Source organism: Manis pentadactyla, chromosome 3, assembly GCF_030020395.1.
Source record: "Manis pentadactyla isolate mManPen7 chromosome 3, mManPen7.hap1, whole genome shotgun sequence".
NCBI classification, from domain to species: Eukaryota; Metazoa; Chordata; class Mammalia; order Pholidota; family Manidae; genus Manis; species Manis pentadactyla.
The window spans coordinates 193,896,192-193,968,280 of NC_080021.1; the positions used below are offsets into that span (position 1 = coordinate 193,896,192).

Below are 72,089 nucleotides of genomic sequence, written 5' to 3' on the forward strand. Positions count from 1 at the left end.
GTTGCTTCCATTTCTTGGCTATTGTAAATAGTGCTGTGATAAACAACAAATGCTGTATTTTAAAGGAGTAAAAGCCCTCAAACTCTTTGGAATATATTGATGTTACACTATCCTGGTCTGAAGTTCCTTGGGAACCAAAGGACAAGATCTACACTTAAGGGTTGGGAGTGGGATTTGGGGAGCATAGATTATAGGGAAAGTGGAGACTGAAAGGAAGTAAATGGAGGGCCATGAATTCCCTGTCTATCACCCACTCAAAGGCAGGTAGAGGTGGAGTGTAAGTCAGTGTTACATGGGTAACAGATATAAGGCCAGAATAGCAAAGGGAGGAAAGTTAGTGATCAAGGTCATTCCTTTATAGTAACTTGTGATAGAGTAGGCAGGTAATTACCTAGACATTTTTAAAAGGTTAAAAATAACAGCAAAACATCCAATATCCTTTTGAAAAATCTAAAAACAGAGAATGAGTGTTCTTTGGCTTAGAAAGAATGGCCACGTTTATAATCTTTATACGTTCATGCAGTTATTCATCCATTCAGTCAACATTTATTGAGCACAACTGTGTCAGGAATTGGGCTGGAAGCTAGTTTTACAGACATTAATAAGGCAAGAACATTGATACCAATGTGCTTCCAGTGGGGAGAGACAGACATACAAATTAATAAAGATAGTAACAGGTAACAGGAGTCTGTGTGTGTAATAAAGGAGTACAAAGGAGGGATGGTAATAGGAAGTGGTGATACTTGGAATTGTATTTTCAACCTGGAACTGCATAGTAGAAGCTGTTCACTTTACCAACCAAAAAGCAGGTTAGGGGAAAGTACATATTACTGAGAGCCCTCTGAAGCAAAAAGCTGGGATGTGTATGCCACAGCAGATTCCTCAGCCTTAAGAATGTCACAGTGGTCACTGATGGTATTATGCAAATATGACACTGCTAGCCAGTATAAACATTTTTTCAGTGTTACACCAATGAGAAATAATCACTACCATTAACTTTCTGAACCTTAGTTTGTGGAAGATATTGTACATGTGAATATTCAGAATTTTCAAGTCATTTTTCTTTCTAATCTATTCTTTATCTTACTCAGAAAGCAGCAAATAAGCACCTTTAACTTATTGATATTCAACCAATATGAATTGTCCACTATGTGTAGGTCCTGAGATATGTCACAGAGGTATGTCACAATAGGAATTGAGGTCAGAAGAAAGTCTGGATAAAGGGTTAATGGATTACAAAAGAAGTTGCAAGTAATTCATCCAGAAATGGATCAGATTTTGAGTTTGAAATAGAAATACACATTGGGGGAGATTTGGAGAAGGGATAAGCATTTCAAATTCAACATGTGCAAAGACACAGAGATGGGGAAGAGAACATCAATATTTCAGGAACGACCCAAAGTTCTTTAAGATGGCACATAAAATTCTCATAATCTGGCTTCTGTGCATCTCCTACATTAAATTTCCCTGCTTCTTGCCTCTTACCTTTATGTTTATCGTCTATGCCCTTGCCCTTCCATACTTCATTTATAATGCCTTCCGCTATTCTCTCGTCTTCATACTTGTCATCTCTACTCAGTTAGTCTTCTTGGGGACTGGCCCACATCTTATTCATCTTTGTACCCCAGCACCTAACACAATTCTTAGTATAATATAGGAATTATTTACATGTCTATTGAATTCACTATTCATTCATTAACAAGCTTATCTAATATTACTTTTTGTCATTGGTTGGTGCTTAGTTCATAGTAGTGAACAAAAGAAGACATGGTAAACTAAGGGAGAAATAGTAGGAGGTAAGCCTGGCAAAGCAGGTTGAGAATAAATTATGAAAGGCCAGGAGTATCACATTAAAGAAATTAGAATTAATTCTGTAGGCAATTTTCATCAAGGGTTTATACAAAATGAAGAAGTGACATATTTCTGATAACATATATATTTTGTAGAACTTTAAAGAGGGCAGAGACTGGCAGCTAATGAGTAATGTTGAAGTAGGAAATTTAAGTCAGATTTTGAAAAGGAAATACTTGTGACTGTAGAAGACTGCAGAATAATGTAACAGGTAAAGGAAACATTAATTACAGAAAAGGCAGATCTTTTGTAAAAAAAAAATCTAATAAGAGCCAAAAGTCTATTTGGATCAATTAAGAGCTGAGTTGGTAATAAAAGGGAACCAACTGGCAGGTCACACAGATGTGTATGGATTTGAAATAAAAAGTAGTAAGAGACCATCCTGACAGGGAGAACAGTGAATGAGAATAATGTTTGAGGAAGTGGAGCCCGCAATCATCCCTGTAAAGGAAGGGCAGTGGCAAAGCACAGGAGAAGAGCAGCTGTGGCCATGAACCAGCATGCAAGTGAGGAAAGCGAAGAAGAGATGGAAAAACTGGAAGAACAAATATAAGTGAGAGACTGGATTTTATGGGCAGTATGTGAAAATATTTTCTTAAGAGCTGGTACAAGTCTTTCTCTGTTTTTTTTTTAGGAAAAGCTACTTTGTATATGAAAATCTGAGAGCAAGGCTTGGGCAACAGCAAAACAAAGATCACTGATATTATTCCTGAAAAGTCCATGGGAAGACCTCCTTTAGCATGCTGGCTGAACTTCCCTTTATGAACTCCTGAATACTGGATAAAATATAACTATTATATAAACTACATACCAAGCTCATAACAGAAAATAAGAACACAAACGGGAAGTTCTCAGTGCCAAAACAAATTGAAAATTAGAAGCACCGGAGTGGATGCCCTGGCAGCCCTCCAACATTATAAACTTGGCTGTAGGGATCACTAGCTGGTTCAATGCATAAGCACAGGGCCTTGAATTTCAGTGAGGCAGAGCAGCTGGAACAAGGCCCTTAGGTAAAACCTTGCACCTTAAAGAACTGGGACTGGAAAAATTTCATCTACTAGTCTGGAGAAGAGGCAAAGAAGTTTGTTCTTTTCCTGGAGCTTTGGATAAGAGTTAAAACCAAAGGTACCTGTGAGAAATAAAAAACCCAGGCCTGCAATAGATAAAAATTTACAATACTTGCATAATTCAGGAACCAAAAACTGAGAAATAATCATTTACAAATGCTTCAGGATCTTTAGGAGCCAAAGAACCCTGGCAGAAGCAAATACATAACTGCTCTGAAGGGACTCTCAATTCAAGGCATAAGAGACTCCCGTAAAAAAAACAACCCCATCCCAGAACAGCACCAGAGGAGCAAATAAATCACTTTGAGTACATCAGCAAATGTTGTAAACAATAGTTAAGAGCGTAAAAGCTAGGAATAATAGAAGGACCTGAAAGAAAAGATAAAGATTTAATTTGATTAAAAAGGCAAAATAGAAACTGTAATGAAAGAATAGGCAGATATCACAAAGAACCAAACAAAACATGTAGTATTGAAAGCAATATTGTCATTGAAATGACAATGAATGGGTCTAATCAGATCCCACAGATGAATGAATGTAATCACTTTCTTTTCTATTCATTTTAAATTATGCTCAGCTCTATTTCTTTCCAAGTTTGTCAGATGTCATACTTGTATCCAAGTACTTGCTACTCAATATTAAGTTTACAATGAACTTCGTGTCATTTTCAATTCCTTCCCTTGAACCCAAAATTAGTTTCTCAGCAAAATGAATTAACCTTCCCTTATTTCTCCTGTGAAGGTGCAGTCCTTTCACTCTTCTAAGTTCCAGGGAGAGAGAATTCATCCACGTTTCAAGAAGGCCTACTTTAGGACTCCAAAGTTAGAAAAGAGCACCGAGGAGAAGAAGGTCTTTCCCAGTGCCCTGGAAGAGTAGGCGGCCAGCATTTTCACAGGTTTCACGTCAGGGCTTTATCGTGCCCTTGTTGGTGCTGCCGGGCCTCCACTAGTCTGCCATTTTTGAAGCTTTCAAAAGCTTCTGATGAGATTAATGATACCAAAATAAAATTTAAAAAAGCTTCTGATGCGTATTTCTGATGAAATCACAACAGTGCTCTGTTTGCACCCAATCTACCCTCCAGTTCCCCGTGGTGATCCAGGAGGCAAAGTTCTACGTCAGCCTTTAGTGATTCCCACAAGCCTATCTATACTGACAGAAATTCCAGTGTTCCTAGCATGCTCCATGACTAAAGCTGATAATGGCTTTATCGTGTAAGCAATGTGCATTTTAATACACCGAGTAGTTTGATGTGTATACTTACAACTACCCAGAAGTCCTTATTCAGCAAAAGTGCTTTTGCACCTTTTCATCCATTTGAAACATACAAGCCACCAATTAGACAAGTGCAAAGCTAATGTTGTTTTAACACATTGTTTTCACCCCAGAGATGTTAATTTCACTGGATGAAAACCACAGTAGAGTATGTTGGCAACTTAAAAATTATTCATTCACAAAGTGATGAAAAGAAGGGACACAGTTGAAAATAAATGGATTAAGACTGAATAAAATCATCAGTACAAGTGAAGAGCTGTGGAGTGTAGGGGATGCAGGAATTAAAATAGACAAGGATAACTGTTTAGATGATGCTGGGCCAGTCACGATTGACATTACAGAAAGAAGTGGGATGTGACAGCAAGTAAACTCTTTCTTAAACAAAAAAACCCGCAAAACTTATTCTCTTCAGTAGCAAAGAATTTCAAAACATAGGCCCATTCTTGGTAGTTAAGACAGGTGTGGAATACTGTAAAGTCAATCCGAGGGTAAAAAAGCAACTTTATATACATGGTCAAAAAATATACGGCCATACCGTCTTCTCGTCCATTACCTGGGGACTGCACCCCCAGTGCACTCCGAGGCCAAGTCCATCCTAACTCATTAGCGACAATATACTCAACTGTGAATAAACTAGCCAGTTTTTTCTTCCTTTTTTAAATTTAAATAATACACACAAATACAGGACCTATTGTTAGTAGTACTGGATTGCATACCCGAGGAGCGGTATGTAACGCTTCAGTATGCGCTCTGGAGCCAGACTGCTGGGGAAAAATTCTCAGCTTTCCCATTTACTACTCAGAGTAAATTGCTTAATCTGTGACTCAGTTTGCTTGTCTGTAAAATGAGAATGTCACGGATTTCACGGGATTAAAATCTTAAAAAGCCCTTTGGGCCCGCCTGTCACACAGCTCAATAAATATTGGCTGCTGTAAGGTGTTGCCAAAAAATGACCTGAACTGGCAGTTCTGCCACACTGCGTAACGCTTCACGCTGATAGGCGTTTAAGGGGAAACCCGCACGTCCCGCCGCGACCACCGGCCCCACACGGTCTCCGCTCTGTGCTCCGCACAGCACAGCCTCCCCTTCCGGACCCGGGAAGGCCCGTCAGAGGCCCAGGCACGCCAGGGGCGGAGCCAGGACGCGGGCCGGGTCTCGAAGTTCAGCACCTCCCAGCCCCGGTCCACGAATCTGAGCCAACGCGGGGGAGTCTGAGGCTCCGGAGCAGAGCAAGGGGGAGGGCGGGACGCCTCTGGCGGCCGTAAACAACTGCAGCGGCGCCCCGCAGCCCGCAGGAGGGCGGGGGCTCCAGGCGGCCCTCGGAGAGTGGGGCGGTGAGGCGCGAGGCCCTGGGCCGGGGACGTGGCTGCCCAATGGGTGCCGGACGCCGATCGCGACCTACTCCGCCTGCTCCTTTCGTCGTCAAGCTCGAGTCGTGGCACCCTCGGAGCTGCCATTGCCGGGACCCTCTCTCCTATGCACCTGTCGCTTTGACTGTTCGATGGAAAGGGAAAATGGAACCCTAAATCAGGCATCTGCTAGGCAGCAGCCAATGAAATAGGCCGCGGCGGTGGGGTCCTTTGCTCGCGCCTAAATTCAAAGGCATAAATAGTTCTGGTCCGGTGCCGAGCGCGGGCGAGGGTTGCGGCAACTCTGGTAGTTCTCCTTCCATAGCGCCCAGGCCCGGTGAGGGGGCCCGTTCACCGTCCCGGGGGCCTGGAGGAGCTTCGGGGCGTCTCCAGTCGAGGCCTGACGAGAGGTGAGGCGGGGTGTGCTTGCAGCCGGCTCGGCCTGGCCTGGCCTTTCAGCCGGGAGGCGTGGCTCCGGCTAAGTCAGGCCTCAGGGATTCCTGGCGGGATGGCTGGTTCCTGCCCAGCCTTGAAGTCTGGCGAGGAAGTGTTCCACAGGAAGGCCTGGAGAGGCGAGGGAACAGCCTACGCGAAAGCAAGAGACTGGAGAGCATAGGGGATTCTTCTTTCATAGATACGTACTGACAACCCCCCTCCTAAGCCCAGCTCTCCAGTCAGGCAGTCGTGCGTACGGCGGTGGCAGCAGGCAAAGATCCTACAGCAACGTACAGTATGATAGGTTGGATAGATGAACAAACGAGTATTGTTTGGTGTCAGCCTTAAGTACAATGAAGGTAATCAAAGCGGAGTTAGGGAATAGGTAGAGGTGCTCTTTTATATAGAGAAGTCACGAGGAAGAGTACATTTGAGCGAAGACAGGAGTGCAGCAAAGGAGAGGGAGCCCTGCAAGTATGGGGAGAAGGACTTTACAGGCAAGAGGAAGAGGCTACGAAAGAATTAGTAGTCTGTGTCAGCTAGAATATAATAACGGTGGAAGATAAACCTGGAGAGGTAAGTAGTTGACTTCCAGGTTGAATTAATGGTTTAGTTAACTTCCAGGTAGTGACTGACTATCGTTATGTTTTTAAGTTGGAGAAGGATACGTTTACTTTAGAGGAAGTAGCTTGTCAAGTGGCTATTTTATTTCTGTTGAGCTGTCGTTTTTGCTTTTTAGTTTTTACAGTCACTATGATTCCAGATTTGCTTTACATTTACGTGTTTCTTGTTTATACAGAACTACTTCGTGACCTGTTTGATTGGTAGCAGAGGTTTACCGGTGCAAGTCGGTGGTGAAAATGCATATTAAGTCAATCATTCTTGAGGGATTCAAGTCCTATGCTCAGAGGACTGAGGTCAATGGTTTTGATCCCCTCTTCAATGCTATTACTGGTTTAAATGGTAGTGGAAAATCCAATATATTGGACTCCATCTGCTTTTTGCTGGGCATCTCCAACCTGTCTCAGGTAAAGTGTAAACTTTCTGACTTAATGTGAATTTAAGGAACCTCAAGAGAATTGGAAACTGGCCAGTTTTATCTTATTTGCATTTTTTACTTTATATGAATTATTTTACACGTCAGTGCAGACCTTTAAAGGTAGGTATTACTCCATTTTTTAGGTTAGAAAATAGAAAAGTAGAGGGGTTGCCTAAGGTTTGTCCTCAAGATATTTGGAGCAATACGTAAAGACAGATACTGTTACTTCAAGGCAGTCTCATTCCATAGTCTATATTCCCGCTCCTCACCCCTGTGTTAAAATGTTTTTTCAGGAACTCCTAATAGGATTGGATAAATAGTGAAATGCTTAGACATTATCTTCCCTTCAGTCTTTCAACTTTTGTTAAGAAATGAGTAGAAAACAATTCATTTCAGCGTTGAAAAACTGTGGAGAAAGGTGTTCATTTCAGGTTGTTGCCCATTTCCTTTCCTTTTCTGTGAATATGACTGCCTGTCCTCGGCTACTTGGGAACACTATATGGTGGGAAACCCATTTTAGTGCCATTTTGTTCAGTACAGGTTTTTATAATTGATAACACTTTTCTTACTTTAGGTTCGGGCTTCTAATTTACAAGATTTAGTTTACAAAAATGGACAGGCTGGTATTACCAAAGCTTCAGTGTCAATCACCTTTGATAATTCTGACAAAAAGCAAAGTCCTTTAGGATTTGAGGTTCATGATGAAATTACAGTAACAAGGCAGGTAAGTGACTGCGAAATATTTGGATACCTAAGAATTTGCATGTCTGTTGTGTTTTTTAGCAATATGACTTTGCTGGAGAGGAAAAGTTTATGAGCACAATGTATGCATCAAATACTAGATTCCCTAAGAATGTCTGCCTTATGTTAAAATTTTGATTATACAAATTCCATCATTTACCAAAAGGATAGAAAGATATCTGAAAAGTCATCAGTACAAGCACTCAGCCATGCTTAAATCTTGACCCATGCCTGCATCTTCTCTGTGCTGGAATACCCTAGTACTTGGGAACTTGCTATCTTCTAAGGGAACCCGTTCGGTTTTTGGATAGGTCTAATCAGAAAATTATTCCTATAAATTGAGACAAAGTGCTATCTTCAGGATTTACACATTAATGCTGTTTCTCTTGAGAGCATGGAGGGCAAATTTAATATATTCCATATTTCAATATTTAAGTGTTTTGAATGTCTAGGTGTTTTCTAAGCTGAATCTAAGTCTTTCAATTGATATTTAGTTGTTTTCTAGTTCCTTTACTGCTTGTAAAGAATCTAGTTTCTAGTTCCTTCAGTTGTTTCTGGCTCCAATTTTTTATATCCTTTTTTTAATGCACAACACTGCTAATTGCATGTATCAGAATTGGTATAGTTAGGACAAAATTAAGAATTGTCCCATCTTTCATTTTATGTACTTTACTATTTTTCCCAATATGACATTGGAGAATTCATAATGCATTATGAATTCATATCCTATTTTCTTAAAGTCACTAATTTTTTTATGTGTGCTATTACTTAGCCATGTTACCTCCATTTCCTGTATGTAAGCAAGCTTTTGAAACCAGTGCAGGACCTTAAACTTATCCCTTAAAACTTTTTTTCTTTATTAAAGTCAGACATTAGTTTGTTTACCAAAGTTTCATTTTTAAAAGTTCTGTTAACTCTCACTTATTTAACATCTCAGCATTATGTAACTTTATTTCCCTTTCTATTTTAATGAAAACCTCTGTTTAAAAAACAAACAAAAATAAGCATTGTAGTTTGGGACAGAATCCTGTTCTGTGCCATTAAGTATCCATTAAATAATCACTCTACAGGAGTTTTCAGTAAGTCTGCCACTAATCTGTGTAAAATTCCTGTCCTCATACAAGTCCATATGCCTGTATCGTCCCCAGAATTTTGTTACAAACACTTTGTCAAATTACTTATGGGTTTACTGTTGAAATATATTAATGTATGATCTACTAACCAAATAATCCTGTCAGGAAAAGAAATGAATTAACATTTATTCAATATTGAGTGCTTGATTTATACTGGGCATCCTTGAAAGCACTGGGAAATATAAATAGAAGAATGAGAAGCAGATCTTGTCTGTTAAGGACCTCAAAATATGGTGGGTGAGACATTCACACCCAGTAAATGACAGTGTGAGAGCTATAGGAGAGAATGAATAAGCTGGTGTCTGGTATAAATTGTTCATAAGGATCCCATGCTGAACTGAAGGATCCAAGTACTCAAGTCATGTCTTTAATAATCTGTTTTAGAATCTTGTCAGGACTGGTATTAAACTCCTTGTCTTTAGTTTTAGGATCTGACTTCTGTTCCATAGGAAATTAAAAGTGGAGGAAGAGGGGTTAATCTTTGTGGAAAAATTGCAGAAAGATGGTGATCAGGGATAGAAAATATGTTTTACACATACTTGGAAACATAAAGCTGGAAGCAGTCTTAGAGAACTAGTCTCACACGGGAGGTTAGGAGATTTATGTGTGGTGACGTCACATGCATAGTTAGCAAAAGTCCTGGGTTAGAAGCCACATGTCCTGAATCAGTCTCATTCCTGATCATGTTGTACTTCTCCACTCTCATAATTGGTTGGCTTACCACTAGTTTGACAGGACAAGCAAATGAAAGATAATATATTTGGAATTTATCATCCTAGCTAAAGATGTATGTATTCATTTATACCTTTTTAAAAATACTTTCCTTTTTAGGTGGTTATTGGTGGCAGAAATAAATATTTAATCAATGGAGTAAATGCAAACAATACTAGAGTACAGGATCTCTTCTGTTCTGTTGGCCTTAATGTCAACAACCCTCACTTTCTCATCATGCAGGTATTTTGTTTGTGGTCTTTATATCTTTGATAGTGGTTTTGACATATTTTATTTTTTAAGTTACTACAATAGGAAAAGTGTTTCTTTTGGCTTTTCCATTTTTTATTAGTATGCTGGTGTTGGGCACCTGTTAAGAAATCTGGGTTAGTTATTTGTACTGATATGTTAACGTTGTATACATTTGAATTTTAAAGAATGTCTAGAAATAATTTTCCTTGACTTTTACTTTGTTCTTACAAGAACAGTACATGGCTACTATTTAACAAAAAATTCTCATAGTATATCCTTTCAAAGTACTGGATTAAAGCATTTTTAAGTTCAAATATACATTAAAATTTAAATAATTTTCTTCTTTAGAGACTTACTCAAATGAAAAATAAGGGCTAATGTTATCTTTACCTTATGTTATCTCACTAGACCCAGCCAGCTATCCTTTCTATCCTTTGAGAAATTCATCCCAAGATCAATGGCAGTATCTTAATGGAACCAAAAATTATTTTCACTATGTCATAGCCTCAGTGCTGAAAATTTACATGAATCTAAATTCTTAAGTAATATGATTCTCAGGGTTTAAGTAGCAGGGGTTTTTTGTTTGTTTGTTTGTTTGTTTTTGGCTTTGTTGATTTGAGCTTTTTTGGATACTGTATGAATTTGATGAATTTCTGGCGTTGATATAAAACATTTTACTATTCTATGTGAGACCTAGAAATATGCAGTCTGTAGAAATCAAAGGGCTATCAAAAAGAATCAAGACATGTCCAATAATTAAACTAAATTGTATATGTTTAACCTGTTTTAGAACTGGAGTCTTAATGGTGTAGACATCATTAATATTAACTGTCTCAGAATAAGGTCTGAGTTAACTTTATATCATTTAATGACATAATTTGTATCACTGATAAGTGAGAGTGAATAGCAAAATACTAGAATTACAAGGTACCTTTCATCTCAAGTCTAATAAAAGTACCTTTTCATATAGAATGAAAAAAAGAACTTTCAAAGGATTGGTATATTAGGATACAACAGCTTCAGTGCAGATAAACATATATGCTCTTCAGTTACTCTCTGTAATTTGTTACTGTTATAGTAAGTTTGCCATTTTATTTTCAGGGCCGAATTACAAAAGTATTGAATATGAAACCTCCAGAGGTAAGAGTACTCTATATATAGACAGTAAAAACAGTAATTATAGGTATTGTTTTTTTTTTTTTTTTATTTTAATTAAAGTGTCATTGATGTGCAATCTTATGTTGGTTTCAAATATACAACACGGTGGTTCAACAGTTACCCATATTAAATCCTCACCCCCTCTAGTGCAGTCATTATCTATCAATTGTGGTAAGTAAGATGTTACAGAATCATTAACTGTGTTCTCTGTGCTGTACCATCCCCACAAACAACTTTTATTGTGATGGAGAATTATTGTGCCTCTTTGTCTCCTTCCCCCTCCCCAACCCCTCTCCCATGGTAACCATTAATCACTTCTCAGTGCTTTGAGTCTACTGCTGTTTTGTTCTATCTATTTTGCCTTGTTTTTATACTCCACAAATAAGTGGAATTATTCGGTATTTATTTTTCTCTGCCTGGTTTATTTCACTGAACTTAATACCCTCTAGACCCATTCATGTGTATTGTTTTAATCTTCTAAGTAATCAATTTTAACACAGTTTTTTCCATTGTTAACATTCTTGGAAACATTATTAAAGAATGACTAAACAAAGTAGGGTTTTGTGGGGGTTTTTTTGGCATTGTGCCCAACTTTTTTTTTCTTTTGAGTTATGTACATAACCTTTCTGAGCCTTAATTTCCTCACCCATAAATTGGAATCAATAATCCTTACCTCAGCTCTGTTCGGAAGATAAAGTGAGAATGTGTAAGAAAAGGCATGGATTTTTAATCAGATTTTTAGAAATAATTTTTTTAATAGAGTTATAATTGACATATGAAGTTCAGGTACACAACATAATGACTTGATAAACGTGTGTATGTTGTGAAATGATCACAATAAGTTTAGTGAACATCCATCACTGCATAGTTACACATTTTTTTCTTGTGATAAGAACTTTTAAAAGATGTGCTCTCTCTTAAGATCTTGTACGATCTACTTCTCTTAACTTTAAAGTATCCTTGAGTTTGGATTTTTTTTTTTTCAATTGGTTTAAGATTCCACATATAAGTGGTATCATACAGTGTTTGTCTTTCTCTCTGATTTATTTCACTTAGCATAATGCCCTCAAGGTCCATTCACATTGTTGCAATAGCAAGATTTCCTTCTTTTTTATATCTGAGTAATATTCTATTGTATATATAAATAGATACAGAGAGCACATTATCTTAATCCATTCATCCAGCAGTGGGCACTTAGGCTGTTCCCATGTCTTGGCTATTGGAAATAATGCTGCAGTGAACACAGGAGTACAGATAACTTTTTAAGTTAGTGTGCTTGTTTTACATAGTGGCTGCACCAATTTATAATCCCACTAACCATGCACAGAGGTTCCCTTTTGTCCATGTGCCTACCAATACTTATTATTGCCTTTTTTTTTTGGCAGTTGTCATTCTAACAGGTAACATCACATTGTGGCTTTGATTTGTATTTCCCTGATGATTAGTGTTTCTGAGCACCTTGCATATACCTGTTGGCTATGTGTATGTCTTCTATGGAAAAATATTTATTCACATCCTCTGCCCATATTTTGATTGGATTGTTCGATTTTTCCTGTTGAGTTGTATGAGTTCTTTATGTATTTGGATATCCCCTTATCAGATACATGATTTACAAATATATTCTCCCACTCTAGAAGTTCCCTTTCATTTTGTTGATGGTTTCCTTTGTTATGCAGAAACTTTTAAATTTGATATAGTCCCACTTGTGTATTTTTGATGCTGTTGACTTTGGTTTTGGTGTCAAATCCAAAAAATCATCACCCAGAACAATGTCAAGGCACTTCCTGCCAAGGTTTTCTTCAAGGAGTTTTATGTGCCCAATATTAAAATAAATTTTGACTGTGGATTGCAGCCTTTCTGCCCAGTATTCCATGTCAGAGTTAAACCTACAGAAAAAGATTTGAATGAAATTAATTCATTATGTCCAGTGGATTACTCAGGTCATTAAGACTTAATTTTCTCATGGAGCCCCTTGAGGAGAGTTGGTATGAAAGAATGAATGTTTTGTACAAGAACAAAGGTTCTTCCGTTATTCCTTTCTATTGAGAAGTGCTAAATAGACTGATAATCAATAATGAAAGTCTGATTTGAACATAGGTCATGCTTATTTGCTTTAGATAACATCTTAAGGGAAAACTTCTAATTTGAAACCTGCCAAATACGTAGAAATCAAAGTGGTTTCCAGATAATCTTCTTGAGATAGGGAGTAATGGTGAGTAGAAACTTCTGAAAAGGAATATTGGCAAAATTGTCCTTATGAAATGATGAAAGGCATTTGCCTTTTTCAGAGTGTTTTCACATGAATTATTTTAATTCTGAACAATGCTGTAAGATATTAGTACTCTGTGGGTGAAGAACTGAGGCACAGAGAAATTTATTTGCCCAAGTTCTTAAAGCACAAACTACAGTTGTGATGCAAATAGTAAGCCATGTTTCTTCATCCATGTAGGAATTTAGATGGCTTGAGTCTCACCTGGAACAGTTTTAAATAGAAACTTCTAAAGTGAAATTGAATGTTGTTAGACTTTGCTTTTTTTATACTTGTAATTGAAGGAAAAGAGGAGGGTGAAATTGCTGGCTTCATTTTTACTAGAGATGTACTCTGGAATGTCAGTGTAGCATTAAGTTTGGCTTTAGAATAAGAGTGAGGGCCAGAAATGTTTCTTGAATGAGTTATGACTAATGTGCATTTTTTGTTAAAACTTAACATTTATAATCGTTTGGGTAAGATGCTTAGTGAGATTAAGGCTTTAAATTATATACTTAGTATAAATGCCAATGAGACTTATTGTCTGGTTCTCATTGTTAATACAGTGATACTGTCTTCTAGATTTTGTCCATGATAGAAGAAGCAGCTGGAACCAGGATGTATGAATACAAAAAAATAGCTGCCCAGAAAACTATAGAAAAAAAGGAGGCTAAGCTGAAAGAAATTAAGACGGTAATTAAATTTATATGAAATATTTTTAGAGAAGAGAGTACTTTTTCATTTAGAGTTTCTCTGCTGTAAAGTGGGAACCCGCCTCTTCCTCCCCACTCTGCTTTCATTAGTCCTCCATGCTTCTCCTTTTTAATATTTCTTAATGATCCTTCACATAATAAAAAATTTGATTTTCCTTTATTTTCCAGATACTTGAAGAAGAGATTACTCCAACCATTCAAAAATTAAAAGAGGTATTTCCCATAGACATGAAGACAGCCAGCTATAATCAAAATATCTCTCAAACCTGGTGATGTATCCAAGATCATACACACAGGGAGGAAATGTATACTATTTCTCATGAATCTTTATCTAAGATTTGAGATAAGGAGTTAGAGTTGGTACTCTATATTCAGCCTTCTATTTATAGGGGATATATATTTCATATCTTTTAAGTCATAATGATTTTGGAGAAATTCTTCATAATCTCAGAAAATGGTACACCAGATTTTATTACTTTGTTGAAGAGAAATTAATCTACAGATTTTTCTGGATAATTAAACTGAACAAAACATTTCTTAAAGATACAATACTTTTACCCTTGTCGATAGAGTAAATAACTTCTAGGATAATAGTAAAAACAATTACTGCTGTCAAGGCGATTGGTAACTAAAAGGTACTGAAACAGAAGACTAGGTTTTCTCTATATAATCTTTGTATACATATATAGTTTTATTATATATATATATATATGTCATTGAAATATAATTGATATACAGTCTTACTTTGGTTTCAAGTGTACAACACAGTAGCTCATCAGTTACCCATATGTTTTAAAGTTATGCTTTTTGGGAATTTATTAAATGTTCTTTAAAATTTGATGCTTCTCAGCTGTCTTGAATCCAAAAGTATTGTAGGTGTTATTGGAAAAATTGAAAAATTGATCTTGAGGCACCCCCTTTGTATGCATTATTTAATAGGAAACTTTAGATCATGAGTGTAAACTAGGTTTCATACCTGATTTTGCCCAATTCTTTCTAAATCTGACAATGTGGAGCGGTCATTTAACCACTTGGGAATTTGTTTCTTCATCTTAAAATTGGAGACTTTAATTTTTACTTTGGTCCAGAGGGTCCTTATGGGAATCAAGTTTAGTAATGTGTCAGCAAATATTTGTAAATAGTTACTGGAATGAGTGTTGGGTAGGCTCTTGGTAATAACTCTGCTCAATACCTGTGATAGTGTATTGTTGGCATTTGTGTAGGTTGTATTTAGACTTTTTAACTACCCACAGTCTGTGAACCTTATGTTCACATTTCTTGGTTAAGAAATAACCATGTAGGATTCACTAGAGATTGTATAATGAAATACTATCTAAAAAGCCAGAGTTCTTATGTCATTAAAGTGTCCTAAAATTTATAATCCATGATTACTTAATCTAAGGTGTAGTGGGAAATTTTATACGTGCTGTGCAGTTTGATTCTTCAAATTTATTTTAATTATGAATTTTGAGTTATACTTTATTGGTGATTTCTCTTTCAGGAAAGATCTTCCTACTTGGAGTACCAAAAAGTAATGAGAGAAATAGAACATTTGAGTCGTTTATATGTTGCTTATCAGTTTTTGCTGGCTGAAGACACCAAAGAACGTTCAGCTGAGGAGTTAAAAGAAATGCAGGATAAAGTTGTAAAGCTTCAAGAAGAATTGTCTGAGAATGATAAAAAAATAAAAGCACTCAATCATGAAATAGAAGAGTTGGAAAAAGGAAAAGATAAGGTCAGACATATATATAAGAATAGATAATATGCCCTGTGAAAAAATGTTAAGTTATATATGTAATTATTTAGGATTGACTGGACATTGTCTTCTGTGTTGATGTTAAAGTATGATAGTGAAATAGCTTAAAAAGTAAATCATTCATATAGAAATCATAGAAGAAAATGACAACATGAACGAATTTAAAGTATGTTGATTGAATTGGATTATAGGAAAGTGGAGGTATACTCCAATCTTTAGAAGATGCTCTTGCAGAAGCTCAGAGAGTTAATACTAAATCTCAAAGTGCCTTTGATCTCAAGAAGAAAAATCTGACAAGTGAAGAGAACAAACGCAAAGAGCTAGAGAAAAATATGGTTGAGGTAAGCAAATAAGTTTAATTTAATTACACTATTATACATTTATCCATTCTGTTATTACTTAATGCCTACTATGGACCAAGTGTAGTTGGGCTATAATGTAGCAGTGGATGAAGTGACAAAATGGTCAAAATGCTTTGTGAGTCTTCATTCCAGTGAGGGAAGCAATGATGAAGGAAATAAATAAGTGAAATATATACCATGTTAGGGAGTGGTAACTGATGTGGAGACAAAAAAGTAAAATGGGAGAGGATTAGGAATATATAGAGAGAGGTATAGCTTGGGAGTTTGAATTGAGTAGCCATTGAAGGTCTCTGAGAGGGTGGTAGTTCATAAACCCTGAAGGGAGTTAGATAACAATATATATCAGTTGGGAGGCCGTGGGGGAAGATGTTCTAGGCTGAAGACTAATTGACCTAAGTGCCTGAAGTATTGGAAAAGCAAGGAGATCAGTGTAGCTGATTAGCACTGAGTAATAGGAATGCAGAAAGGGAATGAGGTGTAAGAGCACATGTGGTTTTGCAAGACATGACCTTTATTCTTAGAGATAATGGGAGGCCACTGGAGTTGGTGGAGCAGAAAAATTGACATTTTTTGTTTTAATGGGCTGTTCTTGCTGTTTTGAAGATAAAAGATAAAGAGACAATGCAGGGAATCCAGTTACTAGGTGATAGCCTTTGGATAAATGCAGTAGAAGTGGTTGTATTGAGAGAATTTAGGGGATTCTATGTGTTTTAAGGGTAGGTCCAACAACGTAGACCTGACAGATTGGTTGTTGAAAATGAAAGGAAGGATTGAAGAACTCTAGATTTTTGTCTTTGAAAATTGGAAATCAGGTTACCATTAGCTGAGTAGAAAGTAGGAAGCAGTACCGTGTGAACATCTGGCTTGAGATGCCTACTAGACATCTAAGTAGAGAGTCAAATAAGTGGTTGGATATACATATATTGAATCCATGCTAGAAATATAAATCAAAATATAAACGTTGGCATGCCTTAGGGCTAGTGCTCATACTTTTTCCATACACACTAATTTCTTAGGTGATCCCATTCAGCCCTATAGCCCTAAATATCATCTATATTTTGATGCTTATCAAATGTACAATTAGCCTTGGCTTCTCTGAATCCTGGACTCATTTATCTACCTACTTGACATTGTTACACGGATGACTGACAAAACATTTAAAACAACATATCCAAAATAGAACACATTTTACCTGGTTACCTAAACCTGCCCTTTAGGTACTGAATTTTCCTCATGTCAATAAATGGCACCACTATTAACCTAATTGTTCAGTCCAGAAATCTTAAGAGTGTTGGATTTCCCTTTTCTCTCAAACCTCTATATCATCAGCAGCAAATTCTGTTGACTTTAAAAGTATATCCAGAATACAGCCACTTTTCATGAGCTCCATCACTGCTAAGCCATTACTTCCCCGGGAGGAATACTGCAATACTAATAGTCCTTAATAGTTGCTTTACTTTTATTCTTGCCACTCTACAGCCTGTTCTTTACAGAAGCTAAAATATAAATTGGATCACTTCACTCCTGTGCTTTTAATAGACTTGGTTTCAAAGTCACATGTGTAATTAAATCCAATCTTCACCATGGCTTCCAGAACCCTACCTACATCATGTGACTCCTGGTTCCTCTTTACCACTTGTTCATTGTGATCCACACACAGTTCCACAAATACCCAAGCATATTCCTCAGTTTGCCAAGTGTATAGTCCCCCTACTGTTAGTGTGGTCACTCTTTTTATTTCATTTAGGTTTCTGCTCAAAATGTCATCACAAAAAGGCCTTCCCTCATCATTCTTAAAAAGTGGTTCCCATCACTTTCCATCCCTTTACCTTGCTTTATTTGTTTACTACGTCTTCCACCCTAGAATATAGGCTTTCTGAGGAGTCTGTGTGTCTTTAATGTCTAGAACAATGCCTGGTGCATGTTAAACATCTAATAAATAGTTAATGAATCATGAGTCAGATACACAGACCAAAATTTCTATTCACTTTCATATAAACAGTATAGCTGGATTTTTTTTTCCCCGGTGCTGGTATCTTGTATAGGGTTAGATATCTATGGTTAATAAACCTTAAAAGGTGTTAAATGTTAGTAATGCTAGTCCCACAATTATTTTATACTTCAATTTTATGGCCCTTAATAGTCTACAAAAATACTTACATAGACATGCTCTTAATCCTAAAATCTCTACTTTTAAGCTTGGTATAGGAAAACTCTTATTTCAATTCTGTAGATTTAGAAACTGATTTTTAGTTTCTTCAAATGGTTTAAATTTGCAATGATGTTTTAGCTCATTGTCTCCCATATTCATATGGGATGAAAATATTTCTAGTAGGATAAGACTACATTTATTCTAAGAACAAAGAGAACTTCAGAACCGGAGTAAAGTACTTAAAGTTATGATGGTTAAATTATTTTCCTTATTACCATGCCTGCTTCATACTGCTATGAAATTTGAGGACATAAGGGTATATGTGTATAAGAAAACGGGTGGTTTTCCTAAAATATGTTTCAAATCTGAAACTCTTCCTTAAGGATTCTAAAACTTTAGCAGCAAAAGAAAAAGAGGTTAAAAAGATAACAGATGGGCTGAATTCCTTTCAAGAAGCAAGTAACAAAGATGCTGAAGCTTTGGCTGCTGCACAGCAGCACTTCAATGCTGTTTCTGCTGGCCTGTCCAGTAATGAAGATGGAGCAGAAGCAACTCTTGCTGGTCAAATGATGGCTTGTAAAAATGACATAAGTAAAGCTCAGACAGAAGCCAAACAGGTAAATATAGACAGTAAGCACTGTGTGATTGCTCCCCCCCTATCCCAAGAAGCTGCTTCATATTATGCTTTAGCAATTTTTATAGAATGTCAAAAATAATCAGATCAATATCAAAGATCATTTTTACTTTATTCTATCACTCTATAGCACCTAATACAACAAAATTCAAATATGTTGATTGTTGAATATTAATGATACTTTAAGATGCTGTGAAGCAAGATACGTTTGCATTTAATTGAAATTGTAAGTGCAGTAAATGCTTTACTCTGGTCACAGAGTTTTATGGAATATTTGACATTAGTCAATTACTTTAATTTTTCTTCACTGTTTTTACTGACTTAAAGTTGAAATCTTGAACTTAAACAGGAAAGCAAGAATATCCTCTCCATTTCTATGCCCACCACATAAAACCTTGTTTCATAAAACCTTGTTTCTGAAGCTGTAACATCCTCCTTGGATGTATTTCTACCTCCCATTTACCTACATTCCAGTCTTTAGTTTCCCTACTCTGATTTCATAATTGTGAAAGGTTTGTCAACCTATTATAGTGGTTATGAAACTTGTCTGTAGTCACTTAATCACTACTACTGTCTGCTTCACATAGTGTGTTATGTTTTTCTATTGCAGGCTCAGATGAAGTTGAAACATGCCCAACAAGAATTAAAAACCAAACAAGCTGAAGTTAAGAAGATGGATAGTGGCTACAGGAAGGATCAAGAAGCTTTAGAGGCTGTGAAAAAACTTAAAGAAAAACTTGAAGCAGAAATGAAAAAGCTAAATTATGAAGGTTTGCCTTTAAAGACATGATATTAAATCTGAGGTAGAAATGAACTTAAATAAAGGAAATCTGTTGATAGAAATGAACTTAAAGGAAATAGAAAGTTGGAAAAACTTTTACCCTATTAATGGTTAGTATAAGATATGTTTGTAGTCACAAAAGTAAGTAACACAGCCCTTTGAATTTTTAAAACTCGCTACTGAAAATTTCGTACTTCAATCACTCTAGACAACTCGAAGATGTCATTTGTATATTTCTACATAAGTAGAAATTCAATTCATCTATTTCTTGGAAAGAAAATTGTGTTATTTGTTGGAAATAATGCCTACTTCACACGATAGAAATTTGGATGTTAAATATGTTTTTTATTTAATACTTAACAGAAGTTTGTATTTTGCTTCCAGAAATGCTTTGGAAATAGAGATTACTAATATTTTCCTTAAAACAGTAGAGTATTTTATTTTTTAAAATTTAGTTTCAATTTACTTGTGATTGTTCAGAAAACAAGGAAGAAAGCCTTCTGGAAAAGCGCAGGCAGCTCTCTCGTGATATCAGTAGATTGAAAGAAACATATGAAGCTCTTTTGGCCAAATTTCCCAATCTTCGATTTGCTTACAAGTAAGACATTTAAGCCTTAAATTTTAACATTATGTAATAAGTGTTTTTAAGCTGGAAAGCAGTCTGAAAATTTAATTGACACTGAGTTTTGTATGAAAATTATTGTAAGTTGCTGAAATGTTTTACTTAAATGTTTATCAAAATGTTCAAATGTTGATAGGGAAAATTGAAATTTAATGGCTACTAATGCTACTGTCTTAAGTCCAACAAGAGGGAAATTTAATCTCAGTACAGCTTCTTTAGTTATTCTGTCATTAATGTTAAATATCTACATTAACATTTTATAATTTGTTTTACTACTTGGTTTTTTTTCATGGAATAGAGCAATACATGTATTAAAAGATTAGAACACCAAAGTTATTTTTGTTAGGGAAAAACATATACTGGAAGATCTTTTGATTGATTTAAAGACAGCTGACTAGTCATTCGAGACATTAAAAAATTTTTTTTATGTTAAAACTGTGAGATTCTTCTGTTTTCAATCTCGTGTGTTGTCAGAAAGAGTTTTTGACCACCAGTAAAATACAACTTTTCTATTTTCATATCTATGATTAATTTTTGTCAACTTTTCTGTTTTAGGGATCCAGAGAAGCACTGGAATAGAAATTGTGTGAAAGGACTTGTAGCTTCTCTGATTAGTGTGAAAGATACTTCTGCAACCACAGCTTTAGAATTGGTGGCTGGGGAACGACTGTACAATGTTGTAGTAGACACAGAGGTAAATTGATTTTAATTAAAGAAAATGTGTAATGATCTTTAGCTTGAAAAATTATGGGCTGCTGGAAGAATTGGGTACTTTCATAGATGTTTTAAGCTTTTCCTAAAGTTGCTTATCTTTACAGGGTGAAACTATTCAATTAATGGTTTTTATTTTATTAATGATTGTATTTGATAAACTATTCCAGAGGAAGTCTCATACTTACTCAGGAACCCAGAATGCATATTATCAATCTTAAGACTTTTGATTGTTCAGGATAGTATTCACTGTTTAAACATTTATTTGATTATGGTTTCTTAAACTTGGAGTGTTTCCATTTGAATGTTTTCTGTCATCATTAATGTTTTATTGCAAATTCACAATGTTTTAGGTCACTGGAAAAAAGCTACTAGAAAAGGGGGAATTGAAGCGTCGGTACACTATAATTCCACTCAATAAAATTTCAGCCAGATGTATTGCTCCAGAAACTTTGAGGGTTGCTCAGAATCTTGTAAGTCTTATTTATATGCTTTATCTGCATCTTACTATTTTTTTAATTAGGGGACATTAATTTAAAGGGAATAATCACATGCAGAACCACAAAATTGTATTGTTACCATGCTTAAAAAAATTAAGATACAAAAGAAAAATAGAGTTGGCTTTTCTGAAATTAGATGGAAAGAGAAGAGAAATATTGGAGGACTAAAACTCACTTGGCTATTTCAAAGTTGTAGTATTAGAATGTCTTTAAGCCTTAAGTCACATGACTATCAGGTGGTAAATGTCTTAAAGCCTTAAGTCACATGACTATCAGGTGGTAGTAAATATTAAATTTCTGATTTATGAATAGTTAGAATTATAGAGTTGTACATAAGTAACAGAATTTGTCAATGTTTTTCATGCCAGGCACACTTAAGCTGCCCACAGTGACAACCATGGTGGAAGGTCTGGTTTGCAGATTTGCTTCTCCATTAGAGTTCTTTCAGATTGCCTTCCAACCTAGGGACATACAATGCAGGTGACTGGGATACCCCGCCTAAAGTCGATCTGTAGTGGTATGACTGCTAGTACAAAGAAATGCTTTTAAATGGCTGTTGTGGCTGTATAACATTGGGTAAAAATAAGAAGCCAGTCATAACATTCAGTAGCACTATCAGTTTCTTATCAAGAAGGCATTCCAAGTGCTTGGGTTAAAAAGTCAGTTCTGTGAAACCTAGAAATGCATTTGTAATTAAGATACTAAATGGATGTTCAGTGTACTTGCTGAAATTCAGAGCCTTCAATGAATCTTATTTCAAAATACAGTTGTATTGATATATATATTATTAGGAGAAGAAAGATGAGTGCAGAATAATTAAAGGGGGTATTTTTCATTAGACTTCCTTTACTTTGGAAAATGACATTTGGGTCTAGAAGGCTTTGAAAGTAACTTCAGCCTTAGGTCAGGTCCCAGTGTTAGAAGTAAATTGGTATTTAAGGTAACAGCAAAGATATTTCTACCTAGATCCCTTAACCAGACCCATTTAATAGCTGCTGTGTCAGAGGACAATACTGAACTTGTGTCATATAGAGCTGCCTTCATTTTGATTTCTGCTGCTGTAAGCTACATAAAGGATGCTTAGTTCTAAAAATATGGGCAGAGGTTGAGAAGAGACAATTGGATCAAAATGAAGGACTGAGGTATTTTTGTATTATTTTTTAATCAATAATTGGTTGTGCTTTTATTTCTGTAACTTGTATGTAGCTGCCCTAGCATGTTCAATTTGAATAAAAAAGTATTAACTGGAATGAAATTATTAACAACTAAAACAAAACATTTTATATAATTGTGTTGATTTAGCAATTGTTGTACTTTAAGAAAGTGTGTCCATATTGTCCATTTTGGATTTAGAAACTTGGTGGTGGCTCCTGCATGACAGAAACTCTGATAATCCCTGTTAGCTATATATTTTACTTAACAGTAGATCTTTTAATGTTTAAACCTGAAACTGTTTTTTTTCCTAAAACTCTTGAGTTTTCCAAAGCATTTTAGAAAGTTCAAAAGGAAGATAAGTATTACTTAAATTTCTTCCATAGTAGTTTTTACTGTTTTGTAAAATAGTATTTGAAAGAAAGGAGTAGTATTTATTATGATGTATCTGTTGTTTTCCCACAGGTTGGCTCTAACAATGTTCATGTGGCTCTTTCCTTGGTTGAATACAAACCAGAACTTCAGAAAGCAATGGAATTTGTCTTTGGAACAACATTTGTTTGTGACAATATGGATAATGCAAAAAAAGTGGCTTTTGATAAAAGGATTATGACTAGAACTGTAACTCTAGGAGGTGATGTATTTGATCCTCATGGGACATTGAGTGGAGGTAGGTTTTACATCAGTTTTGTTCTCACAATTCTATGCTGTATGATGATGTGTGTTTTTTTTAATAGGAAGTAGTGGATTTAATACCTTAAGAAAGGAATTCTTAGATAATGATTATATTTTTCTACTGATATTTGCTACATTGAGTTTCCAGATCAGTGTCAAGTGACCATGTCATAACAAACACTGTAATAGTACTTACTGTGTACCAGGCAATGTTGTAAAATTCTGCTATACAAGTCAGTAGTCACTAGCCACATGTGGCTCTTATATTTAACTCAGATAAAAAGAATTTCCTCAGTTGCACCAGTCAAATTTCAAGAATTCATTAACTACAAATGGTTAATGGATAACTGGACAATGCAGATACAGAACATTTTTATCTTTCTATATAGCCCAGGGCTTTAAAAAATTAAGTCATTCAATCCATATAGCAACTATGTGGTTGGCATATTACCATCATTTTTTAGTACAGTTGTAGAACTAAGGTAAAGACTAGTTTAAATAACATGCAGGTAAGTATTAAAGCTCAGAATTTGAATTCAGAAAGAAGTCTGATTTCAGAATTTGTTTTCAGCCAAACCAAAAGGCTTCATAATGCCTCATGAGATAAGTCACTTAATTTCTTTGTAGGCCAAGAAAACAATAGCCATCAAAATGAATTCCATGATCAAGTATTAACTTCTCCAGTACACAGTAATTAGTATGTGTAATTGGAAGGTAAAGAGAGGCCACATATTTTTAAATAACTAAAAACAGAGGAAACTTTTCAGGTTTCATTAATTTGGATATTCTTGAAGTTCCTCCTTAAGGGATTGGCACGTATGTAACCTCATACCATATTAACAAAGTGCACATATTAGCATTTCTAATTGACCTTTATATTTTCTCACCAAACCTATAGAGTTTTCTTGCCAACCTAACACCTCAGCCTGTTACTTGACAGACAATTATAGTTGCTTGTTAAGTCAAACCAATTTACTCTGCTTATGCTGCTGTATCAGTGTGTAAACCAGGTTATGATGTGATAACAAACAGCCCTCAAGCTCAGTGGCTTATGAGTTTATTCCATAATTATGTATGCTACATTAACTGTCAGTCAGTTGTCTCTGTTCCATTGTTATTCTGGGACCAGGATGAAAGAAGAATAGTCCCTATTTTGAACATACTTTTCTCATGGGAAAGGGAAAACAAATGGTGACTTAACGTGTTGCCTGTTAAAGCTCACTTTCAGAAGAGGCACATTCCCATTTTATTATAGTAAAATCACATGGCTAAGCCTGATAATAGTGGGGAGGAAAATGGACCTTGGAGGGATGGGCCCCATAGGTAGGATCAGTGATTATTTTAAATAAGCAATCCACCACATCTACTTAGGATTACTTCTTATCAAGTATGATGTCCTAAGATGCACAGATGAAACATAGCTTTAACCATGAGAGATTTGCTATTGAATCATTTCAAGTGCAAGTCTCTTAGAAAGCTTTTAGTTTATTACATATGTGGTAACTTATTGTCCAAGACTTGTTTCAATCTACCAGGTGCTCGGTCCCAGGCAGCTTCTATTTTAACTAAGTTTCAAGAACTTAAAGATGTTCAAGATGAGCTGAGAATCAAGGAGAATGAGCTACAAGCTTTAGAAGAAGAATTAGCAAGTCTTAAAAACACTGCTGAAAAGTAAGTAAGACTTCTGTTGGGTTAAGCCTTATTTTTAAGTTTTTTTGAGTAAAGATCTGCATAGTGAAAAAAATGAAAGAAAATTGACTTTCATTTAAAGAAATAAAACTTTGATTTTAAATAATAATATACTTGGTTTAATTTGAATAATTTGTGAGTTGGTAACTTCATCATTTATCCATTTTTTTCCTGATAAAAATGTCTTTGTTATAATAATACAGGGAAAGCTAACTTAACAAAAGGGAAAAAAAAGCCAAATATTCCCCTTTCCCTGTTGAGATAGACTTAACATTTGCTTGGATCAGTGGGAAACCATTATGTGTGGGTGGAAATGTTGGAGACTCATTGGAGGTTGATACCAAAGGATATTAAAGTCTTGATATAGTACAGCATTCATTCGTTAGGGGTCTACACTAAGTTATGCAGCATTGTGACTGTCCTTTAAATATTGAAGATCACTAGGTTGCCTATGGAGGCGGTAAGCAAGTTCATGGTACTGCCAAAATTTAAGTGTTTCCTTACTACAGTGATCCTTCTGTGTGGGTGTTGATATAGGTATGGATGTGTACCTTCAAAATTACTTCTGTGTGTTTATGATACAGGTACATACGCATTTTTTTTTATTGGGATCATGCTACTTACTGTAGCCTCTGTTCGTCACTTAACATTATTCACTATTGAGTAGCCTGTGCTGAGTACTCTTCTAGGAGTTGGGAATTGCAGTGAGTCAAACAGATAAATCTCTTCTTTCATCTTTTCATATAGTTAGAGAAACAGACAACAAAGAAAATTAAGTTAGTAAATACTGCTAAGTCTAAGAAGAAGAAAGTAAAATAGGAAAGTAGTTGGGAACTATCCAGGGCAATGAGATTTTGAAATTTCAGATTGGCCAGGGAAAAAGCCTCACTGAGAGGATGACTGTTTAATATATTCATTTGAGATGATTTTTTGACATTCATCTTCAGAAATTATCAAAGCTTAGTCTTTTTTGAGACATCACATATATGGAAGAGCTTATCATAATCAGTCAATTGGCCATCCAAGATATAAATTATATCAAAATACCCACTTTCAGATTTCATGTACTTGTAAAAGCCTGCACCTTACATTCATTAGCATAAATTAATCATAAAGTGAGTGAACTTTTTCTGTGAGAAAGATGAAACAAAATTTATCTGAGATACATCAAAGCTCTGGCAAGGTAGTGGGGCTTGTAGTCATACTGGCCTTAGACAGTTAACTTTGTTCAGCAGTATTAAATCATTTGTTTTGGAGAATTGCCTTATATATTAAGATCAAAGAAAGGAAATAGATTTTGAAAACTGTGGGAGTGGGAGGGTCAACTAAAGCCATTCTTTCATGGACTGAATCAGGAAAATAGCTTATATCTTTTTTTTTCCCAAATGTCTATATATTGCATTTTAAATGAATTGAAAAATGCTTTGAAAATTATGGTTCCAATTGCTGTTAAACAGTCCAGGCAGGAATACTCAAGGAAGTATTTATAAGTTGCTTCCTTATTTTTTTCTCAAGTCATAAATTTCTAGTGACAAGCTACCTTATGAATTTATAATGACTTGAAATTCACTACAACTTAATTAGCTAATTACCTTCCAAAGAAATAACTTTAAACAGCCAGAAATGGAGAAGAATTATAGGATTTGCAGGAAAAGTGGATTGCAAATGTTAAGTTCAGTACTGTTCCTTTTCAAACTCAGTTTCACCACAAATGTAGGCTTTTTTTTTTTTTTAATTTGAAAATGGGGATTAATCACATTTTGAAATTTTGTGTAATTGTTTTATTAATCTGTTTTTGTTATGGGTAACTATCATGGAGTTTACTTTTGGTAAGGATCGCTAGGAGGGTTTATTTTTAAGGAAACCTATGTATTCAAAGGTTTTTAGTATTTTCTAAAATTAAGAGCATTTCTCCATAAATAGTTATTATTGATCTTAGTAATTTAGAGTTGTTTGCTTTCAGTGACCAAATCGGACCTGAATTTAATTGATGCCTGAGATGCATTTAGAGTCATTGAAACTATTCTTGTAATCTAGTGGCACCTTCTATTTTTTATATTGTATGTGAGTTGATTTTAGGTAGGAGCCTATAGTTTGAATGCATGTCTCAAACATCAGAAAAACTGTGGTCATTTATTATAAACTTCTCTTTTCTAAGGTATCGCCAACTAAAACAGCAGTGGGAGATGAAAACTGAGGAGGCAGATATATTACAAACCAAACTCCAGCAAAGCTCATACCACAAACAACAAGAAGAATTAGATGCTCTTAAGAAAATCATTGGTAAGATAAAAAGATTCTGTGCTTAATTTGTTCCTGATAACCTTATTTTCGGTGTTTCATTATGTATTTATTTGAATTAATAATCTTAGCTGTTTATTTTAATCATTATTATAATGCCAGTGTTCTTCCCATTTGTAGCAATACACATTTCCACTAGTGGCATATGAGATTTCTCATTTCTCCAAATCCTTACCTTTCCAGACTTTTAAAGTGCTCCTGTCTTACTGTTGTGACGAGATAGTGCATTAGCATTTTAGTTTTCATTTCCATAAATACTGATAACCTTTGGGACCTTTTTGTATGTTCCTTGGACCTTTCAGTTTCTACTGTGGATTTTCTCTTTATTTCTTTGGCCCATTTTTCTGTTGGTTTGCTTATAGTTATTGTTCTCATACTTTGGAGTTCTGATTACTTACAGGTTATCTGAATTACAAATATCTTTTGGTTTATGTGCTTGTCTTTTAATTTTGTTCATGTTTATGGTAATTTTGTTATACAGAAATTTTCAATGTTTAATGTAATTGAATTTATAGCTAGCTATGTCTCTTATTTTAAGAACCTCTCTTACACTTTAATCAGAATTTAATTGTAAATGGTAGTTTTAGGTTTTTTTGTTCCTTAGGACAATATTCACATACCTTTTTCCCCCGCTAATATTTTTTTTCTTTTTTCTCTTTTATAAATTAAAAATTCATGCATTTTCATCCACCCCTGGCTCTTGCAACCACTACTGTTCTTTGTATCAATGAGCTTGGGTTTGTTTGTTTTTTTAATTGGTTAAAATTCCACATACAAATGATACCATACAGTATTTGTCTTTCTCTGACTTATGTCAGCACAGTGCCCTCGAGACACATCTGTGTTGTTGCAAACGTTAAGATTTTCTCTCTGGGCTTTGTTTGTTCTCCTTTTTCTCGTTCCTTAAGGTGTAAAGTTTTTTATTTTAGATTTTGCTTGTTTCTTCATGTAAGCTTTTGTTGTGAAATAACTTTCCGCTTAGAACTTTTGCTAATCCCATAAGTTTTGGTATTTTTATTTCTGTTTTTGTTTGTTTCAAGATATGTTTTGATTGCTTGCAATGAGAATTATTTCTAGGGAATTGTGCAGTCATGGCTTTATTATATTTGTACCTAGGTCCTAACATTAACAGTGTATGTCAGTTGTGACAGTAATGTGATCAGAATTCTGTCTTGCTTTTTAAATTTTTTCTTGATAAGTTTAGAGACAATATATATCTTATGAGTCATCCTAGACATGTTCTTAGAATACTTCTCTATTTATAGAGGTTCTTTGAGTAAAAATTACTGAGTAAAGAGTACAACATAAACTTGTTTATGAAATTAATTGTAAGCTTTCTGGAAACTAAAAGGAAAAATAACTTATGCTCTTGGTTCAGGTTTTAGGAACCATACAGCTGTGTTAAAGAAATAGTTGTAGGTAAAGTTTTTGTTACTCAATTTTATATGATTGGTAATAATTTCTTTACAGATGTTTAGATAATTCACATATGGATCTTAGGAACGATGTGTGTTTCAACATACAATTTCTAGAATAAGGCTGAACAATTAATTTTTTTAAAACTCTAGTCTAACTTTCCAGACCATTTCTAGTATTAAAAGTTGAATTTACAAGCTATTATTCTATAGTGGTTAATATTTGGAGGACCTCATTTACTTACATGTGCCTACTTTATAATGCAGAGGAAAGTGAGGAGACCTTAAAAAACACCAAAGAAATTCAAAAAAAGGCAGAAGAAAAATACGAAGTATTGGAGAATAAAATGAAAAATGCAGAAGCTGAACGAGAGAGAGAACTAAAGGATGCTCAGAAAAAACTGGATTGTGCCAAAACAAAAGCAGATGCTTCTAGCAAGAAAATGAAAGAAAAACAACAGGTAACCTTTCTTAAAATGGAAATCATCTTTTGCTGTCAACATAGAGCTAAAGATGGTAGAGCATCATTAGTTGACCTTATTCATCAGTATTCATCACAAAATCTAAAAGTGAGGTGTGGCTTCTTTAGGAAATAAATTCCACATCCTGTACATAAAATAAAAATACACCTCTGAAAACCCTGTAATTGTCATATAATTGTGAGTGTGTGTTGCACTGGCTTGCTAATTTTAGAGAAAGAGCAAAGTTGCCTTTTGGTAAATGCTTCATTCAAGAGTTGACCAAAGCTGATTACCACAGGGCAGAGCTCTATCATATCAGAGGTTCAGTGTTGACTTTTCTACTTAAGTAGTGAATAGAATACATTTATCTATGTGGATGTATGCTGTGAAAGAATGATGTATCACAAAGCATGTTATATTTACAAAGTGTCATTCACTTACAGATTGGTGATACCTGATGGTATCTTTTGGATAGTGCCAAAGCTAGAATTTGAACCTAGGTTTTTCTGTCTCCAAAGGCTATGCTCTGAAAAAACTGTTCTACACAACTTCACTTATGTTTGTTTACTTTTCTTCATAGTTTTTATTTGTATTTTTGACCCACCTGTTATTAAATAGCTGCACAGTGTTTTCTAATGAATTAGTCTATAATGGGAAGGAAGAAAATTGTGAAAGTAATTTTTTCGACATTGAATAATGTTTTTTATAAAAAAGGCTTTACCTCTGCTAATTTATCTGTTATGTAGAATTCTATATTGTTTTTCCCCATGGGAATAAAAAGATAAAGGAAATTGCTTTATGCAGAGCTCTTTGAACCTATAAAAACTGTACATACATGTGTCATTTTTTTTAAGTACAGAAGAATAAATTTCCCCTTGGATAAGCATTTTACCTGTGTTTTTGGTAGTTGAATAACTAAGCTATAAGTCTTACATGAGAATCTTAACCAATTTTATTGACATATGTGTTTTCAGTAGTTAGTAACTGGTTGAATGTTGATTCTGTGTTTCTTATAGGAAGTTGAAGCTATCACCCTGGAGCTAGAAGAGCTCAAGAGAGAGCACATATCCTATAAACAGCAGCTTGAAGCTGTAAATGAAGCTATCAAATCTTATGAAGGTCAGATCGAAGTAATGGCAACTGAGGTGGCTAAAAGTAAGGTAAGAGTTACTTATCTTAATATTGGAAAAGTTGGCTTGAAGATATCTGACTTTGGAGGTCTTGATTTCTTCACTCATGTTACAAGAGGCAAAAATGATTGCCAATTCAGTCAGAGTTCTGAAATAATATTACTAATCATTTTAGTCTGAGTCTATTTAGAAGACAAATCACAGTAATTTGGATGGGCAAAAGTTAGATAAAATATTAACTATAATAGGAGATTGGAATGATACAGGACTGATCACTAAGGAATAAAGAGAACTCTAAAGAATATAGGAACAGCACATACAGGAAACAGCCATTACTTATAGGGCTGAGGCCGTGTCCCATGGAAGAACAAATCTGTAAAAGAGCTCCATTCTGCCTGCAGGGCTGAGAACCAGATCTAGTTGGAGGAGACGTAACTGGCCCACTGGTGGTGAAGTTTGCTGTGCCACATGGGTAGCACTTGCTAGGAAATAGCTTTCTGGGATGCCAGGGAAACTGGCCATGGAAAGGTGCCCAGCCTGTGAACATGTTGTCAAGCTCCCCTTCAGCCCAGCAAAAGCAGGATGCCAGGGGAAGCCGTGTTGGCTGCTAGCCTTTGCACATGTCAAGCTTGCCTTTGAGAAAAGCACCCCGGAACCAGGAAGTTAAGGCTTCTACAGTGTCCCTACAGCATCCTTTACTAAGGGTAAATGGCATTGTAGCTGGTGAGGGAAGAAATGTTCTGATGTCAGAAGCAGGCCATGTGAAGGGTCAGTTTGGAGCTGTGGGAGTTTCAAATGTTGTAAAAGCATTCTGTTACTGCAAATTAATGTTGTGGTATGTCTATTAGAGATTGTCCCTTATGAATATTGGATACCCTCTTGTGTCTTCAATTTTGATATTTAATTGTTCTGCTCCATGTTACTTCTATTCCTAACTTTTTTCTTGAGGTATAATTGGCACATTAATTTGAATTATACAATGTAATGGTTCAGTATTAGTGTAAATTGCCAAATGATGGCTGATAAGTCTAGTTCATATCTGTCATCATACATAAATTTTCTCTTGTGATGAAAACTTTTTTTTTTTTAGATAATTATTTTTTATTGAAGGGTAGTTGACACACAGTATTACATTACATTAGTTTCAGGTGTACAACACAGTGATTCAACATTTATATACATGATAATTCTAAGTACCAGCTATCACCATACCAAGCTGTTACAATATTTTGACTATATTCCTTATGCTATACATTACATCCCGGTTGCTTATTTATTTTACAATTGGAAGTGTGTACTTTTTCTTGGTTGTTGTTGTTAGGGCATCTCTCATATTTATTGATCAAATGGTTGTTAACAACAATAAAATTCTGTATAGGGGAGTCAATGCTCAATGCACAATCATTAATCCACCCCAAGCCTAATTTTCGTCAGTCTCCAATCTTCTGAAGCATAACGAACAAGTTCTTACATGGAGAACAAATTCTTACATAGTGAATAAGTTACATGGTGAACAGTACAAGGGCAGTCATCACAGAAACTTTTGGTTTTGCTCATGCATTATGAACTATAAACAGTTCAAATATGAATACACATTTGATTTTTATACTTGATTTATATGTGGATACCACATTTCTCTCTTTATTGTTTTTAATAAGATGCTGAAGTGGTAGGTAGATACAACATAAAGGTAGAAAACATAGTTTAGTGTTGTAAGAGAGCAAATGTAGATGATCAGGTGTGTGCCTGTAGACTATGTGTTAATCCAAGCTAGATAAGGGCAATAAAACATCCACATATGCAGAAGATTTCTCTCAGAACAGGGGGGGTGAGGTTCTAAGCCTCACCTCTGTTGATCCCCAATTTCTCACCTGATGACCCCCCTGCGACTGTGCCTGTCTTAGGTTGTTCCTCCCTTGAGGAATCTTACCCGTCTCTGGCTAACCAGTCATCTTCCGGGGCCATACAGGGAAATGTAAAGTTGGTAAGTGAGAGAGAAGCCTTATTGTTTGAAATGGTTAGCTTTTTACTTCTTTGCATATTTATGCCCTGTGGCTTCTATGCACAGCATTTGTCTTGAGGTATCTTTACCACTTGGAGGAGTTATGATACTCGGTAAATTTGATATGAGGCACGAATTCTATTTAAGAATTCGTTGTAATTAGGAAGAAAGAAGAAAAGCTATAGAAGTAGCAGGCGGGAGAAAACATGGGAAGATTGATTATTTCTTTGACATATCTTCTTGTAGAGTAACTTCAGCATGTATAGATTTTAAGCTACTACTTAAATTGCGCACACACATTAACATAATAGGAGTATAGTTACATAACCAAAGCATACCTGTAATTACCAGCCATCTCCAGTGAAACCAAGAAAACCAGTTAGGCACCCTAGGCATTTGTGAAAACTTATCAATGATATGATGGTTATTATCTAACTGAATTTGAGTAGTTTGAGAAAAATCAGACAAATTAAAACAACCCATTCCTGGGCACTGTTCACATCCCATATGTTCTTTTAACAGTAAATAGTCTGTAGTTGTAAGATTTTGGAGCGCTACAATTTGCACTTCTCCTAATTCTTGGTTGAGTTCCAACAGTATAGATCCAGTCAAATTTGTTGTTTTACTGTATGCACAGGCCAGCTTAGATATCTCCTTCATTCCCATGGCAAGTCCAGGAGCTGGTGGGATGAGTGCATCTACAGCTGTAGCAGTGTGTGGATCTTTGTTGGGGTTTTTTGATGATCATCTTCTGGCATGAGTCTTCCCGAGAGTGCTGATGTTGGAAGTTCTCTTTCATATCGTTTCTTAGTTCATTTTCGGGGTAGCCAAATTAGGCTTTGATCCTCTGTATAAACACAAACAGACCCTTTGCCTACACTTTTATGTGTCCTTTATATCATTGTGTAGAACTCATTAGAGGTCACCACATAGGAACTGCATTTTTTTTTTTTAATCATTAATCTACACTTACATGACGAATACTTTGTTTACTAGGCTCTCCCCTATACCAGGTCCCCCCTATATACTCCTTTACAGTCACTGTCCATCAGCGTAGCAACCTGTTGTAGAATCACTACTTGTCTTCTCTGTGTTGTACAGCCCTCCCCTTTCTCCCACCCCGCTATGGATGCTAATCTTAATACCCCCCTACTTCTCCCCCCCTTATCCCTCCCTACCCACCCATCCTCCCCAGTCCCTTTCCCTTTGGTACCTGTTAGTCCATTCTTGAGTTCTGTGATTCTGGTGCTGTTTTGTTCCTTCAGTTTTTCCTTTGTTCTTATATTCCACAGATGAGTGAAATCATTTGGTATTTCTCTTTCTCTGCTTGGCTTGTTTCACTGAGCAAAATACCCTCCAGCTCCATCCATGTTGCTGCAAATGGTTGGATTTGCCCTTTTCTTATGGCTGAGTAGTATTCCATTGTGTATATGTACCACATCTTCTTTATCCATTCATCTATCGATGGACATTTAGGTTGCTTCCAATTCTTGGCTACTGTAAATAGTGCTGCGATAAACATAGGGGTGCACTGATCTTTATCATACTTGATTGCTGCATTCTTAGGGTAAATTCCTAGGAGTGCAATTCCTGCGTCAAATGGTAAGTCTGTTTTGAGCATTTTGATGTACCTCCATACTGCTTTCCACAATGGTTGAACAAGTTTACATTCCCACCAGCAGTGTAGGAGGGTTCCCCTTTCTCCACAGCCTCGCCAACATTTGTTGTTGTTTGTCTTTTGGATGGCAGCCTTCCTTACTGGTGTGAGGTGATACCTCATTGTAGTTTTAATTTGCATTTCTCTGATAATTAGCGATGTGGAGCATCTTTTCATGTGTCTGTTGGCCATCTGTATTTCTTTTTTGGAGAACCGTCTGTTCAGTTCCTTTGCCCATTTTTTAATTGGGTTATTTGTTTTTTGTTTGTTGAGGCGTGTGAGCTCTTTATATATTCTGGACGTCAAGCCTTTATCGGATGTGTCATTTTCAAAGATATTCTCCCATACTGTAGGGTTTCTTTTTGTTCTATTGATGGTGTCTTTTGCTGTACAGAAGCTTTTCAGCTTAATATAGTCCCACTTGTTCATTTTTGCTGTTGTTTTCCTTGCCCGGGGAGATATGTTCAAGAAGAGGTCACTCATGTTTATGTCTAAGAGGTTTGTGCCTATGTTTTCTTCGAAGAGTTTAATGGTTTCATGACTTACATTCAGGTCTTTGATCCATTTTGAGTTTACTTTTGTATATGGGGTTAGACGATGGTCCAGTTTCATTCTCCTACATGTAGCTGTCCAGTTTTGCCAGCACCATCTGTTGAAGAGACTGTCATTTCGCCATTGTATGTCCATGGCTCCTTTATCAAATATTAATTGACCATATATGTCTGAGTTAATGTCTGGATTCTCTAGTCTGTTCCATTGGTCTGTGGCTCTGTTCTTGTGCCAGTACCAAATTGTCTTGATTACTATGGCTTTTTAATAGAGCTTGAAGTTGGGGAGTGAGATCCCCCCTACTTTATTCTTCTTTCTCAGGATTGCTTTGGCTATTCGGGGTCTTTGGTGGTTCCATATGAATTTTTGAATTATTTGATCCAGTTCATTGAAGAATGTTGCTGGTAGTTTCATAGGGATTGCATCAAATCTGTATATTGCTTTGGGCAGGATGGCCATTTTGACGATATTAATTCTTCCTAGCCATGAGCATGGGATGCGTTTCCATCTGTTAGTGTCCCCTTTAATTTCTTTTAAGAGTGACTTGTAGTTTTCAGAATATAAGTCTTTCACTTCTTTGGTTAGGTTTATTCCTAGGTATTTTATTTTTTTTGATGCAATTGTGAATGGAGTTGTTTTCCTGATTTCTCTTTCTGTTGGTTCATTGTTGGTATATAGGAAAGCCACAGATTTCTGTGTGTTGATTTTGTATCCTGCAACTTTGCTGTATTCCGATATCAGTTCTAGTAGTTCTGGGGTGGAGTCTTTAGGGTTTTTTATGTACAGTATCATGTCATCTGCAAATAGTGACAGTTTGACTTCTTCTTTGCCAATCTGGATTCCTTGTATTTTTTTGTTTTGTCTGATTGCCGTGGCTAGGACCTCTAGTACAATGTTAAATAACAGTGGGGAGAGTGGGCATCCCTGTCTAGTTCCCGATCTCAGCGGAAATGCTTTCAGCTTCTCGCTATTCAATATAATGTTGGCTGTGGGTTTTTCATAGATGGCCTTTATTATGTTGAGGTACTTGCCCTCTATTCCCATTTTGCTGAGAGTTTTTATCATGAATGGATGTTGAACTTTGTCAAATGCTTTTTCAGCATCTATGGAGATTATCATGTGGTTTTTCTCCTTCTTGTTGTTGATGTGGTGGATGATATTGATGGACTTTCGAATGTTGTGCCATCCTTGCATCCCTGGGATGAATCCCACTTGGTCATGGTGTATGATCCTTTTGATGTATTTTTGAATTCGGTTTGCTAAAATTTTGTTGAGTATTTTTGCGTCTACGTTCATCAGGGATATTGGTCTGTAGTTTTCTTTTTTGGTGGTTTCTTTGCCTGGTTTTGGTATTAGGGTGATGTTAGCTTCATAGAATGAGTTTGGGAGTATCCCCTCCTCTTCTATTTCTTGGAAAACTTTAAGGAGAATGGGTATTATGTCTTCCCTGTATGTCTGATAAAATTCCGAGGTAAATCCATCTGGCCCGGGGGTTTTGTTCTTTGGTAGTTTTTTGATTACCTCTTCAATTTCGTTGCTGGTAATTGGTCTGTTTAGATTTTCTGTTTCTTTTTGGGTCAGTCTTGGAAGGTTGTATTTTTCTAGGAAGTTGTCCATTTCTCCTAGGTTTCCCAGCTTGTTAGCATATAGGTTTTCATACTACTCTCTAATAATTCTTTGTATTTCTGCGGGATCTGTTGTGATTTTTCCTTTCTCATTTCTGATACTGTTGATTTGTGTTGACTCTCTTTTCCTCTTAATAAGTCTGGCTAGAGGCTTATCTATTTTGTTTATTTTCTCGAAGAACCAGCTCTTGGTTTCATTGATTTTTGCTATTGTTTTATTCTTCTCAATTTTATTTATTTCTTCTCTGATCTTTATTATGTCCCTCCTTCTGCTGACCTTAGGCCTCATTTGTTCTTCTTTTTCCAATTTTGATAGTTGTGACATTAGACCGTTCATTTGGGATTGCTCTTCCTTTTTTAAATATGCTTGGAGTGCTATATACTTTCCTCTTAAGACTGCTTTTGCTGCGTCCCACAGAAGTTGGGGCTTAGTGTTGTTGTTGTCATTTGTTTCCATATATTGCTGGATCTCCATTTTGATTTGGTCATTGATCCATTGATTATTTAGGAGCGTGTTGTTTAGCCTCCATGTGTTTGTGAGCCTTTTTGCTTTCTTTGAACAGTTTATTTCTAGTTTAATGCCTTTGTGGTCTGAAAAGTTGGTTGGTAGGATTTCAATCTTTTGGAATTTACTGAGGCTCTTTTTGTGTCCTAGTATGTGGTCTATTCTGGAGAATGTTCCATGTGCACTTGAGAAGAACGTGTATCCTGTTGCTTTTGGATGTAGAGTTCTGTAGATGTCTATTAGGTCCATCTGTTCTAGTGTGTTGTTCAGTGCCTCTGTGTCCTTACTTATTTTCTGTCTGGTGGATCTGTCCTTTGGAGTGAGTGGTGTGTTGAAGTCTCCTAGAATGAATGCATTGCATTCTATTTCCTCCTTTAGTTCTGTTAATATTTGTTTCAGGTATGTTGGTGCTCCTGTATTGGGTGCATATATATTTATAATGGTTATATCCTCTTGATGGACTGAGCCCTTTATCATTATGTAATGTCCTTCTTTGTCTTTTGTTACTTTCTTTATTTTGAAGTCTGTTTTGTCTGATACCAGAATTGCAACACCTGCTTTCTTCTCTCTGTTGTTTGCTTGAAATATCTTTTTCCATCCCTTGACTTTAAGTCTGTGCGCGTCTTTGGGTTTGAGGTGAGTCTCTTGTAAGCAGCATATGGATGGATCTTGCTTTTTTATCCATTCTATTACTCTGTGTCTTTTGATTGGTGCATTCAGTCCATTTACATTTAGGGTGATTATTGAAAGGTATGAATTTATTGCCATTGCAGGCTTTAAGTTTGTGGTTACCAAAGGTTTAGGGTTAGCTTCTTTACTGTCTGACTGTCTAACTTAACTCACTTGTTGAGCTATTATAAACACAATCTGATGATTCTTTATTTCTCTCCCTTCTTATTCCTCCTCCTCCCTTCTTCATATGTTGGGTGTTTTGTTGTGTGCTCTTTTTAGGAGTGCTCCCATCTAGAGCAGTCCCTGTAGGATGCCCTGTAGAGGTGGTTTGTGGGAGGCAAATTCCCTCAACTTTTGCTTGTCTGGGAATTGTTTAATCCCTCCTTCATATTTAAATGATATTCGTGCTGGATACAGTAGTCTTGGTTCAAGGCCCTTCTGTTTCATTGCATTAAGTATATCATGCCATTCTCTTCTGGCCTGTAGGGTTTCTGTTGAGAAGTCTGATGATAGCCTGATGGGTTTTCCTTTGTAGGTAACCTTTTATTTCTCTCTGGCTGCTTGTAATACTTTGTCCTTGTCTTTGATCTTTGCCATTTTAATTATTATGTGTCTTGGTGTTGCCCTCCTTGGATCCCTTGTCATGGGAGTTCTGTGTACCTCTGTGGTCTGAGAGGCCATTTCTTCCCCTAGTTTGGGGAAATTTTCAGCAATTATTTCTTCAAAGACATTTTCTATCCCCTTTTCTCTCTCTACTTCTTCTGGAATGCCTATGATTCTTATATTATTTCTTTTATATTGATCACTCAGCTCTCTTAAAATTCTTTCATTCCTGGAGATCCTTTTATCTCTCTCTGCATCAGCTTCTCTGCGTTCCTGTTCTCTGTTTTCTAGTCCATTAATGGTCTCTTGCATCTCGTCCATTCTGTTTTGAAGTCCTTCCAGAGCTTGTTTTATTTCTGAATTCTCCTTCCTTAGTTCTTGCATATTTCTCTGCAAGTCCATCAGCATGGTTATGACTTTTGTTTTGAATTCTTTTTCAGGTAGACTGGCTAAATCTATCTCCCCAGATTCCTTCTCAGGGGAAGATGCAGCAGATGCCGAAGCTGTCTGGGTTAGTCTTGTCTGGATCATAATTTTTTGCCTTTTCATGTTGACAGGTGCTATTGACTGTCAGCTGGGAGGGCCAAAATTTTCACTTACTACTGGCCTTTCTTTACTGGGGCAACTGCGACCCCTAGTGGCTTGTGTTGGGTAATTGCGTGTAGAGTGGGTCTTTGTGTCTTGCCTAGCCGGGAGGGAGAAATTTCCCTTTCTGTGGGCGGAATTTGTCTCAGGCTGCTTCTCTGCTTTCGCAGCGCCCGGTGGGGTGATGGATGGGGGGGCTGCTTGACTGTTTGCCTCCGTGAGGGGTCTCAGAGCTGTTGCCCAGGGGGTTAGTGCACCCGGTTTTCCCTGTAATTTCCAGCTGCTGTACTGTGACCTGGGTTGTTTCCGTCAAGCTGTTAAGTCCCTGTCCCTTTAAGACTTTCAAAAAGCCCCCGCTTTTCTTTGTCACAGGGGCATCAGCTTCAGCACCCGCTCAGAGGTCTTACTCCCTGTTCTCCCAGTATCCAGGGCCCCCTGGGCATATACTGTGTCTGCGCTCTGGCCCGGATGGCTGGGGCTGGGTGTTCGGCAGTCCTGGGCTCCGTCTCCCTCCCGCTCTGCCTATTGTTCTCCCGCCGGGAGCTGGGGGGAGGGGCGCTCGGGTCCCGCCGGGCCGGGGCTTGTATCTTACCCCTTTCGCCAGTCGCTGGGTTCTCGCTGGTGTAGCTGCAGTCTGGCCACTGTCCTGCGTCTTCTGGTCTCTCTTTTAGGGCTAGTTGTGTTTGTTGTATTTTCAAAAGTATATATGTTTTTGGGAGGAGATTCCCACTGTCCTACTCACGCCGCCATGTTGGCTCCGCCTCTAAAACCCATTTTGATGAAAACTTTTAAGATTATTCTCTTAGCAATACAGTATTACTGACCATAATCGGAGAAGTGTACCTACTTCTCATTTTGTGACATAACTTTCATTTTTTAAAGTTTTCTGTCATGTTGCTATAGATACCATTTTTGTAAGCAGCATACATCATTAATTTTCATGTGTATACAGCTTTTGACAGGGGAGTTCCATTCATTTACCTGCATCATAGTACTTCTTTGCTTTTGTCATCTACTTCTATATTTTCTGTTAAGTTTTCCCTTGAAATGATTGTTTTAGTAGTTGTAGCATATAGCGTTTTGAAAATTAGGTCTTTCCTCTTGATTCTATTTGTAGTTCAAGTTTTTCTTTTTTAACACAATCAAATCTAACAGTTTTTTCTATTTTCTTGAAGATAAGGGATCAAAATACTCCTCAACTTTGCATTTTGTGTTGCTGATTAAATTTTCTAATTTCTGTTTCTATTTTGTCTCCAACATAAATTTTAGTTTAAAAATATTTTTAGTTTCCTTCTGATTTGTTGTCTTTAATCTTATATTTTTCATCTCATTACTCCATATTTTCTGTGTCTTTTCATGTTGTTTAATTTTTAAAAATTCCAGTAGTTTTCTAAAGAGAAATGTAAAAATAAAATAAACCACTCCTTCCTTGATCTAAATAAAGATAAAATCAAAACATGTACACTCTTCTATAAAGAGAGCATTCATTTTTTTTCTCTTTATGGGAAACTATAAATGGATCATTTGATTTTTAAAGGCTGTTCTTTCAGGCTTTACATTCCAAATTGTTTCCCTTTGCTGATAAGCGTATCTAAATATCTAAGAACACTCACAGGGAGCTTAGAAAAGAAACTGCCTACTTATGAATTAGGCTCAGACAAAACTAAAATTTCATTTCTACTCAGTCTAAGTGACAGAGTCCCTGTGTTTTTACAGTCACACCTGCAATGCAGTCTTTAACCACTAGACCTGAGAGAATCTTCTTCATGAACATGTTTTTGTCAGACACAGTGTCAATTAATAAACCTTATGTCTGTTCTTTTTCCTTTTCTTCATTAAAGGTTTTAAAAAGCTAAATATCTTTGGTCTTTTTTTTAGGTGAATGCCATGATTTATCCTCCTCCTGCAAAAGACCCTCCTCTAATGACACAAACTGAACCTTTATAAGGCAATTAAAGCACTTTTGCTTTACATCAATTTTACATCAGTAACCTAACCATAATGTCAAGTATTCTGTATTGCACATGGTTACCTTGTTTGCTAATTTTTTTGCTATGCTTTTGATCACTTATGGAGACCTATTCTTCCTCAGGATCTTTTAGCAGGTTGTCCTATTTGTTTTCCCCCTACTTAATAGGAGTTGCACTAGAGTTTTTTTTGTTGTTTTGTTTTTAGACATTTGTGTGACTTCTTTTAACATTTAGGATGAAGCAAAGGAGCTGGTGGTAGACTGAATTTCAGTTCTAATTACCATTTTGGAGGTTAATCCAAGGTTCAATCTGGGGAGGTAGGGGGATAGTAAAGTCAGCAAGAAAGTTTTCCTTTGTCCCACAGACCTATTTTCTCAAAAGTTTATCTTCTTCTGTTGCTCAGTTTTGCACTAGAACCCAATACTGTGACCTTCCACTGCCACTTCTAAAGTCCATATGGCTGACCTCTAGAGATAGGAAGAGCAGCACAGCCCAGCCTAGCCTACTGCTATTCTTTGCCCCTCCTGAAAAATATAATTTTGGGGTCTGTCAGATTATCTTCCTATTGAAATGCCACTTTTCCTGAGATCCTCACAGGTCAGGCTCTAGTCTTCCCCCACTGCCAGCTACACTGTATCCAGCAGAAACTTAATTGCTTCCAGCATGAGCACTCCTGTCTCCTTTTCCCACTGGTAATACAAGCTCTCTGCTGTGTGTGAATTCATTAGTCAGCTTAATGGGGATATAGAATGCAGAGGATTAGGTCACCGTCTGCCTATAATCACATGACCATCTTGCCCAGAGTCTGCTAGATGATATTCTAGTAAACTTAAGTACCTCCATATTATCTTGCTATATCTTGTCTTCTAATTATTTGTTACAGGAGTCAGTGAATAAAGCTCAGGAAGAGGTGACCAAACAAAAAGAAGTGATAACAGCCCAAGACAATGTAATTAAAGCTAAATATGTAGAAGTGGCAAAATATAAGGAACAAAACAGTGATTCTCAGCTTAAACTTAAGGAACTGGACCACAATATCAGTAAACATAAACGGGAAGCTGAAGATGCTGCTGCAAAGGCATGTTTGTGTTGTTCATTTTTACCGTCAATCAAATGTTTGTGTTTGGGTTGCTGAAATACTTCGGTAAACTGCTCGATATACAACTCAGTGTACATGGCAGAACCACTGTGTAACACAATTTTAAGGCTTATAGCTATGTTAACTGATTCTCAGAAATGCTAATTTTCATCAGTTAGCACAAATGTTTTGTTTTTAGATTTCAGGTATTTATTTCCATCTATAAGATGTTTTTGCCAAATATTTAGTGGTATCCCATGGAACTGACTCTTTTATCCCCAGATGTTCATAGAATTTTTGCTAATGTATTGTAGTAATAATATATATTCTTCATCTTATTTCAGATTGAATTTAAAGAACTCACAAAAATATATATATAGACAGCTTCCAAAATAGGGACTTAATTGATTTCTGGATGTCGTTAGGAGGATTAGTACAGTTAATTTTTTGCAGCCTCATCTGAAATATGTTTTGCTAAGCAGTTATCTTTTTGAAGTTATCTTGCAGCTTTTGGTCACTCTTAAGGTTTCTTGCTTTCATGTATCACATTGCCTTAAGTACTTAAGGGAGAATACATGCTTTTGCAGATATTCCTTGCATGGTTAAGCTGCATTCTGGTCTCAATAATAACATCTATCCTGTTTTCTTATGGGCTCTACCAGTTTGGTCCTTTACACATTTTTTTTGGCATCATAAAAGTGCAAGAGATTTAACTTCAAAAAGATCAGAAAATACAAAACAGTCTCCCATCCTCTGAAAGAACCATGAATGCCTATTCAGGTTCATTACTTGTTTTTAAAAATATTTTTGTTAATGGTCACATCATAGTACCCAAACATTGTATTAATATTGATTTCCCATTTGCCTAGTAGCCTCGTATTAGTGGATTCATAGAAATATTACCAGTGTTACTATTATTAGTTCTTTGGTAATTAAAAATGTTGTATTGGTGATCACTAGGGGAATTTGTTCCCAGTTAAGGAGGTTCAAAGAAGAACTTGTAGGTAGAACTGCTAAAAAATCAAGGATTCTTTAAGTGCATAGTTTATCAAGTATTTATTGCACGTTGACTAGTATCAGATACTATGCCAGGCACTAAAGATACAAGGATGAGCAATGTGTACACAGAATGCCTTCATAGAGCTTACAGGTGAGCAGGGAAGATAGCCTAGAAATGGTTGTTCTACTTGGAGCCTAGAGGTAAGACCATACCCATGGAATTAATAAGGATATACAAATTGACCAGCATTAGATTCTACCAGTAGAAACAACCTTAAACAATTGAGTAGAGGAAAGATTTCCTTAAGCACTGTTTTTAATTGGTTATATGAAGAAGCTTTTTACTGTGCCATGTCAAAGAGGGTAGCAGGGGAATGGAGTCAATGCTTAGGATAGTTTTTATTTAATTATAATTGTGAGAATTATTAGTTTTCAGTCGATTAAGCTTCCACAGTTTTGCCAGATCTATGACGTAAGTATTCCTATAAGAATTTTAACTTTCACAAGTTTTTTGAGGCAATAGATTGAGTTAGGTAAATCTGAAGGAGTCTTATTTGACTTATGGGTGGTTTCACATATACTTTGTAGAAATTTCTCTGAGTTGCCTCTTCAGATGCCTAAGAAACAGGAAAATTTTTCTCTGTATAATCTTGTTTTGTGAACCTATCCTCCAGGTAAAAATATTTAGTTATTATAGGTTCACTGTTGTTGCCAGTGAACTTTTTTCAAATGAGTCATTGAGGGGTTTTTCTCCAAAATGTTTGAATTAAATTTAGTAAATATTTTATAAAATTGGTTTTAAATGTAGATTTGTAAGCAATGATAGATCCTTCCATAATTATCCTATGTGGCTAGGTATCCAAAATGTTGAAAGATTATGACTGGATTAATGCAGAGAAACACCTCTTTGGGCAACCCAGTAGTGCCTATGATTTCAAAACTAACAACCCCAAAGAAGCTGGCCAGAGACTTCAGAAGTTACAAGAAATGAAGGAGAAACTAGGAAGAAATGTCAACATGAGAGCTATGAGCGTATTAACAGAGGCTGAAGAGCGGGTAAGTCATTTTCCTAAGACTGGCCGCTTGAGAGCAGGAGGAGGTCGGCTCTGTGTCAGCCTGAGGTGGTGAGAGCCAGTCTTCTGCTCGATGTCTTTCACACTGGCTGGCTTTCGGTTTTGCTTTTCTCCCTTTTCATTTCTTATTTCATTATTTTTGCATTACTTGTTTATGTGTTCTGTTGGACCTTGAAGTACTTTTCTATCGGCTTTGCCATAAGCATGTTCTACCTTTTTCTTATTCTTGGTGTAAATAATAAGAAAACTTTTCTGATCATGTTAACTCCTCACATTTCTGTCATTTCTTTTACTTGACTTCAAAGGCTTTGAAAAATAGGATGTACTTCTGTCTATCTTACCAGTCTCTCCGTAACTACGGTCTTCCTTTAGACTCTCGTGTATACTAGAACTATTATATATAAGCAACGACTAAACTTGTTAACCATTTTACTAATCTCCAAATCCAGCAGCATCTTCTGTTTTAATACTCTGAGTTCTCAGCTTGATGTTACCCATCTCCCCTACCCTGACAAAACTTTTAACTATGCCATGTCACTAGAAAAATCCAGAGGGGAAAGCAATTCCTATTTGTGACAGTCCCATAGGCAGTAGCAGTCTGAACAATGTTTTATCATGCTCTGTACCTTTAATTCCACAAAATTCTATTTGAATTTGCATGATAGAGTTAATGAGAGCTCTATAGAAATGATAATACTATGAGCTCCATTACTTTTGAGAAATTCTGTTGTAATGGGTTCTTTGAACTGTTACTGACATTAATATCTACAAAGAATCTATATTATGTTACTAAACAGACAGTAATGCACTTGTGATCACACTATGAAATATTCCTTCTGGTTTTCATTTCTCCATCAAAGCTTTTCAAAATATGGCATATTTATGGAAAAGAATTTTTCATTTGAATTTGAGCTGCATTCCATCATGAAACTTGTTCATTTTTACTTGTTTGCTTTTATTAGATAATGACAACTGGGTCTAAAAAATTCACCAACTCCTATCTCCTAACAAGAGACAAAAGCTCTAGTGTTGATCAGCAGAGGGTCTTTTCTTTTTGCTGTATTGTGTCATTGCCACATAAGAAACTACATGGGATTATACAACAAATAGATAAAAATGTGGGGAGGAGGTTTTAGGAGGTTGGCTATAAAGAAGAAGGACAGCAATATAGCTAGCAGGAGTTTTTAAGGCAGAATTTGAAGCCTCCTTTAAAATGTGAGGCTTTGAAGAGGATTTTTAGAAAGTTCTGCTGTTACGCCTAGTATGCTTAGCCCTCTGCAGCCCATCAAAAATGTTTTCAGTGGCATCCTACATCAGGGAAGGGAAGGCCACTCTGAAGGTGTGACTCTTGAGCTGCAGTTTGAGGCACCAGTTAGGTCAGAATGTTCCAGGAAGAGAGAACAATGCAGGGGCCATAAGGCTACAGTAAGCTTAAAACATTCAAGGAACTGAAAACAGACCAGAAGGAATATGATGGGAAAAAGATATAAATGAGGGCCAAATTATGTAGGACTTTTTACATCATGGTGAAGAATTGAAATTTTCTTTGTTTCGTTGCTAAGCCTAACCTTAAGAAAGCATGCGGGACTACTTTTGAGGTTACATCTGACACACTTTCCTTTTTGCCTTAGTAGCTAGGAAGATAACAGAATATTAGTGAAGGCAAAATATTTCTGGAGCTTGCCATATAAATTATCAATTATAGTAATTGAATTTGACATAGATGATACATTTACTTTCTTTTCTCATAATGTGGTTTACATTATAACTCTTAATGCAGTATATCTTTGGTAAATAGGAATGTATATATTATATATAAAAATAATGTAACCCTTTTATTCCTGATTGAATTCTAGGACCTCAGGAAAGTTTTGTATTTTCCCAATTAAATGTGCTTTTTATCTTGCCAGTATAATGACTTGATGAAAAAAAAGAGAATTGTAGAAAATGACAAATCCAAAATCCTTGCAACTATAGAAGACCTTGACCAGAAGAAAAACCAAGCCTTAAATATTGCGTGGCAAAAGGTATTTGTATAAAAAATGTTATTGTTTAATCTTTAGGAGGCAAGGGTGAAGAATATTGTAAATAGGTTTATGCTCTAAGATGAATTTGAAATGGCTAATTTGTGTGTGAATGAGTCACATGTTCATACCTTAATTAAAACCTCATAGACTTTTAAATACATTTTGTCCTTTTGGAATTGGTTACTGACCATTTGCAAAGGTAAGTTTGTGTCACTCCATCATACTTTCATAGGTTCTACTTCTCAGGTTTCAGAGTTGTGTTAAATTCCTAGCTTTCTTGATCTCTCCATTTTTCATTCTTACTTAAGAGGTCTGTGTTACCTTTAAAGGGGTCATTACTTGCTTGCCATCTTTCCTTCCCAAGAGATCAGAGGCCCTTACTTATTGTCCAGTATGTACTGTACCTGCTGACCCTCTGCTTGAAACTGGAATCACTATCCCCTTCCTATTGGGGAAGCTCTGATTGCTGGAACACCTCTCCCAAGGACCCCGTTAGTTCTGACCTCCTCAGTTTCTCTTTCCTAGGTTCGTGAAGGTCAGATGTTCTAAAAAACTATGTCTATAGCAGGATTGGCGTTTTCCTTACCACTCATAAATTATTAATAGCCCCTCAGAATTCAGAATTATTACACATTCCATGGGTTTTTTGCAAGCATTTTGTACACATTAGATTAATAATTATAAACATATACTAAATGATCTGTTAATTATTTTATATTAGTTTTCTTGAAACAATTCTGTAACTTTGGTAGTTATTATCCCTATTTTATAGATGAAGAACCCAAAGCTGAGGAAGATGAAACAGCCTAAGATCATATAGCCAAAAGGTAGAAAACTGGGATTCTCTTTTCCTAAATTAGAACCATAGTTAAAATTTCATTTTGTTGTTAACTACTGTTACTCTATTTTGCTTCTTTAAGAATAGGGCAATAAACAAGGCAGTTTGGTATTCTTTTACTAGACTCTTACACAATGAAATCCTTACTACCATTTTTGTTTTATGACAATTTGGGCATATTCAAGGTTCTTTACTATTATTTCTAACTTCCCTGGCTGCACATATTGGTCTCCTTTAGGATAATTCCTTAGCCTGCTAAGTGGAAGTTTTCCTGTGTCTGCCATGAAGACTTACTCAGATTCCGCAGTTACTGTGCTATTCATGTTTAACAGTCCTGTGCCTCTGGGATGTAACTGGGCACCTTGCCTCTTTTTCTCTTTTTTAATTTTTTAAGAATGTTATTTTCAGTAATGGCAGCACAATTATCCTTGTTAGTGACCTTGTTTTTCCTGCTCTATGACTTATTTTCAAGTTCCGTCTCCCTGTAGTATGTGTCTGTCTTTTGAAAAAAATGTATACAAGAAGTTGGCCCCATTATTCTTGTATATGTGGTTTAACACTGGATCTGAAAGGTTTTGTCTTGTATTCCCCATGGTTCCTGGATTTAGTGCAAGTAGAGTTATCTTAAACAGATTTTTCCCCAATTTCGAAAGTTCTCCTAAAACAGGTATATTTATTGAGAGCTCATGTGCCAAGCACTATTCTCATATTCTCATTTAATCTTCACAATAACCTAATGAGGGTAGGTGTAATTATCATCAGCATTACATACTTTCCTTTGTCTTCAAGCATACTTGATTCCCAAATATTTTAAGCATTGGATTTTTGTGTTTGCTGCTTAGCCTCCTTGTTATACCTACCCATGAATATAATTCATTTCCTATTTAGGATAGAGTTATATTCTCTGCCCATTAACTGATATCTTTCTCTTTTTCTTTTGAAGAAATTTCCACATGCAGTCCCTGGTCGTGTTCAGGGTTTAGTAGCATTGCACTGTCTTAGTCCTGAGCTGCCTCTCTCCTGCCTGGCCAAAAATGCGGGGCGGGGGTGCGGTGAGGAAAGAAAGGAGAATAGGGAAGGAAAAGGAAAATAACCTAGGGTCTTTCTGAATACAATGCTGTCTTCCATCTTTCCCAAAAGAGTCCGAGGTCTCTCTCCCCATTGTGATAAACCTCGCCTAGCTCTAGAAATCACAGGTAAAACTAGATCCTGTTTCCTCTGTATAGGGTATTACTCAGCATGTGTGCATTGCTATTAAAATATGCATTCCTTAGTAAATCTAGATTGAGGAGCACTGCTTGTATTTAAGAGATTCTTTATTACTGCAAATATTCATAAAAAGTATATTTGCACTTGAAGCTGGAGATTTCCCTAGAGAGAATGGCTCTTACATTCTTGTGTGTGTGTACTCTCAAATTTGAACTGTTAGGTCTTTGATGACAGATGGCCCAATTCTGAAATCATTGATCAAGTGATTACCCGATTACAAGCTAGAATATTGGCTCCTAAATCTCTGTGTAATCTACTATGACTTGATGGGAATAAGGCCAAACAGCTTCTTTGGCCTTTTTCTCTCGGGGTACAATCCTTCCTGTTAACACATTAACTTTTTTGCCATGAGAAAAAAGTATATAGGAAAGGACCACTCAATGCCATAAACAGATCTGGTGGTTTGATTTCTTAGACTTCCCCTGATCTTTGGGTTTTTAAGGTTAGTTTATAACCACAGGCCTATGTTACCATACCAGTCAACAGAAAACAAGTTTTATAAGAAAATGTTTTATGTCCAAAAGAGTTTTTGTTTCTCCAACTGAAAGTTCAATCTCCTATATTATACATTTGTGTGGCTCTGAGGATTCCTGGTCTTCAGAAATGTCAAAGCTTTGGGGTAGGGTTAGAGTTTAGCCTCTAGTTTCCTCTGGAAGTTAGAGCAGAGCTCAGCAGAACTATTTCTATGAAGGGACAGATAATAAATATTTCTGGCTCTGGGAGCCATATAGTCTTTGTTGTAACTATTAGACTATTGTAGCACTGGCAGCCATAAGGCATGACTGACCTTGTCACGTGGGCTGTAATTTGCCAACCCTGACTTAGAGTAATAGAATGCACCTGCTAGGTTGCATATACACAAATCCTTTGATTCTTCTTGTAAAACTTTTTATATTTTGGTATTATTTTTATCCAGGTAAACAAGGACTTTGGGTCTATTTTTTCTACTCTTTTACCTGGTGCTAATGCTATGCTTGCACCTCCAGAAGGGCAAACTGTATTGGATGGTCTGGAGTTCAGAGTTGCCTTAGGAAATACTTGGAAAGAAAACCTAACTGAACTTAGTGGTGGTCAAAGGTGAGTAACCTTTTTGCAGTATTATAATTTCTCATTCCTCTTATTTTAGTATAATCCATCCTCTCATTGCTTTCCAATTTTACTTCAGTTTTGCTTTGCTTATCTATCTTTGCATGTAGAATTTAAGGACCCTGTAATATGTAAGACTACAAATCTTGTTTAGATTTGCTTAAAATAGTAGGCGACACTGGGAAAGGAGCAGCACAGGAGTATCTGAGAGAAAGGAAACAAAAGTGCTGAGCTCTGTTTAACCTGATTTTCTCCCGATGAGTAAATTTTGCACTGTAGTCAGAGGGAGATAAATCTATGCAAAGCCTAGTAGTCTCACTAAATTAAGGAAACAGATCAGAATTTTGGAAGGCCCCAGTAAGCGTACTTTAGCCTTTTTAGTTCTGTACTATACTTGAAGTAAAATCTATTCAAAACATACCTTAGCTAGGTTAATTGAGACCTTGAAGAGATCAAGGTGATCTGCATGTAACTTAATTTTTTCTCAGAACAAAGCCCAATATTCTTTAAAGAAAGACAACAAAATTGAGACTGAATAGCGAAATTTCAGTGTCTACCATATAATAAAAATAACTGAACAGAAATCAAGAAAATGTGACTCATCAGGGATGGTAGTACAGCATGGAGAATAGTTAATGATTCTGTAGCATCTTACTACATTGATAGATAGTGACCTCACTGGAGGGGGTTGAAGATTTGATAATATGGGTACTTGTTGAACCACTGTGTTGTGTATTTGAAACCAACATAAGATAGTATATCAGTGATACTTTAATTTAAAAAAATAAACAGAAAATGTGACTCATGAAAAAAATTAGTCAATGGAAACAGATGCAGAAATGACAGGTGATGAAACAAACAGACAAGGAAGTTAAAAAGTTACATTATTTCTAAGAACTACAAGAAAAAAGAACATGATGAGAGAAATGGAAGCTATTAAAAAAGAATCAAGTGGAACTTCTAAAGATAAAAACTATACCTAACAGGAAAAGTTTACTGCATGAGATTAACAGCAAGTAAGACAATATGAAAGTAACGAGTGAATTTGAAGACATAGCAAATAATCTATTCAGGATATATAGAGAAAAAAATTAAAAACAGCATCAGTGACTTATGGAATGTTAGATCTGGCAGACTAACACACGTAATTGGAGTTCCAAAAGGAGAGGAAGAGGCAAAACAGAAAAATACTTGATGAAATAATGGCTCTAAGTTACCCAGATTTGATGAGTTCTATAAAACCCCACACTTAACGTCTGTGAACCGAGGTGGGCTGAACGCATAAACTCACACACATACAGCACAAATGCATATCATGAAATTGTGATTATATATGCCAGTGAATAGGAGAAACATTTTAAAAGCAGCCAGAGGTACAAAGACATATTAGTACCAAGAAAAAAACAATGACTTAAGACTTACTGTCAAAAACTGTGCAAGTCAGAAGTTGGGAACATCTGTAAAGGGCTACAAGAAAAATGTGTCAACCACGAATTCTGTGTCTAATAGAAATGTTCTTCAAACTGAAGGCAATATAAATATTTCTTTAGAAAAACGTGTTGAAGGATTTGATCCGAGCAAAACTGTACAAGTTAAAGGAAGTTCTCAAGTAAAAGGAAAATGATACATGGATCTACATAAAAGAAAAAGAGTGCTGGAGCCAGCATGCCCTGGGCTTCTGGGAAGTTTCTCTCAGCCTTACATAGTAATTAAGACAGTCGGCGTACTAGGAGAATCCTAGGTCACATGGCCTAACTCCTTCCCTACAGAGAGCCAAGTAATTAAAACCTGGAAGAAAATTGGGAGTATTCATGTAATTGCTGATGCCATAGAATATGTTGCAAAAGTTACTGTAATTTTTATTCTAATGTTAAATATATTAAGGCTTTTTTTAAATAAAAAGTTTAAAAAATATAAGAATTACTAGGTTTATTCATACCTGATTAGAAGGAAACAGCTACAAGTTAAAGGGGATGATTAGCTAGACTAGAACTGAAAAAGAGCTATAGAAAGTGTAAATACAAATTTTAAATAAGGTATTACTCAGGGTTCTCCTGATTTGTAAGGAATTGGCTCATTTTATTATACAGGCTGGGAATTCCCTATTTGCTGTCTACAAGTTGGCAACCCGGGAAAGCCAGTATGGTAATTCCATCTTGCGTCTGAAGTCCTGAGAACCGGGAGCACCAAGGGCAGAATATCCATGTCTCAGCTCAAGTAATCAGGCAGGAATGTACTCTACCTGTTTTACTATTCAGTCCCTCAGTGGACTGATTGATGTCCACCCACACTGAGGAGGGCAAACTGCTTTACTGAGTTTTCCCATTCAGATGCTAATTTCATACAAAAATACCATCACAGACACATCCAGAAATAATGTTTAACCGTATATCTGGGTACCCTATAATCCAGCCAGTTTGACACACAAACGGTTTTACCTTCTGACACTGAAGTATGTAATGTTCTATAATCTGTACAGCTCTATTTTTTTTCATTGGCACCATTTTAGAGTAGAGTATGTATGTGTATGCACATGTGAATGCATATATAGTAAAAGTGTGAAAGAGGACCCCAGTTATCCTATTACTAACATAATAGCTGTTGTCGTAAGTATAAAACGTATAAGCATGTAGCTCTCACTGACCTGCTATCTAGCTGTGTCTGATACCAGCAGTTGGGGAAGAAGCAAAAAAGCTATTAACTAACATGATCTTTTCTTAAAGATCCTTATTATTTGATGAAAGAATATAAGCCTGTTCCAAATAAAACTTGTTGAAGAGGAGAAAAATGGAAAACTAAAATATAAGAAACATTTTAATACAACAAAAGGGTTATAGTTTGAAACTTAAGATTTTTTAATCTAAGTCTGCACTATTAATTACAGGATAGCAGATTTGTTTCAGTGTTTTAGTAAAAAATGGTAAAATGGAGTTTTGATAGCTTTTTTTCCTGGCCTTTTCTTAGGTCTTTAGTGGCTTTGTCATTAATATTGTCCATGCTCCTCTTCAAACCTGCTCCAATTTATATCCTGGATGAGGTAGATGCAGCCTTGGATCTTTCTCATACCCAGAATATTGGACAGATGCTCCATACTCATTTCACACATTCTCAGGTAAGAACCAGAACAAATGTCTCAGTAATAGTTTCAGTATTTGTTTTTCTTAAACAATTCAGCAGTGGTCAATATTAATAAGATATTAGGATTGGAGAATACTAAAGCATTGTCTATGTCTTTAAATACATGCTTACATTCAAATAGGTATTGAAGGAAAGAGGGTTTGGTTTCCTGTTAAAGAGCCAGGCATTACAATTTTTGGTTGTAGTGTGAGGGAGAATCTAATTTTTTTATAATTTGAAATTAGGGGTAATGTAATTATTCTCTCTAGCTGCCAGATGATGATAACAATCAAAACAAGACTATTTTATTCAGGGCTATACCCAGGTATCAGAAAATCATGTGGCATTTGTTGGGGTACTCTTCATTTCTCCTGGTTAGAAAGTAGAAAAAAGCCCCCTTTAAGCTAAGAACTGTTTTGTTTTCATTAAACTGTTGGTCTAGGAACTGAGGCTGCCAAAAATGGTTATATAGATGATGCATTGTACGATTACGGGCATTTCACTTATAGTTATCATGGACTGTATTTACTATGCAGTGTTTTAGCATTTAACTGTGAAGTGTTACAGGTTAACATTAACTGTTAATTCTACGAGTACTCCATTTGAGCTGGTGGTAGTACTGTAGGAACTTGAAGCCTTCTTTGGTATTATTAAAAATACATAGAAAAACATTTCACTGGGGCATTTAGAGCTAGCAAAAAACCACTGATACCAGATGCTGAAGACAGCAGCAAGAACTCAGCCAGGAGGAAATAGTAAACTTGGGTAATGAAGCACTTGAGGTAAAATTAAGAGACTTCCTGAAACTAACTATGGAAAGCTAGCATTAGGTACCTGGTATAACTGTTTATTACTTGCATTTTAGGATGTGCATATTCTTGGAGTCATGCATTTAAAGAAATAACAAAATCAAAATATCTCCAAACAATTCTTAGCTCTAGTATAAAACAGAGTAAATGTCAAGGATATTACAAAAGTTATTTTTTATGCTTTTTTTATTTTTCCCTTAAGTTCATTGTGGTGTCTCTAAAGGAAGGTATGTTCAACAATGCAAATGTCCTTTTCAAGACGAAGTTTGTGGATGGTGTTTCTACAGTAGCCAGGTTTACTCAATGTCAGAATGGAAAGATTCCAAAGGAAACCAAATCCAAGGCAAAAGGACCCAAATGATCATATGTGGCAGTTAAAAGTACAAATTTACTCCTTCACCTTGACCTGTTTTTTAAACAAACTTTTTAAGAGCTTGGGATTTACTTAAGTTGCTCATGTAAATATTATTTCATTGCTTAACCCATATTGTCTCTTCCTTTATATAATCATTTATAAGTAAGCATAGATTCCTTTTTTTCTTAACTATGGTCCAATTACTGTGATTGTGATTTTATGCATATCATCAAATGTTTCTTCTCACACAAGTCTTTTGTATCTATTAGCTTGAGATAACTGGTTGGTGATAAATTCTGCTTGTAAAAAAAAATACAAAGAAATAGATGAAATTATAGGATAAATATAGCTGATAGCGTTTAATTAGTTTAACTCCTAAGGTAATATTAGTGTGTTTTCAATTGCTAATGAAGTCATTTGGTAAGGAGATTTGTAAACAAAGTAGTTGGACTAACAAAGGGAACACAAAGGGAGCTGTCAGGGCAGCACTGAGCTATTTCATGGTTAGTTCCTTGAGGACACAATTCTCGTCCCTGATTTAAACTCAGATGGGAAAGAGATCTTGAAAGATTTCTCTCATTTTAATGATGTTTGAATATCATGTTCCTATGTGCTTAGTAAATGGTCTTTGCAATCTTAAGTTTTAGAAAAAATATTTGGGTTTTTAATAGAAGCTAGGAGAAGGTATGTTGCATGTTGGCTGCACACTTATCTGAAGTCTCCTAATATTTTCAAAAATTTTGCCAACCCTTTCATAATCCAGTCAATAACAAGCTATTAGTGAATGAGAATGTAGGAGCCCCCAGATTAAACAAAATGTATATTTTTCCTTCAGTATGATATATAAATAAATAGATCCATCTGTTCTACCAAAAAAACCCCCTCAAAATTTAATGATTGTTGTATTTCTTAGTGCTTTCCAGTTCAAAAGGTGAAGTTCCTTTAAGAACTCAAAGGATGGAGCTAATCACCAGAAGGCTAGTGTGTATCATTCTTAGCATCTCCAGGTACCTCACCAGGAGTTTCTCCAAACTGAATCTTCAAAGTTCTGACATGACCCAACCTGATCTTGGCAATGTTCTTTTGGCCCCATAGTCCTCCTCGATACTATGTCTTAGTTCCTTTGTGTTATCCTTTCCCTAATACATGCTCATACTTTTTGGCCTTGGGCTTAACAGTTCTCATCCACCATTCTCACATGTATCTGAGGATGTCAGAGAACACTGATGGCTGATTTAGGGGACACATTAGAAAAGATTGTATCTGGAAATAGCTCTGTTCACTGTGGAAAGAAAGGGAGACAAAACTATGAATGTTAAGTTATAGCAAGTCTAGCATCTCATGTAACAGACATGCTTTTAAAAATTTCCTTTCAGATATTTACAAATTGCTAAAAAAGCTACATCAGTTCAGTCACCAATACAGTATACCTGTTGACTGCAGCCTAGTCAAGCACTGGCCTGTAACTAGAATACTTCTGATTTGGCAATTATAAAATGGTACTTCACTGCTGTTTTAGTTGCTTGCTGGGGGTTGAATATTTTGTCAGATGTACTAATTTTCTTTATTACAAATTTTGTTTGCTTTCCTAGTTTTTGTCATATATAATCTTCCTCTTTGATGAAAATCCTCAAACATTAGATTTTTGTGAGTAATGTCATTCTTTGATTAGGGGGAAGACATTAAGGGGAGAGGGGATATGTCACATATTTACAATAATATGAGTGATATTTATTGAGCTTTTTCTGTACATGCGAAACTATACTCAGTTGTACATGTTTTCACATTTAATACCAATAAAACCCAGTGTGGTAAATTGTTAATCATAACCATTGTCATCAGCATTATATGATTTAGTAAATTGAGCAGAGAAGAAATTTGCCCACAGTGATAATACAGTCAGTGAGTGACAGTGTCAAGATACAAATCTTGGTAGTTGGTCTCCAGGAACTGTGATACACTACTTCCCTGACAGCTTGAACATTTGCATTTATTGTACATAATAAATTTAAGAGCTATCAGGATAAGCAGTGTGTACAACATATGAAAATAATCTTTTGGAAGAACCTCAAACATTTGAAGAGAAGATTCTTTGTGGGTTTTGTTTTTGTTTTGACATTTTAAAATAACAGCAGATGGAAAGCACGAACTTGAGAATTCCTCTTCTAATCTGGTGGAGTAACCTAAGGTCCAGCACTCCCCCAGTCATGCCATCTGCACATCAGGGCAGTTTGTTTCTTCCTTTTTGCCTGTATGCCTTTCCTTTCCTTATCCTACTGCACTAGCTTGAACTTCCAGCACTGTGCTGTATAAGAGTGATGAGAGCTGGAATATATTTGCCTTTTTATCCCCAAATCAGGAAGAAAGCATTCAGTCTTTCACCACTAAATATGTCAGCTATATGATCAAACTAGGAATAGAAGGGAATTTCTTTATTATGAATGGGTATTGAATTTTGTCAAATCCTTTTGCTATGTTGATTGATAGGATTATGTAAGTTCTTCTGTAATCCTTTAGTATTACGAATTACATTACTCAATTTTTTAATATTAAGCCAGTCTTTTACCCCTGAAATAAACCCTGCTTGGTCATGGTATGTAATTCTTTTTATTTATTTTGCTGGATTCTATTTGCTGATAGTTGGGTCATGATTTTTATGCATATTCATAAGGGGCATTGGCCTGTAGATTTATTTTTTTTTCTCCCTTCTGTTTGGTTTTTACCAGCTTTAAAAAACAAATTTAGGGAATACTCCCTCTTTCCATTTACCTGGAGGATTATATTTGTAAGGTTGAAGGCACTGGGGGGATGAGTGAGCACATCAGACACTGATGACGTGCCAAAGTCCCTGGCTGCTGCCCTCTCCCAACCTGAAAAATGGGCCTTAGGCTAGCCAACCCTCGAGCCGCTGTAAATCTAAGCTCTGCCTCCCCCTACCTTCTTTAAAAACTCACTGCCTGCCGTGCGGAGTTGACTTCCCCAGCCTGTGATAGCCAGACGGGGGAGTATCACCCGGGAATTGCGCTCAAATAAACTGCCCAGCCCTTTGTTGCCTCTTGTCGCCTGCTTATTTCGGCTAGAATTTATCTTACAATATTAAATTGGTGGTAATTCTTCTTTAGAAATATTTAGTAGAATTCTACAAAACTATCCAGGTCTGGAGATTGGGAGTAAAATGATTACAATTTCTTTAATAGTTACAGGGCTATTTAAACTTTCATACTGAGTGGCTGGTGGTAATTTTGAGACAGGGACCATGGGTATAGTCAGAGTAGGGTGAGGTCCTCCAGAAAAAGCAAGGCAGGATATTTGCAAACAGAGCAATGTAACTAACATGCCAGGAAACCCCCTACTAAAACTCTGTGTTAAACATTCAGCCCTAGAGTCATTCTTCAGTGAGATCAGTTAATATTCCCCAGATAAATTTCCATTCTAAAAGGCCCAGGCCTATGTGCTGTCTTTCCTCCTTCAGATCTGATGAGGTGATTTTGCAAACTAGGCAACTAAGTTATCAAGTAAGCCCAGGCATAAACAACACAGTAAAAGGCAAGAAGGATTCCACCTTAAAAATAAGATTGCAGTTCAATACCCAAGAAGTTAAGACGTTAGAAGTTCTTAACTCACTCTTCAGCAAACAATACCTCAGCCCTCCTTGGGGGCTGAGCAGGTGGACTTGTTTCATGTGCCTCCAGACCAAAATGCTGGTGTCTCAGGGAGAAATCATCAGAGCAGAAAGTTACTTGTGTTAATTCTAAATATTCTGGGACCACTTAATAAGTCCACACCCCTAAGCTTTTTTACATGTTCTCGAAAAATCCTCAACTGCCTATAAAACCCCTAGACAACGCACCACCCTAGATACTCCCGTCACCTCCTGGCATGAGCCAGGAGCTCTGTCCTTTCACTTTTATCTCTAAATAAAAGCCTGTACCTTGCTCTCCTACCTTGAGTGTTTGTGGAGCTCATTCTTTGGCACTGTGAACAAGAACCCTGGCATAAGTTTGTGTTGAGAAATTGTTCCATTTGATCTAAATTGCTAAATTTGTGTGTATGCGTCATGGTATTTCCTTATTATCCTTTTGATCTCTTTAAGTTCTAAAATAATAGGCCTGGTTTTAGTCCTGATAATGGCAATTTGTGTCTTTCTCTTTATTTTTGTTAATCTTGCTGGAGGTTTGTCAATTTAATATCTTTTCAGGAACCAGCTTTTTGTTTCATTTACTTTCTCTGTTGTCTTCCTATTTCCAATTCACTGATTTCTTCTCGTAGTACAGTTCCTTTTTTCTGCTTGCTTTGGGCTTATTTTTCTCTCCTAGTTTTATGGTGGAAGTCTAGATTACAGATTTGAGAACTTGATATTTAACTTTTTCTGATAAGTAACTGACACTGTACATGTCCCTCCTGAATAATCTTTGTTTTATCTTACAGATTTAGATTTGTTGCATTTTCATCTTAAGCTCGAAATATTTTCTAATTTGCCCTGACATTTCTTCCTTGACTTGGATGTTTTTGGAGTGTATTTCTTAATTTCCAAATACTTGGGCATTTTCTAGGTCGCTTTCTTTCACTGATTTCTAGTTTAATTCTTTTATGACCAGGGATCATACTTTCCATTTTAATTAATAACAGTGTGTAATTTCAGTTATTAAAAAATTCTTAGAAAATGATAGACTTAAATACTAGTAGAAAACAGAAAATGATATAAATGATATAGAAGAATGACTCTAGAGCTGAATGTGTATAACACATTGTAAATAAAAAAATGAAATGAACTTTCATTCTTTATCTGTATCCTAGAAAAATAAGAACAAAGTAAACCGAAATTAAATAGAAAGAAATAATAGAGAGTAGAAAAAAAAATGTGTAAGAAAAACAATGGAGAAAATCAATGAATTAACATCCAGTTCTCAAAAGAGCAACAAAATTGGTAGGTGACAAATTAGACCAATCAGGTAAACCAGAGAAATTACAAACCACTAGTATCAGGAATGGAAAAGAAGTTGTCACTAAAGATTTTACCTAAATTAAAAGGATACAAAAGTATGACCATTTTTATGCCAATAAACCGACCAATTTAGATAAAAGGAAAATGAGAAAAATAAGACTCACCAAAACTGACACAAGAATAGACAAAACCCTGAATAGCCTCACATCTATTAATGCAATTGGAACTATTGCTAAATATCTTCTCACAAAGAAAACTACAATTCCATATGGTTTCCCTTGTAAATTTTACCCATTCAAGGAAGAAATAATACCAGTATTAACCCAGAATCTTTCAGAAAATAGAGAGTATCTCCAACTTGTTTAATTGAGGCCAGTGTTCTAATACTAAAACACAAAAGACATTATAAATTGAGAAAATCACAGGACAGTAGTCCTCAAGAACATAGGGATAAAATCTTGAAAATATTAGTAGCTTGACTCTAACATCTATAAAGGATAATAAACCCTTTTCAAATTGTTTTTTTTTAACATAGTACTGACAGCTAGATATTTATTGGAAAAACAAACATTATACCCCTTCACAACGTATGCAAATAAGTAAAAAAGAAGGTCATAGACCTAAAAGTAATAGAACACATAGAAGAAAACAGGAGAAAAATCTGTGACTTTAGATTGGCAAAGATTTCCTGGAAATAAAAAATACAAACCATTAAAAACAAAAAATGGATCAGTGGAAAATAAATTAGAGTAACCTCTTCAGAAGACACTGTTAAGAAAATGACAAACCACAGGAGAAATTATTTGCAATGTATAAAGACAGAATTGTGGGCAAAATGTATAAAGAACTTGTAACACATGTTGACGTTTGCATGAATGGTACAAAAGCAGTGGTGGCTAAAACTACCGCCATCTTATTAGCACAAATCAAGGCATAGCAACATACTGCCAGTAGTACTGATTGCATTTTTACTACCATGCATTTAAAATTTTTTTATATCTCAACCTGAGTACATGTCTTTAATAATCTGAGTGATAAAATGGGTATTATGTGTAAAGCAGTTCTGCATACCAAAACATGATGGTTATTTTGCAGAAGTGGAATTTTCAATTGGGGTCTGACATAACTTTTTTCATAGCATATGGTTTTTACTTGAACAGAAGGGTAAGACCAACTATGATTATTAAGTCTATGATATTCAAAAATGAACAGTGATCCTGTCATACGAATCTGATGTATTTATTTCAAATAAAGTTGTAGCTTTCAAATTAAAATTTTGGTAAGCTTATATTCATCATTATGAGCTTGACATCTCAATACTTGAAGAGTTTTCTGAAAACACTGGTGGTAATGTTAACAACTGGGCTTTTTTTTTTTTTTTTTACATTATGAAATGATTTTGAAGATCTGCATAACTCAGTGAATGATATTTTCCAGTGGTCAGTACTTGCTGTTATAAACTCCTGCATGGGTAAAATAGCCATTCCAAGTATAGGAAAGACCAATGGATTTTAGTGTTATAAATTACAAGAACTCTATTGATATGGTTTCAGATTCCACATTGCAACTTTTTAAGAAGCTATTACTTGTCACAGTTTATTGTTAGTATTCAGAAAGAATATCCACATTATCTAATATTCCTCCCTTTTCCAACCACATATTTATTCTGAACTCTCTAGGTAGGAAACTTGAATAATTTTTCCAAAATTACACAGTTAGGTGGGGGGTGGGAAAGCCATGATTTAAACACAGACTATCAGAGGAGCCTATACTCTGAGCTCTTATGACAGACTGTGAGTTAGGTATACTCCTTGGTTTGTGCCTGGAGCTAGGTAATACATTCTGCCTTGCATAAACAAGGTTCCCTTATTGGCATGCATGGGTGGGAGCAAGATTTCAAATCCATTGTAGAAAATAAAGATTACAATTTAGTCGCAAGGCTCATGCTAGTGGATTATTTTATATCAATCTGGTGAGAGAGTATGGTTACTAATCCCTAAGTAGGCAACAGAATGGTAGACATAAGCTCTTTTCTTGCCACCAGTTAAAGACCAGTTTTCTTCAGCTGATGGAAGCTTTACACATTATCCTTTACAAGACACCATTAATGTGGTTTATAGGTTGAGCTCTATTATTTGGTGGTTATTAAGCATCTTCTAAAGTTCTCTTCAACTTGAAGGTCATTGTTGCTCCACTCTAGTATTGGTTCTAATGCACATTACTACCCTATTTAAATGGCTTGTGTTTTAAGCCTTCTAACCATCCCCTTTGTGGAGTTCCAGCTTATCTTTAACTGCCTTCATGAACACTAACATTCCACCCAACCTGCTGCAGTTGCCACTCCTGAACACAGCTTTGTCTCTTTTTGCCCATGCCCTTCTCAGTGTGATGCAGTCTCTCTGTACCATTCCTATCAATTACCCACCCTTCTAGGTTCTACTCAAAACACCACCTCTATGGGCCCTTCACTAGTCCTATACCCCTTTCATAAGGCATCAGAAAATATTCTGTAAGAGTAGTAACTGAACATATCTTGTTTTTTCTAATAGATAGCTGCTGAATGCATTTCTTTAAAGCCCGTAATCTGTTCATGCTGTGATTTCAAATATTATCAATTTAATAAATGAGCCTAGGAATCATAAAAATTAAAGTTGGAAGAAACCATCGTATTTAGCTCATGTGCCACACTGGATTAACAAACAACTAGGATGAAATTGACATACTCTGACAACCCACTACCAGGATTTTTTTCATATAATCATACTTGTAATGAAGTCTCAGTAAAATTTACAAGCAAAGATCTCATATTGGAGATTTTTCCTCCAAAGAGTTAAAAGAATAGTATCAGCCCTTTAATGTATCTATCCCTATTCTATTTTATAAAGAATTATACCTCCTCTACAGATGTAAAAAGTATGTAAATTGTTGTGTTTGAAAGTTGGAAGGCTTTTATTTCACTTTTACCAAGTTTAATCAAAGACAAAATTTTTAATCCCTTAGTAATTTAGGTATAGAAGTTGCTTTCTTGCTAATTACTTAGGATTAAAAAATGCAAGGCAGATGTTTGAAAAAGAAATCTAAAGATTTTTGTCCTGAAATTGCTTCCAACTCAGGATAAGGAAGGAGGTATTCAACACATGCCAATTACCTCTGTTTTGGGGGGATAAGCACATGAGTAATTTGCTTTTATAAATCCAATACTTCGAGCCATATCTTCCACTTCCTCTCTCTAATAATTTCCATCAGAGCTAAGTGGTCCAAAATGCACTGTGCCTCTAATCCATGTCCCATGCTATTCCCTGGTGGGTTACTATGGAAAAATTTAGATGGCAAAATGTGGACTCAGTAAAGAGAAAAGAGGGAAAACAAGCATATGCTGACTGCACACAGTTTCACCTGTTACCTGATTTTAACAACAAATTTGCTATTATTCTCAGATAACACATTCTCTGAGATACCATTCTCAGAAAAAACAGGCTCAGAGAAGTTAAGAAGTTAATGTACTTCCTCAGTTAAGGTGCAGCAAAATCAGAATTTGAATGTCTAATTCCAAAGCTCATGATCTTTCAACTACACAATTGTTTCTAAAACAATGCAAAAACTAAAGGAAAAAACTTTACGCACAAGATTTACTTAAATATGAGCATAAACTTTGAAAAGAACATTTGCCCTCCATTTTCCTAAAACTATTAAACAAAAAACAATTTTTTTTTTTGTACAATGACAAAAGTGAAGGTTAACCCAGAAACATCTATCTAATCATGTAGACAAAGGGTATAGAAGTGTTGCTTTGACTATGATACCTGCTGCAGAGCAGGCTGTTTTGATTTTAGCATATTAATGTGAACATGTAATGACATTTTTGCCACCACTTTCCTCACTATATACCACTGTAAAACCTTGTACAGTGTGCTGTAATGTCGTTTGGTCATCTCCTAGGAAGACACCTCTGTTCTATTTTATGGCCACTTGTAGGTAAAATATATCGAGTTCATGCTAAAGAGATTGTTATACAAGTACAAATGCTAGCGAGTTACACAAGTACAAATCCACATATGGTGTTTAAGATGCAAGTTGTTGAGATGAGCCCTACATAATATATACATTCATTTTTAAACTTATCAAAATAACGAGATTCAAAATATTGGGAAGCATTACAGACCCTTGAGAATGTATTCTGAGATTCCTTCCCAGAGAGCCTCAAACCTTAGTTTGAAAGACTGTAGAATAGCATATCAAAGATAAACTGTTTTTTTTGCATAATTTGTGCAGGATATCATTATTCTCTGATAAAGGCAATGGTCTTTTTGAAGTAGCATTTTTACTGTAAAAATGTCAAATGTAATATAACCTATTTGTGCTTCATAATGTAAAATTGTAAATATTGATAATGTCAATTATCTGTATCTGGGTAAAACTTCAACAGATATGCCATTAAATCTGAGACAATTTCTAGGCAGAGATTGCTAGAAAAATTAAATTAGAATATGGTGCATGTTTGCACTTTGACATATATGAGGTAATGGAAAAACATGTTAAACCCTATCCCTGCTAACATAAATAAAGTTATTCTAGAATATTCCAAATGGACATTTCCAATACATTATATATCATGCCTACTGGTTTGTCACCCCAACTAAACTTTAAACACTTTGGATTTAGGGACTGGGCATACTCCAGCATTTTCAGTTATAGTGCCTAGCAATTAGGTTCAGTCAATTGATTTGATAATTGAAGAATTGATGAGTCACTGAATTCTAGGTAAAACCATTTCACATTTGATGTGCAATGCCCTGGCATGAAAAACTGTAGTACCCTAAATGTTATTTCCGATTTCTCCTTCCTTCTCTTTTTGTATTCCCTTCTACCTATCATAGTGCTTGGAACATGGGAAGAAAGGATTGTATAAATTAAATCCTACGTTCGCCCAACCCAAACCCACATCTCCTACTTAAGAGCTTATCTGATCCAACCCTATTTTTTTTTCCTTATGAGGCAATTGAAGCCTAGAGAGGTTACAGGACTTCAAGCTGTCTGTATGTCCAGCCCAATACCTTCATTACACGCACTGCCTACTACCTCTACTCACTCTGTGTCCCAGTTACTTCAGTTCTCTTATTATGTCTTATAAATATACTCAGACTTCACATGCTATTTTTTGTTTCTTCTGCCTGGAAGACCTTTATTCCAATCTGCCTAGAAATTGTCTCAGATTTAATGGCATATCTGTTGAAGTTTTACCCTGATACAGTGAGTTACTGCCTCTTCTACACTTCAATACTACCAAGCCCTCTCCTGGAGCACATGCCTAGAAATAGCCTCTTTATAAGACAGCTATAGGCCAGGAGGATCTGATTACTTCTTCATAAGAAAGGGAGGCGAAGGAACCCTTAGTGGAAGCAAAGGTAATGTCATTCCAGGGAAGAGGAAAAAGTATGTATAAGTCATGAAAACATGAAAGAACACTGAATGTTGGGAAATTAAAAAGATTTCTATGTATATGCCTAGGTTATAGATTCTGTAAATGGAATCAAGAAGCTGGAGGATGTGGAGAAAAGGAACCCTTGTGCACTGTTGGTGGCGATATAAATTGGAGCAACTACTATGGAAAACACATTTAGAGGTCCCTCAAAAAAACAGGACTGCCATATGGTCCAACAATTCCACTTCTGTATATTTATCCACAGAAAATGAAATCACTAAGTTGGAAAGATATATGTACCCCCATGTTTACTGCAGCATTATTTACAGTGGCCCAGATAATAGCAACAACCTACGTGCCTATCAGTGAATGAATGGTTAAAGACAGTGTGACCACACACACACACAGAGGAATATTACTCAGCCATGGAATAAAGGAAATTTTGCCATTTAAAGCAACATGGATGGACTTTGAAGACATTATGCTAAGTGAAATAAGTCAGAGAAAGGCAAATACCATTTTACCTCACATGTGGAATCTAAACCAAACAAACAAACCTGAATTCACTGATTCAGAGAACCAGGGTTGCCAGAGGTGGTGTGTGTATCAAAAACTACAAACTTCCAGTTATAAAATAAGTCCTGAGGATGTAATGTACAGCATGGTGACTATAGTCAGTAAGACTGTATTACATATTTGACAGATCTTAAAAGTTCTCATCACAAGAAAGAAAATTTTGTGACTATGTATAGTGACAAATGTTAACCAGACTTATTGTGGTGGTCATTTAGCAATATACACAAATAATGAATCACATTGTAGATCTGAAACTAATGTTATGTCATTTCTACCTCAATTAAAAAAATGAAGCTGGGAAAGCAGTCTAGGACTGAATTGAGAGAAGTCGATTTGACTTTAAACTGTCCTCTTAAATCTGATTTGAATGAAAAATTGGTACTAGAAAATCTAATCAGTAATCAAGAGAATAAAAATTGAAAACTCTCCTAAATTATAAAAGGAAAATAGTCAAACAGAAGAAAAATAATGTGACAAAAGTAATTAAAATGTAGATGTGGACCCAAGGTCCAACCCTGAAAATTTAGTACTTACAAAGGCATTAACAAAGGTGACATAATTAAAATGTTCCGGAACAGGAAGAAAAATCCTGCAAAGGCAGGTAAAAGGTGTTCCTGCATTTTAAGGGCAAATCAGTGGAAAAGGAACCACACTTAAAACCACCTAGGTCTTCCAATTTGCATTTTACTACAAAGGCACCATCCATAACAGCACCAGAAGTTCAATATATTCAAACTCAAATCCATGGTGTGAAAATTGTCAATTCACTAACTTTTCAATTCCAGGCACACACAAAGAAAACCTTTTTGTCTGTGTCCTGTTTTCTCTAAATTACAGACAGAACAGTAGACCTAGTTCAGTAATCCAAGGTGGGAATCAAGTTCTGGCCTATATTAGGTGCTTAACCCTTACAGAGTCTGGGTAACAGTGTCAGAACCAGTAAGTCCCTTGAAGGTGCCTCTCATTCTTTACCTACTCCTCAGCTACTCTCCTCTCCCCTCCAGAACCTACCCACTAAAGGTCTTGATGAGAAATCTGATTCTCAGCTTTTCCCGAGTCTCTCTTTGATCTTTAATCACTGGCATGCTCTTGTAGGACTGTTGCCAGTATTTCTGCTGGACATTTTTCCCTCCAGACCACAATGTTTTTTCCCCAAAGCCCTGTTCCTAACCCACTTCCAGGTCCGGCCTTAGTTTGTAGAACTGTATATATACCAGGCTAATCCTTGGATCTCTTGCTTGTCTGGAAAGGAACTTTGGGCCCTTATAATATTTTTAGATAAAATATTCTAATGAGCAACTGAAGTCATAATTCTTTTCTTTATGAAAAGAACATCAAAAGTTTGGAAGAATAATGCCAGCTAATCTAAGCAAACACTGTTATTGAAGAATCCCTTAAATCAGTTATGCTCTCCAACATATCATGGGAAACATTATCAAATAATCCAGATTAAAAGCCTTGTTGCATATTAAGTTTATAAATGTAGCAACTTCCACAGATGGAAGAATTTCTTCACAAGAAATCTTAAAGAGTGAAAAACATCAGACTAATGTGTTGGTACAAATGCCTGTTTTAGTCATGTGCAGTTGGTTACAGGTTACATTCAAACTGCAATTAGCAGTCTTCATATTTTTACATTTTTTTCCCTGAGAACACATGCCATAGATTTTTAGAAGTTTATAAATGTAGCAACTTCCACAGATAGAAGAATTTCTTCACAAGAAATCTTAAAGAGTGAAAAACATCAGACTAATGTGTTGGTACAAATGCCTGTTTTAGTCATGTGCAGTTGGTTACAGGTTACATTCAAACTGCAATTAGCAGTCTTCATATTTTTACATTTTTTTCCCTGAGAACACATGCCATAGATTTTTAGTTCTAGTTTTTAACCTCTCACCCAAATTTCTCTTAATTTGTTTCTCAGCACTATTTTGTTTCAGGCTCTTGTTTCATTTACTCATATCCTATTTCATACATTTTCTTATTTCATAAATATTGAGAGAAAAGGAAGTGCCTGATTCCTGACTTTTTGTGTATTTATTTTAAAAGTTTTAAAGTATATTTCTCTGCATTTTAAGTATTTCTGTATTATATTTCAGAATCATGTCATACACAGTATCAAGTGAATTTTGTAATTAATTTGTTTACTAGATGTGTCTGACATCCAATATTTACTTGTACTTGTGATTATTTATTTATTGGACATCTGTACTATCCACTTTCATTTCTATTAGAATCTTCTGTCTTATCTTCAGATGGATGACTAATAAATTGCTGTGTGTTACGATCAGCTCAGACTAGGCTGATTTGGAAACAATAGAGTCAAGGGTAGTTCAAGCTGGGAAATTTCATGCTATTTACTACGTTTCTAAGTTGAATCAGTTTTCCTTATCTAAGAGAAGAAAAATTATGATACTAAAGAGAAAATAGAGTTAAATTTTGGTTAGAAGTAGTTAAGGTCATTTGAAAAATTAAATCAATATTATGGAAAACAAATGTCAGGTACTTTAAATTAGAGAGAAAAAGGACAAAGAAATATGAGTATTAAAATAATGAAGTTTAGTCAACAGACCTAATACATAATAATCAGTTCCTGAGGAAAAGTGCAGAATAAAATGACCAGAAAGAAATGAAGATGGAAGAAAATTTTCCTCAGGTGAAGAAAGTCTTGAGTTCAAAAGGTCTCCTTGACTCTTTAACACTTAATGAAGTCTGTGCTGCCCAAAGCAATCTACAGATTCAATAAAACCCCTATCAAAATACCAATGGCATTTTTCATTGAACTAGAGGAAATAATCCTATAATTTGCAGGGAACCACCAAAAGCCACAAAATGCCCAAGCAATCTTGAGTAAGAACAAAGCTGGGGGTATCATGTTCCCTGGTTTCAAACTATACTAGTCCAAAGGATGAATCAAAATGCAGAATCAAATAGGGAAGCTGCAGAATAGAGAGCCCAGAAATAAGCCCACATCTATATGATCAATTGATATATGACAAAGGAGGCAAAAATATATAATGGGGAAAAGACAGTGTCTTCAATAAATAGTATTGGGAAAACTGGACATCTGTATCAGAAGAATGAAACTGGATGGAAGCAACCAAAGTGTCCATCAATATATGAATGGCTAAAGAAGATATGGTACATATACACAATTAAATATTTAGCCATAAAAAGAAAGAAATCTTGGCATTTGTCACAATATGGATGGACCTAAAGGGTATTATGCAAAGTGAAATAAGACAGGCAGTGGAAAACAAATATTTCATTTATATGTAGAATCTCAAAACAAAACAAAACAAAAAACAGTAGCCTCATAGACACTGAGAGGTGACCGATGGTTACCATTGGTGGAGGGGGTAGGTAGAAAAAAAGCTGGATCATTGTCTTATACCATATAGGAAACACATGCACCCCTATGTTTATCACAGCATAATTGACAATAGCCAAAATATCAAAACAACCTGAAAACTCATCTATAGACCAATGGATTAAAATGTACATATGTACAATGGAATATTACTCAACCATAAAAAAGAATGAAATCTTGCCATTTGTAACAACATAGACTTAGAGAGTATTATGCTAAGTGAAATAAGACAAAAGGATGAATACTGTACAATTTCATTTATATGTGTAATATAAAAAATCAAAATCTGTAGTAGACTCATAGAGAATAGAATGGTCATTCTACACAGGGGAGAGGTGTGGGGATGATGGGTGAAACAGGTGAAGGGGAAAAAAAATTAGAATGCTTGGTATCTTGATCAGGGCAATGGTTACATGAGTGTATACACATGTCAAAATTAATCAAGCTATATACTAAGATATGTGCATTTTATTGTATTTCCCTCAATATAAAATTTTTTAATTAAAATATGAGAACAGCATCTAGATAAATCCTTTATATATGTATATGCCATCTCAGTTATGAAAATTTTTTTTTTAAGTATCACCCATAGTCTTTGGGGAAAAAAACAACCTTCAAAAAATGGTCCAAAGGATGAATCAAAATGCATAATCAAATAGGGAAGCTGCAGTTCATTAAAATCAGCATTGTCAACATTATTCTTAAAGTAAGATTATAAAATAATGCAAACATAAAAATAATTACTGGAAGAAAGCAATTAATTGACCTTGAGATGTACCAGGCCAAGAAAGGCAGCACTGTGGACAGACTCCATCTTGGAGGTGTGCCAGAATATCACAGTTTCATTAAAGAATCACTTTGCAGGAGTGTTAGTTGGCTATTGTAGGGAAAGAGACTTGATCCCTTCCATAGATGCACACCAACAAGTACTGATGTCCTATTTGTCCATAGGAAGTGGCATAAAGTGGGTGGCTAACAATTTTTTGGCTCACATTTGTATAATATTCCTTACTAGGTAATTTAAAAGTTTTTGCTTGCTTAATTCTTACAACATCCCTGAAAGGTAGGTTTCATCAAGTTTTATTGTGCAGTGTAGACAATAAGAATCAGACTGGTTAAGTAATGGGCCCAAGGACATATGGATAATAAATGGTAAAGCTGAGATTTTAATATGGGCCATGGCATTCCAAAGCCTGGGCATTCCCTGTACATATTACACTGTGCCCATCAGTGTCCATTTAAATGGTTTCACCAATCACTTGAGTTAGGAAGGAACCTTTTTTATTCAGCTCATCCTAGATTTAACAGCAGCAGTTTAACACTGAGTGGTTCCCCTTTTCTCAACATACAATGTATAACATATAAATTATTCAAAGGTTACACTTGTCTCACTAGTTTGAGAACCCATGGTGATGTGGATGATTCTCAAGATGGTGGTGTGAGTAGAGCAGCGGAAATCTCCCAAAACCATATATATTTTGAAAATACAGCATATACAATTATTCCTAAAAGAGTGACCAGAAGATACAGTACACAAACCAGGCTGCATCTGCAAGAACCCAACATCTCACAGAAAAGGGTAAGATACAAAGCCATGACCGAGCAGGACCCAAACACTCCCCTTACTCTGGCTCACCAGCGGGAGGAAAAAAATCAGACTTGGGAGGGAGAGGAAGCACAGGACTACTAAATAACCAGCCCTAGGAATCTGCCCTGGGAGCACAGACACACATGGCATGGCGCACTGGATATTAGAGGAGTGGACAAGCAAAATCTGAGACTAAGACTGTGAACAGGTTCACACAGATGGCTGCCCTGGGACAAAAGAAAAGCAGGTGCTTTAAAAGTATTAAAGGGACAAAGCTTTAACAGGTGCACAAAATCATCCTGGCACACTCAGCCCAGCAGGCTGGGAACCTTAAGGAACTTAGGCGCCCTAATCCCCTGAGTGGCAATGCAACTCTGAAGTCCCTCATGGTGATAAGCAGCCTGCAATTTCTTCCCCTCCACTGGCGCTGCAAGCAAACTAGCTGACCCTCCATTGCTGTGGAACAGCTGGGGAGCAGCCCTGCCTACAGCAACCACACAGCTTAGAGACATCTCCCTGTGCGCAGCTAACCGGCTCTGACCCAGAGGCTGCTCCCTGCATGCGGTTGAGCAGCACAGACAGTGGAGATGGGCACAGAGTCCAGAAGTCACAAAGGGTCTCTGCTCTTGCGACAGAACACACGCCACTCACCTGCAACCCCCACCAGTGCCCCAGGCCATCCCAAGGGCTGGCATACACACAGCAGCTTAGGGGATTAACCCAGAGGCTGCTCCCTACATGCAGTTGACTGGTACAGATAGCAGAGATGGGTGCAGAGTCCGGGAAGCAGGAAGGGGCTCTGTTCTTGGGGCAGAACACACACTATGACCAGCAACTCCCACCAGTGCCCTAGGCCATCTTTAGGGCCGCTTTGCCCATGGCAGCTTATGGGATAAACCCAGAGGCTGCTCCCTGCACAAGGTTAACTGGCACACATGGTGGAAACAGGAAAGAAGGAACTTTGGTCTCCCAGCTGACACAAGTGCCACTTGCCAGTGACCACTCCCATCACCACAAAAAGCCAGAAGAAACTTGTTCAGTCCAAAATGGCTCAAACACCAGAGAGAGGGCTTGGTGAGACTGAAATCACCAATCTTCCTGAAAAAGAATTCAAAATAAAAGTCATAAGCATGCTGATGGAGCTACAGAGAAATATTCAAGAGTTAAGGGATGAATTCAGAAGGGAGATACAAGAAATGAAACAAACAATAGAAGGTTTTAAGAGAAGACTAGATGAGGTGGAAGAGACTGTTAATGGAATAGAAATCAGAGAACAGGAATACAGAGAAGCTGAGGCAGAGAGAGATAAAAGGATCTCTAGGAATGAAAGAATATTAAGAGAACTGTGTGACCAATCCAAAAGGAACAATACTCACATTATAGGGGTACCAGAAGAAGAAGAGATAAAAATGGATAGAAAGTGTCTTTGAAGAAATAATTGCTGAAAACTTCCTCAATCTGGTAAAGCAAATAGTCTCTCAGGCCATGGATGTGCACATATCTCCCAACACAGGGACTTAAGGAAGACAACACCAAGACATATAATAATTAAAATGGCAAAGATCAAAGAAAAGGACAGAATATTAAAAGCAGCCAGAGAGAGTAAAAAGATCACCTACAAAGGAAAACCCACCAGGCTATCATAGGACTTCTCAACAGAAATCTTACAGGCCAGAAGGGAATGGCATGATATATTTAATGCAATGAAATAGAAGGGCCTTGAACCCAGAATACTCTATCCAGCAAGATTATCATTTGAAGGACAGATTAAACAATTCCAAGATAAGCAAAGGTTGAGGGAATTTACCTCCCACAAAACATCTCTACAATGTATTTCAAAGGGACTGCTCTAGATGGATGTGTGCCTAAGGCTAAATAGCTGTCCCCAGAGAAAATAAAACCACAGCAAAGAAAGTGACCAACCAAATACTAACTAAATGAAAAATAAAATCAGCAATCCACAAAAGCAGTCAAGGGAAACACAGAGAGTAAAGAATAAAATATCTAACATATAAAGAGTGGAGGAGGAACAAAAATAAGGGAAATAAAAAGTGATAAGAGTGTGTTTATAACAGCATAATAAGTGACTTAAAAATAGAAATAAATTATACAAAGGAAACAAAAAGGCCCACAAACACATGAAGGCTTAACAATACGCTCCTAAATAATCAATGGATCAAAGACCAAATTAAAACAGAGATCAAGCAATACATGGAGACAAATGAAAACAATAGCACAACACCCCAACTCCTGTGGGATGCAGCAAAGGCAGTTTTAATAGGAAAGTATATAGCAATATAGTCCTATTTAAAGAAGAAAGAACAATCTGAAATTAATAGTCTAAATTCACTATTATTGAAACTGGAAAAAGAAGAACAAATGAGGCCCAAAGTCAGCAGAAGAAGGGATATAATAAAGTTCAGAAAAGAAATGAATAAAATTGAGAAGAATAAAACAATAGAAAAAACTAATGAAACCAAGAGCTAGTTCTTTGAAAATATAAACAAAATAGATAAACACCTATCCAGACTTATTAAGAAAAAAAAGAGAATCTACACACATAAACAGAATCAGAAATGAGAAAGGAAAGGAGAGGCTCAAGATGGCAGCATAAGTAGGGTGGCAGAAATCTCCCCAAACCATATATATTTTTGAAAATACAACTATTCCTAAGAGACCAGAAGATACAGTACACAAGCCAGGCTACATCTACATCTGCAAGAAATCAGCATCTCACGAAAAGGGTAAGATTCAAAGCTGTGACCTGGCAGGACCCAAGCCCTCCCCCAACCCCAGCTCACTGACAGGAGGAAAATAATCAGAGTGGGGAGGGAGAGGAATCACAGGACTACTAAATAACCAGCTCTAGTAACGTGCACCAAGAGCACAGACACACATTGCATGGTGTACTGAATATTAGAGAAACAGAAAAGTAAAATCCGAGAAGGAGACTGTGAGCAGGTCCCCACAGCTGGCTCCCCTGGGACAAAAGAAAAGTGGGTGCTTTTTAAAAGTCTTAGAGGGACAAGGGCTTACCAGCTGGACAAAATCGTACTGGC

At 36.2% G+C, this 72,089-nt stretch overlaps 1 protein-coding gene across 2 annotated transcripts; it reads left to right on the forward strand.

Annotated features, from left to right (window-relative positions):
• The first annotated feature begins 3,984 nt into the window (after nt 1–3,984).
• On the forward strand, nt 3,985–55,725 carry SMC2 (structural maintenance of chromosomes 2). 2 transcript variants are annotated; one of them, XM_036888432.2, is made up of 25 exons: nt 3,989–5,949; nt 6,774–7,002; nt 7,588–7,737; nt 9,719–9,841; nt 10,952–10,990; nt 13,839–13,949; nt 14,138–14,182; nt 15,471–15,704; nt 15,917–16,066; nt 18,623–18,856; nt 19,484–19,643; nt 20,135–20,252; nt 20,832–20,970; nt 21,341–21,460; nt 23,105–23,309; nt 24,850–24,985; nt 27,162–27,286; nt 28,987–29,180; nt 30,197–30,340; nt 41,362–41,556; nt 43,411–43,611; nt 45,539–45,655; nt 48,679–48,839; nt 51,813–51,960; nt 52,977–55,725. In XM_036888432.2, the coding sequence occupies exons 2-25, from the start codon at nt 6,835–6,837 to the stop codon at nt 53,133–53,135; spliced, it is 3,576 nt and encodes a 1,191-aa protein (XP_036744327.2). In that variant the 5' UTR covers nt 3,989–5,949; nt 6,774–6,834; the 3' UTR covers nt 53,136–55,725. The 2 variants fall into 2 exon arrangements, with proteins under 2 accessions (XP_057354875.1, XP_036744327.2); XM_057498892.1 differs by lacking the exons at nt 51,813–51,960; nt 52,977–55,725 and adding an exon at nt 50,399–50,666 and having other exon boundaries at nt 3,985–5,949.
• The last annotated feature ends 16,364 nt before the right edge of the window (nt 55,726–72,089 follow it).

Bases quoted from the DNA above. Each gene is read 5' to 3' on its own strand.
- SMC2 (XM_036888432.2), top strand. From the start codon at position 6,835: ATGCATATTAAGTCAATCATTCTTGAGGGATTCAAGTCCTATGCTCAG. The intron at 20,253-20,831 runs GTAAGACATTTA...TTTCTGTTTTAG, and splicing joins AATCTTCGATTTGCTTACAA to GGATCCAGAGAAGCACTGGA. The intron at 48,840-51,812 runs GTGAGTAACCTT...GCCTTTTCTTAG, and splicing joins GAACTTAGTGGTGGTCAAAG to GTCTTTAGTGGCTTTGTCAT.